General features: G+C 38.3%; 2 protein-coding genes across 5 annotated transcripts in view; both read right to left on the reverse strand.

The window, feature by feature from the left end:
- Window positions 1-8404: 8404 nt before the first annotated feature.
- Window positions 8405-34169, reverse strand: MYH4 (myosin, heavy chain 4, skeletal muscle). Of its 4 annotated transcripts, XM_011973172.1 has the most exons (40): window positions 34148-34169; window positions 33895-33943; window positions 31154-31396; window positions 30882-31025; window positions 30364-30520; window positions 29595-29622; window positions 29386-29500; window positions 28455-28547; window positions 28236-28299; window positions 27987-28085; window positions 27760-27863; window positions 25823-25961; window positions 25108-25226; window positions 24857-25006; window positions 24138-24308; window positions 22308-22617; window positions 21378-21448; window positions 20706-20793; window positions 20506-20623; window positions 20061-20184; window positions 19830-19966; window positions 19444-19699; window positions 18530-18772; window positions 18039-18215; window positions 17674-17819; window positions 17304-17394; window positions 16829-17218; window positions 16216-16342; window positions 15671-15789; window positions 15347-15543; window positions 13696-13879; window positions 13451-13616; window positions 13229-13353; window positions 12651-12959; window positions 11846-12049; window positions 10368-10493; window positions 10107-10277; window positions 9916-10020; window positions 9724-9819; window positions 8405-8642 (listed from the first exon to the last, which is right to left on the reverse strand). In XM_011973172.1, exons 3-40 carry the CDS (start codon window positions 31355-31357, stop codon window positions 8490-8492), a joined length of 5820 nt encoding a protein of 1939 aa, XP_011828562.1. In that variant the 5' UTR covers window positions 31358-31396; window positions 33895-33943; window positions 34148-34169; the 3' UTR covers window positions 8405-8489. The 4 variants fall into 4 exon arrangements, with proteins under 4 accessions (XP_011828562.1, XP_011828563.1, XP_011828564.1 ...); XM_011973173.1 differs by lacking the exons at window positions 33895-33943; window positions 34148-34169 and having other exon boundaries at window positions 8490-8642; window positions 28455-28551; window positions 29393-29500; window positions 31154-31357; XM_011973174.1 differs by lacking the exons at window positions 33895-33943; window positions 34148-34169 and having other exon boundaries at window positions 8490-8642; window positions 21378-21431; window positions 22303-22617; window positions 31154-31357.
- A 22690-nt stretch (window positions 34170-56859) lies between these two features.
- MYH1 (myosin, heavy chain 1, skeletal muscle, adult) overlaps window positions 56860-70947 on the reverse strand; it is a 26516-nt gene continuing 12428 nt past the window's right edge. The window contains exons 18-40 of the mRNA XM_011973169.1: window positions 70423-70510; window positions 70223-70340; window positions 69799-69922; window positions 69574-69710; window positions 69219-69474; window positions 67387-67629; window positions 67119-67295; window positions 66181-66326; window positions 66008-66098; window positions 65524-65913; window positions 65053-65179; window positions 63321-63439; window positions 62964-63160; window positions 62058-62241; window positions 61611-61776; window positions 61393-61517; window positions 60566-60874; window positions 60275-60478; window positions 59816-59941; window positions 59555-59725; window positions 59193-59297; window positions 58978-59073; window positions 56860-57120 (exon numbers count right to left, since the gene is read on the reverse strand). Of these exons, the coding sequence (XP_011828559.1) occupies window positions 56968-57120; window positions 58978-59073; window positions 59193-59297; window positions 59555-59725; window positions 59816-59941; window positions 60275-60478; window positions 60566-60874; window positions 61393-61517; window positions 61611-61776; window positions 62058-62241; window positions 62964-63160; window positions 63321-63439; window positions 65053-65179; window positions 65524-65913; window positions 66008-66098; window positions 66181-66326; window positions 67119-67295; window positions 67387-67629; window positions 69219-69474; window positions 69574-69710; window positions 69799-69922; window positions 70223-70340; window positions 70423-70510 (3852 nt within the window). The 3' untranslated portion in view covers window positions 56860-56967. The remainder of the gene's footprint in view (window positions 57121-58977; window positions 59074-59192; window positions 59298-59554; window positions 59726-59815; window positions 59942-60274; window positions 60479-60565; window positions 60875-61392; window positions 61518-61610; window positions 61777-62057; window positions 62242-62963; window positions 63161-63320; window positions 63440-65052; window positions 65180-65523; window positions 65914-66007; window positions 66099-66180; window positions 66327-67118; window positions 67296-67386; window positions 67630-69218; window positions 69475-69573; window positions 69711-69798; window positions 69923-70222; window positions 70341-70422; window positions 70511-70947) is intronic.

Here is a 70947-nt window from a genome sequence, read left to right on the forward strand (position 1 = left end):
ATCATAATTTTTTGTTGGAAACTGGACATTTTAGATAATGTATCATAGCAACCTTGGGTAGTGTTGTCCTCTCCAGGGATTGTCAGTTTTATTTTCTTACTTATTTGTTATTAAACAATTTCTTTATTACCTTTATTATTTTAAAAAATTTTAATTATTTTAAAAATTAGTACATAATATTTGTACATATTTTTGGGGTACACGTGATATTTTGATACATGAATACACTGTGTGATGATCAAGTCAAGGTATTTAGGATATCCATCACCTCAAATATTTATCATTTCTTTGCATTGGGAACATTTCCATTTTTTTTATTCTAGCTATTTTGAAATATACAATATATTGTTGTTAATTAGAGTCACGCTCCTGTGTTATCAAACAATGGAACTTACTCTTGTGCTTATTTGTTTTTAACTGGCTGGTTTATTTCAGTGAAGTTTGTTTCCCACTCACAGTTTAAAGCTTCTGAAATTGCTCCTCAGGGAGGTGCAGCTTTGGTATGCCCACAGCCACCCTGTGATGACAGTGGTTTTGGGAGGGTCTCTTCCTCTCTTTCTCTGACCACACCCAGATGTCAAACTCCACTACTAGGTGGCTGATAGCTTTATTGATTTTAATAATTCCTTTGGGCATAAATTGCTCTGTGAATGAATCCAATCAAATTCTATCTCCTTTGAAAACATAATTTCTGAGGTCAGTGTTTGATATTTGTTTTGATCCCAGGGAGACTTCTCCCAGCCATCTTATTACGTGGTTCTCTCCTAAAAACTAGCGGGCGTACAGTTTAGCCTATATATTTAATTTCATGGCAATTTGTTTTTAACACAATGTGCCCTGTTCTTGAAAGTGAACTTGGGTTTTAATTTCTCTGTCTTCTGTTGCAAATGAAATCAGTTCCTTTGGGCAAAGATTAGGAGCTCTGTTTTATGACCGACTTCTCCCCTAAGGCAAAATCTGAGCCAGGGCTTTCGAGCTGGTGGTGGGGACAATTTTAATCTTCCATCTGATTGACACCTCCATTCTGGGAACTGAGCACTTGGTGGGGATGAGCAGCAGCCTAAGGTCCTCTTGGCTTGTCTCTCCTTGTGTAGAACCTCCACCTCATAAGTCAGGTCAAGGGTGATCAGGGCCCTAATGTTCTCAGCATCTAGGGTAGAGCCTCTGTTCCTTGAGTGGTAGCTGGGCAGAAAAGAGAGCCTAAACCTTTCAATCACACTTGCTCAGGTCTTAGCCTCAGAGACAGGTAGCTGGAGGCTGAAGGAAAAAGACCAATGTTTTGCGCTTTCTAGAAAGAAAACCCTCTGACTGGGAGCTTGAGGAAGAGGAAATCCTGCAGTTGGCTGTAGCAATCTGGAGTGGAGTCCCACCTCTCTGTGCTGGGATGGTAAGAGGCAAGAAGTGATTTTGGTTCAGTACCACAGAACTTTACCTTTCTTACTGAATTTGCATAGATTTTCTTGATAGATGTTTTTTCCTTTTCTGTTTTTTCCTTTTCTGTTTCTTTAGGACCATTTATTTTCAGAGACTTTAAATGTTGTTTTGTTTAAAACAATTTTCACCTATTTCAGTGGGAAGAGGATCAGTGGAGCTCCTCACACTGTCATGCTGGAAGTAAATCCTCCCTATAGCACACGTGTGTGTATGTGTGTGTGTGTTTCTTTGTATGTCATTTTTAGTAGTTTGCTTTAGGTATTACATTATGTGTGTCTCATCACTGTCTTCTGTTGTCATGTTATCAGTTCATGTGAAACATATAAATTTTACCTCCCTGTAAGTCCTTCTATCCTCCCAGTTTGTAACTGTCTTAAACATTTCCTCTGTATACTTTTAGAACCACACCAGAAGGTGATATAATTTTTGTTTCAGTCATCAAACATAATTTATGAAACTCAAGAACAGAAAATCTTTTCTACCTATTTTTATTTTTGCTTATCATATTTTTTCCTCTTTGATGGTCTAAGGTTTCTTTATTCACTTGTTTCCTTTCTGCTTAGAGACTTTCCTTTAGCCATTATTTTAGGCTATGACAATTCTCATAGTCTTGATCTAAGACTTAGGTCTAAGACTTAAAATAGTCCTAATCAAAGAATAGCTTATCTCCCTTTCATTCCTGGAGCTTATTTTTGCTGGACATAAGATTCTGAGTTGATGTTTTTTTTCAACTACTGAAAAATATTGTACTATTTATTTCTGTCCTTCGTGATTTCTGATGAGAAATCCCCTGTCATCTAAACTGTTTTTCTCCTATAGGTAGGATGTCATTTTTCTCTGGCTGTTTCCAAGATTCTGCTTTATTTTTAGTATTTAGAAGTTAATAATATATCTTGGTGTTGATTTCTTTGAGTTTATCCTGTATAGATAAACTCCTTCTTGAATCTGTAGGTTTATGTTTCCTAACAAATTTGTAAGTTTTCAACCATTATTTATTTAAGTACTTTTCAGCCCCACCCTCTTTTTCCAGCACTCTGATAACATGAATGTTAGGTCTTTTGTTTTAAGGCTTTGTCTACTATTTTTTCATCTACTGCTTTTAGTTGTTCAGGTTGGATTACTTCGATTATTCTTATTCTAACTCACTGATTTCTCTATCCTCTCCATTTTCCTGTTGAGCCCATCCACTGAGCTTTTTAATTCAGTTATTGTATTTTTCTCTTCTAAAATTTCCACTTTTTTTACGTCTTCTTTTTATTTGCGGAGGCTTTCTCTTTCTCCGTTTGTTTCAAGTATGTTCATAGTTGCTCTTTGAAGCACTTTTATCATGTCTGTTCTAAAATCTTTGTCAGGTAATTTAGCATCTCTATCATCTTGGTTTTGGCTTTTTAAACTCATTTATCTCTTTTCATTCAGTATGAGATTTTCCAGGTATAATGAGTGATTTTCAGTTGAAACTTGGGCATTTTTGTATTATGTTCTTGGAATCTAGATCTTATTTAAACCCTTGAATTGGCTTTCTGTTACACTTCTCTAATAAGGGAAGTGATGTGGTTTGGCTGTGTCCCCATTGAAATCCCACTATGAATTGTAACAATCCCCATATGTCAAGGGCAGGGCCACATGGAGATAATTGAACCACGGAGTCAGTTTCCCCTATACTGTTCTCATTGTAGTGAATAAGTCTCATGAGATCTGGTGGTTTTACAAATGGGAGTCCGCCTGCACAAGCTCTCTTCCCTGCTGCCATGTAGGACATGACTTTGCTCCTCATTTGCCTTCTGCCATGATTGTGAGGCCTTCCCAGCCAGTGGAACCATGAGTCAATTAAACCTCTTTCCTTTATAAATTAACGAGTCTTGGGTATGTCTTTATTAGCAGTGTGAGAACAGACTAATACAGGAAGTAAGTGAAGGGGGGCTGGTGATGCTACCTTATTGTTTCCAGATAGAGTTGAAAGTTCAGTTTCCCTTCTGTTAGCACTTGAATGGGGAGTATTTTTTCACTACTGTTGCATGGGGGTAAGCTCATTACCACTGAGCAACAGTGAAAGTGCTGACTTTCCTCTAGGCCTCCTCTAATGGTGGGAAGGACAAGGGGTGCCTTGTTACTCCCCATGTGTGGGAGTCAAAGATCTCAATGTTGTCACTACTGATATGAGGTAGGAGGGCATTACTGACCAGCAGGGATGAAAATTCCATTTTCCTGCTTGGTTGGCATCATCACCCTCTAGTGCAAGTGCTGGGCATCTAATCATAGCCTCATAGAGGCAGAAGTGTAGGCTTTCCACTCCTCTTTTGCTGGGGATGGGGAGGGATCACAGTCTTATTCTCTCTTGTTTGATTCCACTGGAGAAGCTATTGTCTAAAAAGCTATTGTCTAAGTTTTCTGTCTCGCTAGGCTGCCTGTTTCTTTTTCCTCTGGCTAGAGAGAAAGGCCTTTGTTGGGGCTTTTAAAATCTTCATCCACTTGTGTTTTTGTATTGTCTGCTTCTTCAGTTCCAAGTCTGGGGCATAAAAAAGAAAACTCAGGGAATTTATGTCATTCCTTGGGTCCTGAGGTCCTGTATTACTTCGTCCTCATGCTGCTGATAAAGACATATCCAAGACTGGGTAATTTGTAAAGGGAAGAGATTTAATTGACTCATATTTCTGCAGGGCGAGGGCTTGCACCCTCTGAAGCAACATCCTGAGCTGTCCTTTGGCACCTTTTAGCTATGGCTGGAGTGACTGGGACGCTGGGCACCAAGTTCCAACCCTGCACACAGCAGGGGGGCCCTGGACCCAGTCCAGGAAACCATTTTTCCCTCAGGAAACTTGTGGCAGAAGGGGAAGCAAACACATCCTTCTTCACATGGTGACAGCAGGGATAAGTGCTAAGCAAAAGGAGGAAAACCCCCTTATAAAACCATCAGATCTCAAGAGAACCCACAGTATCACGAGAACAGCAGCATGGGAGTAACCACCCCCATGAAATTACCTCCCTCCCATGGCACATGGGGATTATGGGAACTACAATTCAATATGAGATTTGGGTGGGGACACAGCGAAACCCTATCAGGTCCCCGGCTTTTCCGTCTTTTCTCCATCTTTCAGAACCTCTTATGTAAGTTTTATGTATAATGCCCAGAGTTTTTTGTTGTACGTAATGAGAGGAATAGGGAAAAGTACAAATACTCTATGTCCCTGGAAGTGGAAGACTCCTTATAGATTTTTTTTTGTAGTTCTATCAATTACTGAGGAAAAGATGTTAAAATATACACCGCTTTAGGATGTACTTATGGATAATATGTGTAAGATGCCTAGCACTGTGCTTGGTACACGTTAAGTTCTTATTATTCATTCATCCCACAGATATTTCTTGAGCACCCATTACATGTCAGGCAATGTTCATCAGATATTCAACAGTGAGCATAACAAAGTCCCTGCCCTTATGGAACTTATATTTTAGCAGAAGGAGACAGATGTTAAACAAATAAATTAATAGTTAAGTGGTGCCATGGACAGATACGAAGCAAATCAAGGAGATAAGAAGCATAACTGGCAGGGTAGGGAGAAATGGTTGTTTTCTTTTATGCTGGGTGGCCAGGGAAGATTTCTCTAATACGGTGTAATTTGACCAGAATCCTGAAGACATTAAGGAGCAAGCCACATGGATATCTAGGTGAAGAGCCTCTGCTCTGGTGAAATGACAGATGACTGACCTTATTTGTAAGGGAAGAATGTCATCAGAATCTTTTGCTTGTCAGGGTATGGTGGAACTCAGAACAGCGTATTACTTCCAGAAGGAAGAGTTAGATGATCATGCCCCAGGTCTGGCTTTCCCATCTATTAGTCATACAACTTTTGACAAAGCACAATCTTCTTTGTACCTCAGTTTCCAAAAGGATTCTGTTTATCTCACATGGTTGTGAGAACCCAGTGACTGACAAATTACACATAAAAAAGCATTTTACAAATGAAGCAAAGGGTTCTATAGATGTAAGATATTATAATTGTATCATTATTACTTCCAGTGCTATCTAACTTGGAATAAAAAACATTTAGATTATATTTTAGAGATTAGTTTTAGCTCAGCCTCCTAATGTCATGGATGAAAAAACAAGCCCAGGCCAGGCGTGGTGGCTCACGGCTATAATCCCAGCACTTTGGGAGGCCGAGGCGGGTGGATCATGAGGTCAGGAGATCTAGACCATCCTGGCTAACATGGTGAAACCCCGTCTCTACTAAAAATACAAAAAAAAAAAAAAAAAAAAAATTAGCCGGGCATGGTGTTGGGCACCTATAGTCCCAACTACTTGGGAGGCTGAGGCAGGAGAATGGTGTGAACCCAGGAGGCAGAGCTTGCAGTGAGCCCAGATCACGCCACTGCACTCTGGCCTGGTCGACAGAGCTTGACTCCATCTCAAAAAAAAGAGAAAAAAAAGAGATTAAATAAAATGACCATCCTTTAGGGTTCCAAGAATTCAGACTCTAATAGGAGATTGGGATATAAGATAGATAGAAGAGGTAATGCTCTGGAGTAGGAGGATCCTGAGATTTCTTCTATTCTTAATACCTGTTTGGTTATTTGAACACTTGTGAATGGAGTGGAAAGAAGAAGATTTATGATATTTCCAGTGTTAGTCACAGAATTTGTTTCTGGTAACCATGGTTTTTAAGTTCTCAGAACAGAGAGAAAAAAAGGGATTGGCCTTGTTACAGATTCTTAGGGGGTTTTATTAGCATCATGATGCTTGACTTACCAAAAACACTAGGGTATGGTCATCTTTGCCTAGTTCTCTGTGTGTGCTTTAAATAGTTTTATCTGTAAGTTAGAGAAGAAGTCCCTTGCTTTTTTTTTTTTTAACGTTTCAGTCTTTTTCCAGTCTCCATTTCTTTCTGTCAGACTAAGTGTTAGTGTTACAATCAGGTAGGAATTGAACTTAAACTACCTGTCTTGGTCCTAATTCAGACTTGTGTGTTCTTGGAGACAGCCTCTGCCTTCTCCTTGCACGCATCCTGTTTGGGTTCTCAGATCCAGCAGCACTAGGTTAGAAACAGTCACCAAATCTCAGTAATACCTCGTATCAATTAAAGGAAAGATGAAGAGTGCTATAAGCTGTCCTAGATTATTATGTGTGGCTTTATTGTAGTAGATAAGGAAGTAAGTCTCTAAATCAGCTAGTCTGAGGAAAATGAGGAAAAATATTAACCAGAATAACTGTGACTCTATGTGCTTGCGCCTTTAATCAGGAAACCCATAATAATTGACCCATATGTAATAGAATACACTCTCGACTCTCTACATAAGCAATTATTTAAGTTGGGAGTCAGAATAATAAAGCAATTGCTCAGTGCTTTTGAGGTCAGTAGATTAACTCTCCAGAGCTTAATTAAAAAGCGATAATAAATGCCTGCTGTAGGGAGGATGTTTCATTAGTCTTCATCATGGCCTAGGTGAAGTATTCCTAATAATTATTTTCTACCCCTTTAAAATTCTCCTCTTATGAAGCAAGCTTCTCACTGCTAGTTAGGATTCCCACACTGGGGAAGGAAAGTTCCCAAAGCAGCCCCTCCATTAGAAAAGCCTAACTTTGAAAAGACAGCACCACTATAAAAGAATAAATTGGTATTCTCTTATTTTTGGAAGAAGCAAAATATTAAATTTTAAGAAAATATCAAAGAGAAGAACACTATGGCAATGGTTATGATAAAATTTTGGTCATATTCTTTCTGAAATTAAGAATTAAATTTCCTTTATGGTTCCTCCTTAAAATATACAAGATACTGAGAAAAGTCAGGCTCCTTTTCTGGAGCAAAAGTGGACAGAACTTTTTGGATAAGTATTTCTGTTGACCTTCTAATTCTACATACAGTAAGCAGAACTTCATCTTCATCATGGCCTAGGTGACATATTCCTAGTAAGTAAGCAAAACTGTATGTAGAATTAGAAGGTCAACAAAAAGATGTATCTAAAAAGTTCTGTCTGTTTTTCTTGGGGAAGGAGAAAGTTCAGAGAAAAATGATTTATTCCAAAGGGAAATGAAATCTGTAACCAAAAGTAACTGGGAGGTTTGAATGCTGTGAAACTGTTTAACTTCTTCCGTTCTTTCAAGCCCTTTCTTTATACTGTTAGAACTGTGCGTTCATTCTGCATTCTTGTTCATTTCCATCACCATCATCTCTAATTTTGACCATTTAATAGCCTCCTAAATAGTCTTTGCAGGCTTTGATCTTTCCCACCTTACTCATTCCTCCATACTGCTGCCATAATTGTGTCAACTCTACTCTTCAAGAAATTGGACCAGTTCGATGTGTGTCCTTATTCCTTAGCACTACATATGAGGCCATACCCTTCACAGCCAGGCCTTAACTTCCATATCTGGCCTCATCTGCTCCCCTTTGCTCATGAAGCCTATGCTAAAACTATGCTGAAATCTCATGCTTGTTTTCTTTTCTTTGAATGATCACATATTTTTTTTCTCTTTCACCTAATAACTGTGTGGTCATCTTTTAGGAACTAGCTCATAGCCTCCTTCGAGAAGCCTCTCTGGATTTCCAAAGTTAGCAGCTCACTATGTTATTGCCACACTTGTTTTTAACACTTATGTCAGAGTATGTATGTTGGACATACATACAGTGTGTATCTGTTTGAATTGCCATTTTTCACTCTGGAATGAACTCCTCAAAGAAGGATAACTGTCATATCTTTGGTGTCCATTTCTGTACCAGACATATAGTTGATACTCAGTAAACTTGGTTGAATGGAATTGAGAGTGCATTTGTCACCTTCATGTCTCCTCAGAATACTTTATTCCATTTACCTTCTATTAAAGTTGAGTTCACTGCCCACATTCATTTTTGTTATCATCTCTGATTGCACATAGTAGGAGCTCCACAAATGTTGAATAAAGGCATTAGTTCTAATAGCACAAAGAGCTTATAATTACGGGACAAATGTATTTTTAGATGCAAAATTATCTAAAGATTTTATTTCCTTGATATACAGGACAGTGACAAAGAACTTCACATTTTGTGCATTTCTTTGGCCACATTTTCTTCCATTAGAATGAATTACTCTTCACTTATGACTTTTGTGTGAACCTCCCGACTCTTCATTCTCAGCTTGTTGACTTGGGACTCAGCAATGTCAGCCCGTTCCTCGGCCTCCTCCAGCTCGTGCTGGAGCTTGCGGAACTTGGCAAGATTGACATTGGATTGTTCCTCCTGAGAACAGAGATACATTTGAGATAACAAGAAAATTGGACATTTTCTGATTGTTATTGCTTTTGTTACTTCAGTATTTGCCTCATGAATGAGAAAGAAAAAGGGTCTGTTGTCCAGGCGTGGTGGCTCACACCCGTAATCCCAGCACTCTGGGAGACCGAGGCCAGTGGATCACCTCAGGTCAGGAGTTTGAGACCAACCTGGCCAACATGGTGAAACCCTGTCTTTACTAAAATTAGCCCGGCGTAGTGGTGCATGCCTGTAATTCCAGCTACTCAGGAGGCTGAGGAAGGAGAATCTCTTGGACCCAGGAGGCAGAGATTGCAGTGAGCTGAGATTGCACCATTGCACTCCAGCCTGGGCAACAAGAGCGAAACTCTGTCTCAAGAAAAAAAAAAAGAAAAAGAAAAAGAAAAAAGCCTTATTCTTTAGTAACATAGTTATTTGAGAGCAACGCATCCCACAAACTCGCCTATGTAAATGAATGTGCTTATGACCCTCCTCAAGTCTCTTTCTCACTTGACTCTCTTTCTGGAAAACTGAAGAGGCTGCAATGATAACCAGAAGAACAAAGTAGCAGGGATCTGAATTCAATCTTGTTTCTAAAAAACAAACTTTAAAAAATAGGTGCGGTAGTGGCATTTGGTGCCAAGAACCCTAAGGAAGGTTTCAGAATTAACAGAATGAAAAAGGTAACTGCAGCCAAATTGAAAAACAAAAGTTCCAAGATGGATTTATCATGAAGTTAAATCAGGCTTAGAATTCATACCCTCATTTGCACAAATCCATATGAGTTGGGGGCTGTAGAATGTTCTAGATAGGGAGGGAAGTGGATTGCAACCAAGAAACATTTCTATGTTAACCTGTCTGGAAAATTGCTTAAAGAGGTCTCGGAAGAAATAAGCTCAAATCGCTAAGGCTCCAGTAATTTATCGTTCATTTTTCTCATTCTAAATATTCATGTTTATACCTAATTATGCATTCCCAATTTAAAGACAGCCCCCTAAATTCTATAAACTTTCGGCCCCACAAAACCTGGCTCTGCATCTGAACCTTTCATTTCCACTGTGGAGATACTCACAGCCTCTTCAGCTTGTCTCTTGTAAGCTTTGACTTTGATTTGCAATTTGTCCACCAAGTCCTGCAGCCTAAGAACATTCTTGCGGTCCTCCTCAGTCTGAAAGAGGGGGCAAATAGATAGTGCCATTATTTTAAAACAGCTCATTATTTTCTTGAAAGCTGTAGGCCTGGAAGATATGAAAACAGTGGTCACCTGGTAAGTGAGTTCCTTCACTCTTCTCTCATGTTTGCGAAGACCCTTGACAGCCTCAACATTGCGCTTCTGTTCACTTTCCACCTCACTTTCAAGCTCTCTCACCTGGAAGGGAACAAAAACAGTCACCAGTTTGGCTATAACTGGCCACATGAGTAGGCTAGGAATTGAGTGAAGTTGTGGAGACCCACCCTGGCCTCCAGTTTCTGGATCTGCTTCTTCCCACCCTTCAGGGCCAGCTGCTCAGCCTCGTCTAGACGGTGCTGCAGGTCCTTCACCGTCTGCTCCATGTTCTTCTTCATCCGCTCCAGGTGGGCGCTGGTGTCCTGCTCCTTCTTCAGCTCCTCAGCCATCATGGCGGCCTAGTTAGCAAATAAATCATGAAAATAATGAATTCTGGTGATAGCAGGCAGCAGGCATGTGTCAGTAAGACAAATGCTCATCTTGCTTACATCAGTGATGGCCTTCTTGGCCTTCTCCTCTGCATTGCGGGCTTCCTGGATGATATCCTCCATCTCTCCCTGGATTTGGGAAATGTCTGTTTCCAGCTTCTTCTTGGTGTTGATCAGGCTGGTGTTCTGTTTCAAATTAATGAAAGAGAAGAGAAGCACATTAAATTATAGCAATTCACATTGTCATTTTACCTAGTGTACACAGGCATAAATTATTGATCATAAGAAATGTTTAGAATAAAAACCAAGTTAGAAGATAGTTCTAAGTTTATGCCTTTTCTCCTTTCTATATATATCTCTATTATTAATCACACTTCTAAATTATTCTAGGTAAAATCTAATTTCTGATATCAAACATATTCAACTATTACCAATTGCCATCTGTAAGCATGAAACACAACCCACAAAACTCAAAGTGCTGTGCCATGCAGCACCACACCACAGCTCATTTAAAATGAATCCATAATTCTTAGCTGTTAACTCATGTTGGTTGGCTCCATATTACAAATGCATAAATAGTAGTCTTGTTGGGATAAAAATGAACCAAGAATCCCTTCTGTTTTTGGCAAGTTGACAGTATTTGGAATAGTCAACTTCAGATGCTGTTAATAAGAAAAAGGTTGCATATTAATTTGATTTTAAAGTTATATAAAGCATGTGATTTTAACACTTCTATAATAGTTATGTCTATATAGTGCAACTTTCTGAAGTATACAGTAATATTTATTGTAAAAGATAGTAGAACATACAAATTAGCAGATAAGAGACAAAAAATAATCACTGTGCTCTCACCAGAGATAAAGGATAAACTTTTATTTATCTTTCTGGATGTTTCCTGTATGTTTATATGGGAAAAAAGATCACACATCCTATATTATTTTTAAGTTGCTTTTTTAGCTTACTATACTGTAAACATCTTCCCATGGCAATAAATGCATACTAGAGTGGTTACATATTAGCCATTGTGAGGATATACCACCATTTATTTAACACATTCACTATATACAACAAATCCTAACTAGTATTAATAATGGCCTCCACAAATCTGAACTGAAGAGCTTCTCTTTGTATCCCATGAGGTTAGCATTCTGTGCATATGTGATACATAAATATCATTTGGTGGCTTTTTGTTTTCCTCCTCTATTTGATTTGCCTATCTTTTTGTAGCTTAGAGTTGCATAAGACAAGACAGCTACAAATATTGTGTGTATGTTTATTTGTAGGTGGTCTTCTGTGCTTTTTTAATAAAAGTTTCTAGAATTCCAGATTATTTCAAATCAACATGATTATGCCAGCCCATAAATATACTCGTGAACCAGCTAGGTCCCAGTAAATCCTTACAGCACCCTCTACATTTTCTAGAGCTCCAGGAAGGGGCACCTGCCAAGATTATTTTTTGCTTTATAAACAAGCTTACCTTCTCAAATTGTCTTTAGCTTCAGGGAGTACATTTGCTAAACCATAGTCTTGAACCTCACCTGAGTGTGCAGAAGTTGCACACGCTCACTGGCATCCAGAAGCTCTTGTTCTGCCATTTTCCTGCTCCTCTCAGTCTGTTCCAGGGATGCCCTGAGCTCTTCAACTTCAGCCTGCATCAGGTTAGCTCTGCGCTCAACCATTGCCAGTTGTTCCTTAAGGTCATCTTGGCCTCTGATGGCATCATCCAAATGTAGCTGAGTGTCCTACCCAGAAAGAAAAAAGAGAAAAAAGCCTCTTACTTATGCTCCACTTAAAGCAAGTGCAAACTTATGGTCATGTACACTCTTTGATCTTAATGACTTAGAGTACGATTAGATAGGAACAATCTGCAAGTACCTTTAATAATAAATTCTTTGTAGCTGAGGGTTGCAGTTCTACTCAAAAGAGCATGATGTTTTATTATTTTAGACCCTGAATCATTAAAAAATACCATGGCTAGCTCTATGAAATTTTGGATCAGGAAAGTATCCTTAGACTTCAGTTAGTCCAATGGTGTTATTTTACATATTAAGCAATTGAAGTCCAGATTAATGAAGTGATTTAAGCAGTGGCATGTAGCCAAACTCTTTCATCACTTCCTCTATCTCCCTACCCCTCACCACAGTGCTTTCTGCAGATAACAAAGCAAAATCTATCCTGAGCCTTCCAGAATTAAGCTCTTTTTCAGTTTTGTGCGTATAATTTTGAACTGATTACCATGATGCTTAGGTGATTTATGACACATAGTCCTCGTAAAACTTGAAAATTTGAGTTACACAATGGCACTGAGACTGTACAACACTATGTGTATTTTCCCCAGCATACCTTCAGTATTGCTTGTGTGTTTCGAAGATTCCTTAGTGCCTCAGCAGCCTGGCGGTTGGCATGGTTCAGCTGGATTTCCATTTCATTAAGATCTCCCTCCATCTTCTTCTTGATCCTCAGAGCATCATTTCTGCTCCTGATCTCAGCATCCAGTGTACTCTGCATTGACTCCACAACTCTGAGATGGTTCCTCTTTAGCTGATCAAGTTCTTCATCTTTTTCAGCAATTCTTCGGTCAATCTCAGATTTCACCTGATTTAGCTCAAGTTGAATGCGAAGAATTTTGCCTTCTTCATGCTCAAGAGATGCCTTAATAAAAGCAACATTTATTTAGGTTACCAAAAGAGCTTTTTATTTCTTTCACATTAAGATAATTTCTCCAAGAAGGCATTACAAAACCCACAAACTATCATACGTCTTAATGTATCCTATTAGCTCTGCATTCTCAAGGTACAATTCAGTATTTTTCACTGAATTACATGTGTTATCCCCTAAAGATTTGCAACATGATAGAGATCTCAGTTGCTATTAATTTTCAATTTATTTATAATGCAGAGCTAAGCAAATGAAAAATATACCTCTGCTTCCTCTAGGGAAGCCTGTAGTTCACTCTTCTCATGATCAAGTTGTTTCTTTACTTTCTCCAGTTCATGGATATGCTTTCCACCCTCTGCAATGTGCTCTGTCAGGTCAGAAATCTCCTCTATAATAATAAAGTACCAAATTTCAGTTCAGTAGAAAGAAAAATCGAAAAGATATCTCCCTACCATTTTTGAAACAGAATGATTGCAATGACTCACGTTGTAAATTCTTATTCTCTCGCTTTAGAGTTTCAAGATGATCCAGGGATTCCTCATAGGCATTCTTCACCTTGAATAGCTCAGTGCTGACAGAACGTGACTCCTTCTGGGAGGCCTCAAGTTCAGCTTGAGTTTCCTCATACTTCTGTTTCCATTCTGCCAGAATCTGGAAGTATATAGAAAATAAGCCTTTGAAACCAAGAATGATGTCAGTTTCCCCCCGGGGAGCTGGTACTGTGGACCACCTTGTCAAAGTTTCTTTGCTTCTTATCAAGAGCTATGCAGGCAGCATTGGATCGTTCCACATCAATCATGAGGTCCTCTACTTCGTTCTGTAGCCTCTGCTTTGTCTTTTCAAGAGAAGCACATTTGGAATTCACAGCTTCTACATGTTCTTCAGCATCCTGCAGACGCTGGGCCAGCTTCTTCCTGAAAATTGGGTCAGTATGAGTGACCAAGAGCAGATTCAGAGTCACCACAGTGCCCTTTATAAAGCTGCTGACTAGGAAAGCATATTTCCCCAAGAGTTGTCTACTAGTTGTTGAATTTTTCTAAATATTTTCACTCTCTTAGAATTCTGGTTTCCTGTTGAGTTCTTATTGTTATCCATCTCAGGTACTGCCAAACATGTTTACAAAGCACGTGTGTGTGTGTGTGTGTGTGTGTGTGTGTGTGTGAGAGAGAGAGACAGAGAGAGAGAGAGAAAGAAAGAGAGAGAGAGAGAATATAAGTTAGCACTAGAGCTGAGTAGACAATGTGAAAATTTGCTCCTCTTTCTTTGTTTTTATTTCACAAAGCTGGTCCTCCAGGGTGTGGCACATTTTCTTGAAGTTTGCCTGGGGTGAGAAGTAGAAAACAGGAAGAGACAATACATTTCTCTTTTGAAGCCTGGGATTTAGAGATCTGTAACTACTTGTGGAAAAGGGCTGAGTTTTATTTACTTTGAGGAAGAAATGGCAATCATGAACAGGAGGCATATCACCAAGGAATGGTTAGCATTGAATAGTATCTTTAAGCATTTTCTAGTATGGGTCTCTTTCTTTTGCAAATGAGGAAACAGCAGCCCAGAGTGATATGTTCAAAGTCATACAATGAATCAGTAACTTTCTGGGTTTGGTGGCCTCCGATAATAAATATTACTGCATTATTGCATTTCCCAAATTTCCTCCAAAATCTTATCTACTACTCTTTTCACTAACCTACGCAATTCATGACCTTTCCCAGCCCACACTCTTATCTAGAACTCCCTCTGGAAATGCTTGCTAAACTCTTTCATTCTGTTTAATTCTAACAACTACTGAGATAAATTAAATTTAGAAAGGCTTCCTTCACTAGGAATATAATGCTTTTTTTTCCTTCTGTGTGTAAATGTGTAAATCTCATGACTTGTAGTCCACAAACATTATGTGTAATTAGTGAATACATTCATCGATTATAGGTTGTTAATTGAAATAATGACAGCATATGACAACCTTAATCTAAACATTCAATACTCCAGGTAAGGAAAAACTGATTATTGTTAATTGTAATACTCATAATAATTTACCAGATAGTCTCAATGTCTCAATTTTTCCTTCTATTGAAAGATACTAATTCTATTTAATTCATAAAGAATATTCTGATAATTAATAATCCATCTTTGTGGAAAGAAATTTAAGATGCTCTGGACCAGAATGGGTAGAAGGATCTGGTCTCATTCCATTCTCCAGTGGGTATACACTGGACTTTAAGAAGAAGAATATGGTGGAATCCACCACCGTATAATAAAATATGTTGAAGTCTTTCATCTCTCCTCCCCATGCCTGGAATATTCTCTTTCTTCTATTTTTCCTTCACTGCCTTCACTTTTATTTCTTCCTGCTCCCCAGCCCGTTGCCCCGCACTAAAAGCCCATACTTGGCCTCTTCCAGCTCCTCTGTGCGCTGGATGGCGTCCGTCTCGTATTTGGTCCTCCACTGGGCAACCTCACTGTTGGCCTTGGACATTCCCCTCTGCAGCTCAGCCTTGGCTTCCTGCTCCTCCTCATACTGTTCCCGCAGCAGGTCACAGTCATGGCGGGCTGACTGCAGGGCATGGGCCAGAGCGCTCTTGGCCTAGACCAACCAAAAAGTATGTGATATAAGTTTATCTTCTGATCATTGAAATTCTCTGTGCAAAGTTCAATAGTGTGTTATGTTGCACAATTCAAGTGATTGAAAGTATCAGCTGGAGAATTCTCACCTTCGTCTCCTCTTCTAGCTGCCTCTTTAGTTCTTCAATCTGTTGTGTAAATGCTTGTTTGCCTCGGGATAGCTGAGAAACCATAGCATCTTTTTCATCTAGCTGTCGCGAGAACTCACCTGTGGAAGACAAAACATCAATGATTTAGTTCTGTTGTCTAGGTAAACAATAATTTAAAGAATGGAATAACATTGTAACCCTCTTATTTCATATGATGAAAAAAAAACCCTCAAGATTTTCAGTGCTGTTGAGAAGGTTATTTCTTGCTTTTTAAAAAATGTGTGAGTTTTCTGATATTTTAGAATTCGAGACCTTTTGAGTAATGCTGAGGCAACAAAAATCTCCTGAGCCCAGGGAGCTTAATTTTTTCCCTCAATTGTAGCTTAGAATCATTGCATTCTACTGTCTCATAACAAAAAGATGGAGGAATATGTAAGACGTGATAAATGAATGTACAGAGCTTGAGAAAGTACTTGTATTTGATAGGTAAAGGCTTGCCTTTCATTCCTCACCTCTCTGAAGGCTGATGTTATTTATTTACTGACCTGATTCTGTGTGTAAACGTGCCTTCTGGGCTGACAACTCATTTATTAAGCGTTGTTGCTCCTCTTCCTTTGTTTTTATTTCACTAAGCTGGTCCTCTAGGGTGCGGCACATTTTCTCGAAGTTTCCCTGGGGTGAGAAGTAGAAAACAGGAAGAGACAATACATTTTTATTCCAGAGACTGGGATTTAGAGATCTATAACTACCTGTGGAAAGAGGTTGATTTTTATTTACTTTTCTATCAATCTTGCATGGTGGCTATACAATAGTAAAGGCATTTAATTTGGCTAAATAATGAACACATGATTGTCAAAATTATATTCTCTTTGAAAGTGTGAACATCATTTAAATTCTGCATCATGTAGAATATGGTTTTTAGATAAACCTTTTTTAAATTATATATTTTTTTATGGTAATAGTATCAAAGGTTAAAGTGTTTCTACAAAGAAGTTAAGAGAACTTAAGTGATTCAATACAATAATGTGTACTAGGAGTAAGTTTAAGCTTTAGATGACATCTAATGTTTATGTAATTTGGCTAAAAATAGTCATATATAAACTTGGTCATTTTGAATTATTGCAAATAAAGATGAAAAGGGCACAAGTTAATGAAGACCTTGGCTTTGGAGACGGTCTCCATGTTACTAGCAAGGTCATCGATCTCCATCTTCAGCTCACTCTTTTCCTTCTCCAGCTTCTGCTTGACGCGCTGCAGGTTGTCAATCTGCTCCCCAAGCTCGGCCACACTGTCTGCGTGCTTCTTCCGTAGAGCAGCTGCCGTGGCTTCATGCTGCAGGGTGGACTCTTCCAGGTCCCTGCGCATTTTCTGGAACTCAGCCTCCCGCTTCTTGTTCATCTCAATCTGGGCGGAAGTGGCCCCACCGGCTTCTTCCAGCCTCTCGCTGATCTCCTCCAGTTCTCGGGAGAGGTCAGAGCGCTGCTTCTCTGCTTTGGCCCGGGAGGCCCGCTCTGCTTCAATTTCTTCCTCCAGCTCCTCAGTGCGGGCCTAGTTGTGATATGTCCACATTAATGTGAATTTATGTCAATTCTGTTTCCTGTAATGCTCAGAAAAGGTGGAGGTTATAACTTACCTGTAACTCTTTGATCTTCTTTTGTAGTTGCATTGCAAGGGCTTGTTCATCTTCAATCTTGCCTTGCAGATTGCTCATTTCAAACTCTTTCCTATTAGAAGAGCAGTACATTAGCTTATAATCAGCTCTCTTACCAATCTTCTTTTCTATGTATAATCTAAGTTTTTTTTTATACTACTGGTGTTGAAGGAGTGAGTAGTACAATATTTGACAGGTTAATAATGTATTAGTTTAATTAAATAGAAAGGTCAAAGATGTCATTATTTTTTTCCATATGTCATGATGTAATGTTTCGGGGATCTTTTTAGCGTATGTTTCATTTGCATTGACATACAACAAGCAGGTTATAGCTGAATTATACCATACTTACTTTTTGAGTTTCTCATCAAGTTGCTGTTTATCATTTTCTATATCCATTGTGGATTCTTGGGCCAATTTTAGGTCACCCTCCAGTTTTCTTTTGGCTCTTTCTAAGTCCATGCGAAGTTTCTTTTCTTGTTCCAGAGATCCTTCAAGCTAAATTTATAATACATTTTATTTATTTCAGCTCTTAAGCACTGAACCCTATGCTAGTAGCCTTCAAAGATACATAAGAAAAAAGTTTAAAGATACAACAAATAGCACAAGAACTTTATTCACAGACCAAGCGTTAAAGGCTTACGAGCATCAGTGCTGGTTTTGTGTCACAGTTGTTTAGTTCATCGCAAGGGGAAACATTTTCTTTTTCACACTTACATCATCCACTTGCTGTTCTAGCTTGGTTTTAGCTTTGGTCAGAGTGTTGACTTTGTCCTCCTCCACCTGCAGGTCATCCAGGGTCTGCTGATGGGCCTCCTGGAGAGCCTTCTTCTCCTTGGTCAGCTTTGCAATGTTTTCATCCAGGCCCGCCATCTCTTCTGTGAGGTTTTTCACCTTTAGATTTGAACAGATGACTGGAATGTCAATGACAACCTATTATCTTGATGAAAAACATGATACTGTAGTATCTTAGGATAATGTCAGCCTGAGATGGAAAATGAGAACCAGAAGGTAACACAGGCCTATAATGGCTGAAAAAATATGAGGCAAAGGTCAAGTAAGTAGATTGAGGTGGTGAAGACTAAAGAGATGACATAGTTATGACAGTGGTATTTTTCATATTCAATCATCTTCAGATTAAATTTTTAATTAAAATACTTCAGTATCAAGGTACTTATAAATATTCTAAAATGGATCATGATTTGTACCTTGTTCTCTGTGGCATGTTTCTCCTTCTCAACCTTGGCCAGTGTCAGCTCAAGGTCATCAATGTCTTTCTTGAGTTCTGAACATTCATCCTCCAGTTTCCTCTTCTTGGCTGTCAGCTCAGCATTGATCTCTTCCTCATCCTCAGCTCTTTCAGTCACCTCTTTGATTTTGGCCTCAAGTTGGATTTTGGTTTTAATCAACTGATCACATCTTTCCTCTGCATCAGACAAGGCATCTGCTTCCTACAGGGAGAAATTAAGCATTTTCATTTGTCTGAGCTATATCTACAAGCACACAATAATTTATTAAAAGGTGGAAACTTCAGTGACTGCCAGTTTGGTCAACATGTATACAAGTTCCTAACTTTTAAAATGAAATGGACAAAATGTTAATATTGTCATCTACTGATCAAGTATAACAACAAATTTCCTTCAGATATTCATGTGTGGAAGTCCAAATCAGGGAAATTAGCCCTTTGACAAAAATCTGCCTCTATACTAACCTTTGCAACTTTGGAAAAGTCACTCATTCATTGTAGGACTCAGTTTTCTCACATTTAAGAGGGGATTAATTTAGCCATTTCTCTGCCCTGGTAAAAACAACGTAACTTCTCTTTTATGCACAAAAATATACTAAAGAAAGAATAATCTGATCTGAGAGAAGGTTCCATAAAGAAAGAAAAATGTCTATTGATATTTTTATGATCTTGCTCACTGATGAGCAAACCGTGCATGAATGCACATATGAACATGTGCAGCATAATATGTGACTTTGCATCTATTGCTTCTTTATGCCCGAGTCTTGGTGTTTTTGAACAGCAAATAATCAGAACAAATGTTTCAGTAGAAACCATTCATTTTAAAACATTAAAAACAATAAGATGTGGCTGAACTGTGCAATGTATAATACTTACAGCTTGAACTTGGAGTTGTAAGTCATTTTTCTCTTGCATTAGCGTCACCATCTTTTCTTCTAGTTCTTTCCTTTTTGCCTCTGACTTAGTCAGCTCTTCTTTGGTCTTCTCAAATTCTTCCTTCATGTTGGCCATCTCCTTCTCTGTCTCTGCACTCTTGAGGAGGGGCTTGATCTTGAAATACAGCTTCATCCAGGGCCAGTGCTTCACATTCATGAAAGCACGGATGTTGTACTGAATGCAGAAGATGGACTCTCTGTAGGAAAAGAAAAAAAGATGCAAATGGAGAATAACGTGAAAAGTGATCATCCTTCAACAAAAGTAATGACTGCAGTGGATTCATTTATGAAACTGTGGAGAAGGAAGACTTGTGTGTGGGCTCTCACCTCCTCTCCATCATCTTTCTGAACTCCACTCTCATCAGGAACCCTCTGCAAATGGCTTGAGTGCGCGTGATGAGTTGAGCTAGCTTTTCATCTCGCATTTCCTCTAGAGTTCCCAACAGGCCAGCTTTAAAGAAAACCTTATGAAAGAACAAGTTAAATATGTTATTTCCACTTAGGAGAAAGTCTAAAAGTGATAGAATTATGACAGATAGAAATTTGGACTAGTGATACCTTGGTGTGACCGAATTTGTACTGGGTGTGGTCAATGTCAATAGACCCTAGAAGTTTCTCAGAAGCCTTCTTGCTGTCAATGAACTGACCCTCTGGGATAGCACTCGCATTTAGAACCTTGTATCTGTCAGAATAAAAAGAATATAAAAATGTAGTTTTTCTTCACCGAAAAAAAAACAGTGGAACATTTGGTAGCTATCACTGAAAAGATGATAGATTTTTTGTGAACAAAATGCCATTTAAAAAGTCAGACAGTGCTTTATGTAAAACTTGGAAAGATATTATGACAAACTTACGATAATATAAACCTAGGATTCTTTCTTTTATGATCAATTTTAAAATAATTGCATGTCACTTTTCAAAGAAAAGTTTTAAAATGTTTGAATTATACAGTGATTTTGATGTAGACTAAGACATTGAAAGGGAAAAATAATGAGACACAAACCTCTGTTTGAAGTCTGCATAAAGGATTCTGCTTGGGAATCCTTTCCTACAGATGCGGATGCCTTCCAGCACCCCGTTACACCTCAGCTGGTGCAGGACAAGCTCATGCTCCATGGCACCTAAAAGAATGAATCCACATGCCATACTTCCTGGTCTATTGCACACACGCTGGAGCTTGTCTGGATATCAGAAATGTCTTACCAGGAGTTTTAGTTTCATTGGGGATGATGCACCGCACAAAGTGGGGGTGAGTGCTCCTCAAATTGGTCATCAGCTTATTCAAATTCTCCTGTGGAACCACATGAAAAGTTTTATACTCATTTCTAGTTGCATCTACATGACAGTCCCTATCAATGTTTGTCTTTCATTTCACATTTTAATGAGCTGTCTCAAGGAAAAACAAATTATCATAACAGAGAGGAATCACATATATGGAGCATAGGTAGGAAATTACGGATTACACAAAATCAGTTCATTTCAGTTTGTTATTCTCAAGCACCACCAGTCAGAGGAACTTTGTATTGAGATTTTTGTCACATGAAGGAGATGTAATTGAATACAGCGGTTATTTTTAAAAGAAGGTTTGATTTCATGTGAAATTTGTGCAATACCAGATCTCTTGGATGTAGGACTCAGGGGCAATGGTTCACGTATCATAAAGATTGATGTGAAGAGATACATAGTTTGTTTTTTTTGTTGTTAATTTTTTCCCTAAGGCATTTAAAAAGTTTACAAAACCTTTAGTAGTATACTAAAAAATATACTGTACTACTTTATTCACTTTCACCACAGATATCTTTAAAAAAATTTTCTGTTTTGATACTTTAGTTTTTTAATGAAAGTATTTATCTGTAATTCAAGAATATACTGTACCCTGAAAAGAGCTGACACTGTCTGGAAAGAAGAACCCTTCTTCTTGCCACCTTTCTTTCCACCACCACCCTCTAAAAAACAAAGTGGAAAAATTAAAGTTATTTGCCACAGCCTTTCAAGTACTATCCATAGACATCAGGACTGCCAAAATCCCCTTTAGAATTTAAATTTGCTCTCATTCACTCGCATCATTCCTATTCTTTCCATATCTCTCCTCCCTCAATTGTAGATTAAGAGAATCATAGATTTGTCTCACGTGATAGGCATTCAGGAAAAAACCAACGACAAAAGAATTGCGAGTGTAAAGGGTAGATGTGGGTAGGGGATGGGACTCTCCTACTCCAAGTCAGCAATGTCTGTTCTCTGAAGGAAGGGCCAAGGAGACAGAGTAGTAATGCCTCGTGTGTGCAGGTATCACTCAGAGAACAGGCAGAGTTGCACACTTGGTCCCAGGTAGGTGAGCCTCTGCTCGCCTGCAGGGAAATCCTGACTCCCATTTGCCTGTGTTTCTATGGTGCTACTTGCACATCTGGTGTTAGGGCACTTAAGAGAACAGAACTTCAGTTCCGCAAGCACTAGGGCCCTGACAAAGGATTTCCTTATCTCCAGCCTAGCTGGAGAACCTTGAAAGAACCAATACTATTAAAATGATACACATTAGTTTTATGATCCTGAGCAAATCACTTAACCTCTCTGAGATTCATGTTTTCTCATCAATGAAATCAGGCTGTGGGCTAAATGATCCAGTGTCACTTAGCTCTGAAAGTCTATGACTGTAAAACTGTACCGCAGTTATTAAATACACTTTCATTAGGCGCCTATTGGCCAGTGTTTTCGTGTTAGGTTTTGCTGTAACCACATACGTCTCTGTTGAACAGTGTATATATCTATTTTGTACTCTTGTAACATATTAATGCTATTAAACATGACCTGATTCGGCAGTTTGTGCCCCAGTAAAGAGGAGAGCCAGAGTCTTCATTGCAGACTTCTGGTACAGCCCCACCACAGTCTCGTTCAGGGGGTCCTTGTTCTTGTCAAGCCAGCCGACAATGTTGTAGTCCACGGTGCCGGCATAGTGCACCAGCGAGAAGTGAGCCTCAGGCTTGCCTTTGGCAGGCTTGGGCTTCTGGAAGTTGTTGGATTTTCCAAGATGCTGGTCATACAGCTTGTTCTTGAAGGAGGTGTCTGTTGCCTTGGGGAACATGCACTCCTCTTCCAGGATGGAGAAGATGCCCATAGGCTAAGAACAGGAAAAAAGGGATGATATATCATGAGCCCCTCAGAATGTTATGCTCCATGTGGTTGATGGAAAACTGAAAATACAGTGTTTCAAAAGAAGACTTTGAATGATAAATTAAACAGGCATGACATGTAAAGTAATCATTATGTACCCAGAACATATGGGAAATATGCTTGCTAGAAAGACTCAGTTAAAAAAAAAAAAAATCTGAACCATTTGGCACACTTTATGTTCAGTGTATAAAACCAGATTCTGAAAACATCACTTCAAAATTGAATTCTTTATTCCATAAATGTATATATCTGACTACTTTCTTTCCTACTGACAATATAACTTCCTTTACCTCGAATCTAGAGGTGACAGAAGTATGAAGGGAAGAGAGATTATGTGTAAGGACTAAAAATGATCCATTTCTAGGGGAAAAGTGCATCTTATGTTGTATCATTAAAATTCTGTACTTTAGCCTATGTTCTCCACCACTGTGGAGTTAAATGATAGTAATTTGGTTTTGCTTTCTAAGAGTTTGGCTTTTTTCTTAATGTATTTGATAGGAAAGAGTGAAAGAAAATTCAACATTGATGATTTAACAAATTCACAAATTGTATCCCTAAGAGTATTTCGGTGATACAGAAACTGAAATACTAGAGAATAAAATAAATGCCTTTTCTGAGGACCATAAAGTTTTCATGAATAGTAGAGATATTATATCACCAAATTAACATATCTTTTCCCCAAATTACGCAGACCTAGTCTTCTGTTAAGCTCTTATCTTTCATATTTTTGTGAATTTTAACCTGAGTATTTTAAGTTTTCCTGGGTGGCGATTGCATTTCCTCTTCCCTTCCCACTGCTTAGGGTAGGGTTCACACATACACTTTATTGATATCAACAAGTACATGACAAGCTCCCAAGATACTTTTGGAAGTGTTTAACGATTGCTTGATGAGTGTTAACATATCTAGATCTGATGTAACTATTGCTCCACCCCCTTAATAATGGAGAATTCAGGGCCCATTTTCTAGGTAAGTGATACAGAGGTTTGGTGTTTACTCAGTAGTTATCATGAATGGAGAAAGACTTAATGACTGCAAGAGTTGAAGGACTAACCTTCCGATCTTTAAGACATGTTGACAGAGCCTGCCTTGTTACACATGAGGGATGTTGATACCTGCACAATACACTGTCATGGGTGCTCCAGGGTTAATTACACAACCCAGAGGAATAGCTGTAATTTCATCCCTTTCTCCCATATGCATGAAATCATGTAGGAATAAAAGAGAGAATTAAGTTTTTAGAGGGATAAATGCGAATCCATGTGTGTGTGAGTGAGAATCATTTTTCTACAAACTGCTCTACTTATTAATAACAGATCGCTTGGGACATACCTCATATCCAATCAGAATATACGAGTGTGTCAGGAAACAGCACTGCTTGTTCTTTGAGAACAGGGAGTGTGATTAAGCATAGAGAGGCAAGCAATTTGGTTTTCATGTTTTGAAAGCTAGAAAAGTCATATGAACCTTCTCGATGAGCTCGATGCAGGCAGCCAGGTCCATCCCGAAGTCAATGAATTTCCACTCGATGCCTTCCTTCTTGTACTCCTCCTGCTCCAGCACGAACATGTGGTGGTTGAAAAACTGTTGCAGTTTCTCATTGGTGAAGTTGATGCACAGCTGCTCCAGGCTGTTGAACTATAGGACAAGATAAATATAGGAAATTACTCATAACTTAAGTATTCTATCTACAGAGTTTCTATTAGTATTTTCTTGTGAATTTAAGGCATTTTGGTTTATTAAATTATAAACCTTCAGATTGTTTTCCTAGTACATAATTCTAAACAAAGTAGAATTGATTCTTTGAATACTTGTTTTCCAAGTAACTGCATGAGATCATGCATACTAGGCAAAATACTGTTAAATGAGGATTCTAAAATATTCCCTTAGAGTAATTTTAAAAAGGTGTTTTTATGCTCATCTGCTTGGATCCAGGATAGATTTTGACTATTTTAACCTCTCAGGGATCAATTTTTGAGACTTCTAGACTGAAAAGAATAGAATTTTCTCTTTTCCTATTTATACCTATTTACTTTTCATATCTTTTCAAAGACTCTTTTCAGTAGGAATTACATTTGAACATTTTGTAAGGTACATTTTGTAAAAGTGATTTTGTATGCTCTAACAAGATTGAGAAAATGACTGAGGATTTGCACTTACTAATCTTCTGTCAGTTCACAACTCACATCAAAGATCTCAAAGCCAGCAATGTCCAAGACCCCGATGAAGTACTGCCTGGGCTGCTTGGTGTCCAGCTGCTGGTTGATGCGGGTGACCATCCACAGGAACATCTTCTCATAGATGGCTTTGGCCAGAGCACCCACTGCGTTGTACACCTTCAATAGGAGTGATAGTTTAGTTTTTAAAATTGAAAACAGTGATGAACTCCTGAGTCACTTGCGGTTCAAATAAATCAGAGAGTTTAAGTCATGTTTACCTGCTGCACAGTCTGGCCTTTGGTGACGAACTCATTGCCGACCTTGACTCTGGGATAGCAGAGGGATTTGAGCAGGTCAGCAGAGTTCAGACTTGTCAGATAAGCAGCTTTGTCAGCAACTGTGTGAACAAGGTGAGAATGGTGAAACTGACCATGGCTTACACAATTTAAAATGTAAATGATGATGACAAAGAAAAAAGGTTTTACTCAAAAGAGAATATGTGCAAATGTCACTGAAACCTATTCATTTGTTCATATCGCCTCAAAAGCATTGCCACCACTTTAACTAATTTTAGTCATTTCTTGTGATGATAAATTGGAGGTTGGGGAATCGATACTCTCTGTGATATTTAACGTTGCAAAAGTAGACCACAGATAAAAATAATTTGAGAAACCCTAACCTAGAGGAGTAGCGACAGAAATATTCAGATCTCTGTTTCTTCCAGTGCATGTGGGCACACAGATTATTCACTGAAATAAAAAATGTATTAGTCAAATAGCAAATATGAGCTTACGAAAAGCCAATGAAGAATGGAATGAGCAGAAATCACAAATCTGCTCAATAATGTAAAACGTCAGGCAGTGTGTAATTTCCTTCTCATAATACTTTTGCCCTTCACGAACTAGGTCAGAGAAAGTAAAAACACGGTCTCTGCCTCTGAAAAGCTCACTGTGTCAGTTCTGTCAAGTGGAAGATAGCAACGGGGGGTGGTACCTTCTGTGCCGTCTGGCTCTGCCTGCTCTTCCCTTTGCTTTTGCTTGAATTTCATGTTCCCGTAATGCATCACGGCTCCAGTGAGCTTGTAAATGGCCACCTTTTCATCAGCAGTGAAACCCAGGATGTCCACAGCACTCTGTCAAAAGAGTTGAATTTACTCATCCCCAATTAGCACCATGGAACACTCCCTCAGAACACCGGGGCTGTCTCCCACTTTTTTCTCATCTTGCCTTGCCTTATGTTTGACTAGCACTTTGCCATCTTCAAAAGGTACTCATATGCTTCACCTTTCGATTCACATGGCAACACCAAGAGGTATGCATCTGTCTTTCCATTTGAGTCAGGAGTCCATTTGGTCACAGAATATGATGTGACTTGTCCACACTCACTCAACCAGGACTCAGAGCCATGACTTTGGATGCCAAGACCAGTACTTTGCCCCTTTTCTCCACCCCAGCCCCCCTTTGCTTCTCAGGCACATGCTCCTCATGGTCTCTTGGCTATTTTTGTTTCTTTTCTCCAGTCTCGCAAGTCTCTCTGTTGCTCCTTCTTCTCTATTTGTCCTATCGTAATACATAATCCCAGTCTACCTTCCCACTCTAATGGGCGTGAGTGATAAAGTTGGAAAGAGGGTATGAGGAGAACAGCAGTGGCTGTGAGTCTTTCTCCACATGCGTCTCTGATAGCAAGCCACAGCTCAGCTGACCATGAGATGCCTGGGGTAGCAAACTTTACCTAGTCATTTATTTCTCATGCAGAGAAGAGACATTTGTGAAAAGAAGGAACTCTGCCGTTTAGTGTAATATTTCTGTGTCTTTTTTCTCTATAGAATTTTGATTACCGTTTTAGTTGCCCACATAGGCTTTGAAAAGGCTTTTAAATGGGGACAGGATTCAGAGCAGGCAGAGGAAAATGCATTTATTTACCATTCTTACCAAGACTCTTTCCCCAGATTATTGCCTTCCTCTTCCGGCTCACTAACCCTACCTATTTACAGAAACTAGACATTATTACGGAAGTCTTAGAGCAAGACTGCTACATTTTTTTAACCTCGCAGACTAGGGTGTGTTTCTTAACTCCCTATCACTTTTGGACAGACAAAGATAATAGTAAGTTATAGAGAGTACAAGCTCATATTTATAAGATGAAGCCACACAAATGAATTATTGACTTCTTGAGAATAATATTTTAATAGAAAAAGCATTTTTGCAAAAGCGCTGTCAACCCTAACTTGGGGGTTTTGGGATAGTCCCATTGATATTAAAGTTAAAAATAAAGAATATTATTCAGAAATCAAAAGAAAACATGAAATATATATAAAGTTTACATATAAAGAAAGTAAGCCAAAAAGTAATATTCCTTAAAAAAGAGGTGGTAGTGGGGAAAGAGTGTGTAGTTTCAAAAATAAATATAAAGGCTTATGGAGTCCCTAGAGTGAATGTTTTTGAAGTAGACAACCCACTTCTTCTAATGTTGCTTGGGGAGTAGAGAGGGATGTATTATTAACCCACAGAGGTTTATTCAAAATGAGGCTTATGTTTACATGTGACTGTAGAAGAACAGTGGGAGTTCCATGTTTAGTTGTAATAATATTGCAGTTCCTTCCCAGGATCTTGGGTGTGGGGTCTGGCATAAAATAGCAGAGAAACATCAATATTGGACCATAAATATCAACCAAAAATGACTAATAAGATAGAATAAAAGGAGCCTACTAGCTAAGGAATACTAAAGACCCAACATTTATTACAGGCTTTTTAACACATGTAAGGGGAGGATTTTGAAATAGCCTATAATTTGTTTCCAAGAGTAAGAAAGTCCAAAGGGTTGTATTACCTGTTTATAGTCTTTCTGCCACTGCTTTCCACCCTAATAGAGGAGAGTGTCGTACACTGGAAAATGAATTTACTGGTTACTACTTTGTACCTATTACTTACATCTGTGGCCATCAGCTCTTCCTGGTCATCAATGCTGGGCACAGTAATTTCCCCTTGGCTGACAAACGCAAAGTCATATGGGTTGGTGGTGATCAGAAGCATTTCTGAACACATGGAAAAGAACAATATATAGACAGCGTTACTTGGTCATCAGAAACATTTCAGAGGGGCTTCTTAGAAGGGCTGTTATTCTTCTTTGGTAGAAATAAATCAAAGATGTTTCTTACCAATGAGCTCTGGTTTCTTATTGGACATGATTTGATAAAATATGTGGTAGCTTCTTTCAGCCTTTAGCTGGAAAGTAACTCGGGACTTCTCTAGCAGATCTGGAAAGTCAGATTAAGCTCATTTGAAAGCAGATACCACAGTGAAAAATTTAGTGTTTGAAAATTTCACACAACAGAAATAAGTACAGGATTTTCCAACATGTACCCACAAAGAAAAAGATTCTCAATCACTAATATTTATTAACTTACATGTTTCAATATCTGCAGAAGCAAGTTTGCCTGTGGCACCAAAATGGATCCTGATGAATTTACCCTTAAAAAGGAAAAGGAGGGATTGTTGTACACATTAAAAGTCAGAAGCTATTTTTTTTAGCTGTGGACCAAACAGATGGAAAAAATGTTGACACCGCATGCACAGAAGAGCCAGTGAAATGATCCTCACGTGAAAATGAAGATTAAGAGACTTACAAAGCGAGAAGAGTTGTCATTCCTCACGGTCTTGGCATTGCCGAAGGCTTCCAGTAGGGGGTTAGCACTGATGATTTGATCTTCAAGGGTCCCCTTAAGAGAAATGAGTAAGACAGATAAAGAAAAAAGTTGCAGTAAATAATTTCCCTTTGACCTCTTTCCATTCCCCATTGCCCCTGAACAGTATTCTGTAGCTTTGAGAAAGGCTTTCTAAAATGAGTTAAAAGGAAGGTAAATTGGGAAGGGGAGTGGGACACTCCAGTGACCTGGTCTTGACTTCGGCATCCCCCAGGCCCAGAAAAGCACCTAAAAAATGATTGTGAGAATTTTTCCTATTATACTTGCCAATACGTTGCCCTATTCATCTCATTCTCACAAGCCCTTCCAAGAGTTATTTTCCAAATTCTGGCATCACTTGGCAATTGGCTGCTATGATTTTGAAGCACCATGGTCAATTAAAAAAAATTAACCTTTATTTTGGATTCAGGGGATACATGTGCAAGTTTGTTACATGGGTGTATTTCATGACACTGAGATTTGAGGTATGGATGATCCTGTCATCCAGGTAATGAGCATAGATAGTATCCAATAGGTAGTTTTTTGGCTTTTGCCTCCCTCCTACCCTTCCCTATCTAGTAGTCTCCAGTGTCTGTTCTTCTCATCTTTATGCCCATGCATGCTCAATGTCTAGCTCCCACTTATGAGAGAACATGCTGTATTTGGTGTTCTGTTCCTGCATTAATTCGCTTAGGACAATGGCCTCCAACTGCATTCATGTTGCTGCAAAAAATATGATTTTGTTCTTTTTTAAGGCTGCATAGTATTCCATGGTGTATACATACTACATTTTCTTTATACAATCTACTGTTGATGGGCAAGTGGTTAGATTTTAAAATCTGTTATTCTGTCCTTAGATGAATATCATGCCCACCTGCATTTTGCCAGAGGCAGGTTCCTCTTTTTTCTTCTCTCCAGTAACTGCAATTGTTGCAAAGTACTGGATGACACGCTTCGTGTTCACAGTCTTCCCTGCACCAGATTCTCCACTATCAAGTTCAAACAGAAGAAAAGTTCAGAATCTAAGGTAGTAGTAGCCACTACAATGATCAAAACAGAAAGAAAGTAGTGAAATCTACATACGTAATCAGGATTGACTGGTTTTCACGATCTGTGAAAGAGAAACCAAAGATAATATTTAGAAAAACACACTTAACACACAGGTCAACACAGTACTTATAAACTCAAAATTGTCTTTTAAAACTCCCCATTTGCAAAAATAACTATATGAATTTGTGCTTTGCTTCTCGTAAGGTTTTTCTAAAAATAAGTATCAAAGATGTGCTAATTAATAATCCCATTACATTTCTAATGTATAGACTATGTAATGCATCATTTTACCATTTTATCCATGAGAATAATCTATCAATATCAGATTAATAACAATTTTGTGTCCCATCCTGTCACCTGGTTCATAGTTCAAAATTATGTCATGTTATTAATGTCCAATTCAAAGTTTTATACTGTGCTTGTGATAATTTGTCACTGTGAGACTTCAAAACTTACTTTTTAGGAGAGATTATGTATTATCTATAATTCAAATGCAGAGTTGATGCCTAAATTTAATTAATTTTGAGGTGGAACTAGCATTATTTAATTTGGATTTTAGCACAGAAATCTAAGCAAAATTTCCCCTATTTTTGGAACTAGTGCTTAGCATAGAAATCTAAACAAAATTTCTTCTCTGTTTGGAACTAGTGCATTTTATTCTAAATATATTTCCCTAATTTTATTATTTCTATTATCATGTTTGTGCTGAACATTTATTCTCAGAATACTAGCCCCATGTTTTTTCTGATATCAGTATACAACTCTTTTACAAATGACTATGGAAACTGTAATTCTCACTCACCAGTAAGCATGAACTGATAGGCATTGTCAGAGATGGAGAAGATGTGGGGCGGGGCCTCCTGGCGCTTTTTGCCTCGGTAGGCTGTCACCACCTCAGGGTTGTACACCGGCAGCCACTTGTAGGGGTTGACGGTGACACAGAAGAGGCCCGAGTAGGTCTGTGGGAAAGGACAGGGTTGCTCAATCAGCAATCACCTTATTTATCTACCTTGGAAATACTGCTTTAAGGGCAAGCAGAGGGGGACCTAAGTACTGTGTTAGTTCTCATAAAGTTTCATTCATTTGTTGCCTCCCTCCATCATTACTGCTGCACAAAATACTTCAGTTTTTCAACTAATTCAGTTAAGTAAATGGCTTTCCACATGTACATTTTAAAACATATCAGAGTTTACAACATTAACCAAATGATTGGTCATAAAAGAACACTGCAATAACCAAATTTATTTAAAGCCCTTAATTTATTTTGGCTAATGTGTAGTATGTGGAGTGAGTGACAAATAATGTTGAAAGGGTACTCACGTAGATCATCCAGGCTGCGTAGCGCTCTTTGAGGTTGTACAGCACAGCAGGCTCATGCAGGTGAGTCATCATAGCCATGTCCTCAATCTTGTCATATTTGGGAGGGTTCATGGAGAAGACTTGGTCTTCTTTCACGGTTACAGTCTGTTAGGAAAAGAAGGAGCCAGTGCACATCAAATAAGTAGTAGAAAAGGCCAGGTCAAAAAATAAGTATCACCTAAATTAACCCCAAATGAGGCAGAGTCTAATCAGCTCCAGATGTTTTTACTCACAGCTCCAGCTTCGGTCTTGGCTGTCACCTTCCCCCCTTCCCTGCTCTGCACTGTTGCTTTCACGTAGGACTCCTTAGGGTCCACCACAAAGACTGATGTCTTGGCATCAAAAGGCTTGTTCTGGGCTTCAATTCGCTCCTTTTCAGACTTTCGGAGGAAAGGAGCAGCCTCCCCAAAAACGGCCATCTCAGAGTCGGAACTCATGGCTGCAGGTTACTGATGGCAGTTCTGGACTAGGTGTACCTCGAGGAAGAAACAGAGCGAAATGATGATTCATGGTTGGGGTGGAGAATTGTTCTGTTGATTTCATATTAATGTGCTTAATTTTTCATGCTTGTTTCCTCACCCCTGCCTTTAGGGACCACTCCTGTGTACTATGTCAAGGAGCTGAGAGATCAGCTCATTGATTTGAAAGCACTATCTTGATAGCTTAATTTTTGTGATACTTTAAGCCTAAGTTCATTCCTCTATGTTGTAAACCTTAGTTGAGAAATGTGGAAGAATCAACATTCAATCAGCAACATTTGTGATGCTCCAAGCATGTTCAGAATTTTTTCTTTTTCTTGCTGCTTTTCTTTTCTTTCTTATTTCCAACCTCCCCCTCTTAACATTGTGATGATATGAAGAAATGGACAATAACTGTTTCCAGTGGCTTTACAATATAAGTGAACCTGTCTTAAAAACTCAAATACAGATCTTTGGGCAAATATTCCTCTCATACCCAATTACTAAAATTGGATGTCAGACTTACTAAAATCGAACGTGGACAGGTACACCTGTTCTTTCAGGACATAAGTCCAGATCTAATAATTACAAATAAACATCTAGTTAACTGACAGGTAAGTAAAGGGAAAAAATAACTATAATGAAAGCTGAATATCCAATGTATAATTTTGCCCTAAGTAAAAATTAAAGTCTCTTTTATTAGTTTTTAAATTGTTTGAAAGTCAGAAGTATTATCTAAACCAAAAACAACTTTAAAAGATTCTTGGAGAAAAAGAACTTCTTGATTTTTAATAAAATTTTATAGTGATCGTGTATGTTTAGTCTGTATTTCTCTTTGTTTTTAGTTGGATTTCAATATAATAGATTTTAAAAATCTGATTCTTACTGTCTTAGGTTTATAATCTCTTTCTTCTCCTCTTTGTAAAAATACCAACTAATCTTCTAAATACTTTTTCTGATATGGATAGCCAGTATAAAGTTTCAAGCCAAAATGAACTTTAAAAATTTTCCCCACTGGCAAATTAATTATGAGAAAATAAAATAAGTCCTGCTGTCTTGATGGCAAGGACAGGGTGAGCGGCCAGAATAAAAGAAGGTGACCTCAGGGGAGCAGAAGTGTGTTGGTTGCCAGCGACAATGACAGCAATGATGGCAACAACAGCAATAGCCACCACCTTCTGCAGGCCTTCCAGAGTCTTGATCTTTTGTTATCCGCCTTAAACTTTCCCTCAACTTAAAATGTTAAGTATGGAATTTCCACATACTCTATTTTCAAAATCAGTCTTACCTGTAAAAGTGTCCTGATGACACTGTGAAACTTAGACATATTTTCAGGGGACATATATTGGATCATTTAATGTTAGGTTTTTTTTCTTTGAAGAAGAAATGTTATTATATTACATTATATTTTGTTTCTGTCTTTGTTTTTACACCAGGCAACTTTGAATTAACAACACATGGCCACGTGGAGATTACTATAATGCAGTGAATTCAGGAAACACAGAAAGATGATTGCTACCCTTCCCATGTCCTGTCTTATTATAGATTAATTGTTTCCCAACTTGTGGATCAAGCCCCCACAGAGCCTCAGGTTGTTGCAAGGGGTCCTTGAATCCACCCACACAGTGATCATGGCCTCAAGTTTGAGGAAGCAGCATTTCCACATGAACAGTGTTTTCTGTTCTTTTCTAAATGAATATAGCTGCCATGTTAAATATAAATTCATTTAAAATAATTCTTAAGTGTAGAATAGGTTTTCGTGATTATATATACCCTTAACATAATACTAAAAGTACACGTCTGCACATGCACAATTAGCAGGATTCCATTACATGTTTTGATTCTCCATTAGCAGAGTTCCATTAAATGTTTTGATTCTGTGGAGGTGTCCTTGAAAACCACTGACTTCAGTCACAGTTGCAAGAGCTGGAAGGACCTTAGCAGTCAATAGAATCCAGCTTCCTTGTTTACTGATGAGGAAACTAAGGCCTAGAAAGGTTAAGGGTCATTCCATGTCACAGAGGTGGATGATAAGTGGCAGTGCTGGGACATGAGTCCTGTTCAGCTAACTGCAGGTTTGTTAATTCCACTGCAACACACTGTATTTCGGGATACATAATGGCTAACTGGCTTGACCCAGGCAAATAGAATCAGTGAAAAGCCTGGATGGGCACCTAGAAATATCAACTTCCAGATAAACACATCTTGATTTTATCATTCAGTCTCTCTGATATATCCTTATGGGTTATGTTGGAGTAGTACTTCATATTAAATATTACATATGATGGCTGCATTCTTTCTGAAGTTCTAACAACATGTGAAAGAGAAGTTTCATGAAGTTTTGCTTGATTAAGTGTCCTGAAAAGTCAAAATTTTATGAGAAGTCATTTTTAAGGAACAGCTGCCCTGATATCCTATTCCCAATACTAAACTAGGAAATAAAATGGTAGCTCATTAAGATGTAGCAATATAGAGATTCCTTTGTTCTTTAGAGCGTAATAATAAATTATTCTTACCTCTCGTATTATCAGATGAAGAAGGTGGCAGGCTCAAAGCAGACAACTACTGTTGAAAGAAAAAATAAAAAGAATGCGGGATTCTTTTTTTTCCCCATTTAGTCACAAAATACTGGTAACTACATTGTGTACAATGTCATCCTTAAGAATGTTGGGAAGAATACTTAAAATTTGGGAAACAGTAGATATCCCTTAAATGAAAAATCATTATCATCAGGAATGTAAAAGTAAGTGTTCTTCCACATATACATACCTTCAAGAATTTTGAGGAAGGACGGGACCGAGGCATCTCAGCTTCACTTTTATAGAGACCATTCTGCAAACACAGCAGCCACCTCAGCTGTCCTAGCTGGGAACCTACTTGGCAAAACCGTTTTTGGCAATCTCTTTGCACAATATTCACTGACTGTGGCTGTGAATGGATATAATTAGAAATATTTCTTGACACCTATAAATAATTTGACAGAGGATGATCTAAGGTTCTTTATAGGCATTTGATAGGGGATGGGGATTCAGGGCTTCTAACGCTGTTTCTCCAGTTTGACTGTTGCATCATTCATCACAGAATTCAAAACCAGATTCCCATTTACTCCTCTGCCTATAAAACTGGGCCAACAGAATGAGTCTGACGTGAGGAGTTTAGGATTAATTAATTTGTTGGTTCTTAGAGCCTTTAAGGAGTCTGGAATGAATTTTAGATCTGACGCTATGATTGGAAGCAGTGAGTGATGGATATTAAGACAAGATTCCTAGCCACAGTCTGGATTTTAGAAAGACTGGTGATAGATTCTTTTAAAGTCTGAAAGTCTAAATATGAAGGTGAAAGTGAATTCTCAGATTAGGCAGTGGTGATGGACCACTGGGGGAGGCATAAGGGATTTAGAATAGATATAAACACTTCTGTTCTTTTTCTGGAGGACTTTCCATGGATATCTCCAGCTTGTAAGTTTTCACTGAAGGAACAACAGGATGCTGTGTGATGTTCCATGCATGTTTCCACTGCCTAATGGAAGGAGACACAAACATGCATTCCTAGTTCATGGGCAGACTCTCATGACTAGCTATAGCTCTAATGAGGTGGGTACCGCATATTTTTATTTAAGGTGGGAGGAAAGTCATGGTATCCACAATATTCTCCCTGTGGATTGAAAAGATGGATGGGCCATCACATATGCCCATAATACTCATAAACTGGCTTTTGATGGTTTTGCTACATACACAGCTGTTACTGAATATGACAGGAAATATACCTACTCTAAGTGTGACCCTAACTGAGATCTGGTGAGATATTTTCAACTATCATCTGCTGGCTTACATTACTGATTAATGAGATCACTGTTTTTATAATTCTGTTGACTTAGAATTTATCTCTGACACATTGATAGATTGAATCTTTTATACTTTTAAAATTTATTTTGATAAAATTCTGTGAAATAGGTGATCAACCTTTAATAACAAAATCTCCATGAAAATAACTCACAGAAGTCTAGCGACTTACCCAAGGTGCTAGGCTCTAAGCCAGAAGGAAACTTGTTCTATTTTTTCTCTCAGATTTTCACAGCTCATTTTTTTTACTTCTTTTGGAACTTAGCATCTGACTTGCAGACATAATAAGTATGTATTATATTTACTGTATTTGAAGTTGAAAGATGAAAGAAGAAAATATGAATGAGACCAAGATACATAGGATGAGTTATAGGACCACAGATAATGAGGACTCTTTACATAACAGTTAGAACTCTGATCAATTACAGATAGACTGATCACTCAGATCTTGAAAGCTCTGAAACAAGACCATGATATTCTAGTGGGACCCCTATTATGGGCCACCAGGAGTAGATCAGAGGACCTTGCAGAGCTTGGACAAGGAGAGAAGAGAAGCAGCCCTGAGTGAGGGAGTACACATTTCCCTTAGACTTACTTGTTAAAGGATTGTCTACATAGAAAACACAGGAGATTAACACAAAGGCTTTTGTATTTGTATGGTTCTTTGTGATTAGATATGAGTGGGAAGAATGGCTCCAATCCAAATAAGGAGAGTTATTTTGGAAGCTGTGTTTAAGCAGTCTGTGTAAAAGCTGCTCGCTCCCTATTTTCCTCAGATTAGGAAATATTATAGGCTTCTATAACCTTGTATTTCCTTATCTATTAAAAACATAAATCGGGTGAAAATCAAATACTGCCTTCACCTTACAGGGTTAATTCATATATATACCTATATATATATAGGTATCAGAAATTATTATGTTATTATATCACATATGGGAGATTATATCTACTTTATTATATGTAATCTTATTTAATTCATACATGCACGTATGTAAAGTACTTAGCATAGTGTCACCGGGGCAGCTGAGGCAAACATTTCTTCACTACAGATGAAGGTCACAATGCCTTGCTGGTTCTTCTCCCAAATATACCCAGGGAATTAAAGTGGTAGTAAAGAGCTGAAGATAGATGGTAGATAGGAAAAGTCTAATGAACAAGATTTTTTTTTCTTTTATAAATTTTGTTTAAACATACAGTTGGGACCTAGGTTGGAGATGTTCGTGTCTTAGCTTCTATAGTGGTCCAGTGTGGCAGCATGACATTAATTTAAAAAACCCTTAAGATTCAGCAAGTCAGACTGGTGTTTGTCTTCTTTTAAATTGCTCTGAGACTCCAAAGGGCCATCACTACTGAAAAGAGGTTGTATAGTCACTTTCAAGTCAACTGCTTATTACATTCTACATAGTTATATTTCATCACGTGGGTAGGTCATTGACTCACTTGTTTACTCAATACATACTTACTGAGTGTCCACTATGTGTCAGCTGTTGTTCTAGCACAGGGGATAATGCAAAAAACTGGCAAAGCCCTGCCCTTATGGCAATTTCAGTCAGCAGGGATGAATATACGTAAACAAATAAACAAGTAAATATGTAGTATGTCAGATGGTATTAACTGCTATAAAAGGAACAATAAAGCAGAGTAAGGAGTAAAGGGAATACTGCACCAAGGGGAGTGACCTGGATGGGCTTCTGTATTAAGGTGACATTTGAGTAGAAGTTTGAGAGAAGTGAAGGAGCAGGCCATATGAATATCTGGAAGGAGAATTTTCAGACAGAGGGAGCACAAAGTACAAAGTCTCTAAAGTAGGAGTACAACTAAAGTGTCAGATTTGTGATAACATGTATGAACCTGGAGAATACTGTATTAGTGAAATAAGCCAGGCACAGAAAGACACATACAACATGATTTCACTTACAAGTAGAATCTAAAGTTGAATTCACAGAAGCAGAGTAGAATAGTGATTACCAGGGATTGAGGCTTGGGAGAGGGAATTAGATGTTGATTAAAGGAAATACAATTTCAGTTAGGAGGAATAAGTTCAAGAGATCTACTGTACAGCATCATAACTATAATTAATAACAATGTATTGTATACTTGAAAATTGGTAAGAAAGTAGATTTTAAGTGTTATCGCCACAACAAATAAGTATGTGAGGTAATGCATATGTTAATTAGTTGAATTTAGCTGTTCTAGAATGTATACTTATTTTAAAACATCATGTTGTACACCATGATATGTGTAAATATATATAATTTATTTGTCAATTTAAAAAAGCAGCAAGAAAACCTGTAACAGGAGCAAAATGGGCAAAGACAAGAGTGGCAGGAAATGAGTTAGGAAGGGTCAGATAATGTGGGTCCTTATGGAACTATAGGGACTTTGGCTTTTAATCGAGTGATATGGGAAGCCAGTGAGAATTTTAGGAAGAGAAGCAGTAAAATCTGACAGAATTTAGAAATCACTCTGGTTTCCATGTTGAGTGTAGACTGCAGGCATCAAGGGTAGGGCAACAGTGGGTAGCAGGGCCAAGGATAGATAGGCATTGCCACAATGCAGATGGAATAGAGTGATGGCTTGGACTGTGTCCTAGTGACTATAGCTGCATAACAAATTGCCCCAAATACAGTGGGTTAAAACAGCCATTTTAGTAGGCACGTGCATTCTGTGGGTCAATAATTTGGAAAGGACACAGTGGTCTCTTTGTTCTCCAATATCTGGGGCCCCTAAGGTCCCAAATCCTGGAGGTGATTCAATACCTAGGGACAAGTACTTTGTCTCATAATAATGGTTAGAGAACAAAAGGATTGTTGAGAAGGATAGCGAATAAATGAAGTGGTATCTGGAGGCAGACCTGAGGTCAAGATAGGAGAAACTAAGCATAATGTTAAAAGATGGGCAAGATTAAGTATATTTGTGTTGGGGAGAAAAATTCTGTGGAGTTAAACAAATTGATAATGCAAAAGAGGGAGGGGCTAGAATCCAGAGGCCAAATGGAAGGGTTGGACTCTGATGGGAGTAGGAACACTTTGTGTGTTAGGAAAGTTGACTGAGAGTGAAGGCGAGTTTTAGCTTAGTTAGTAGATTTGATGGTGAAAAGATGAGGGACTTGGTACTTGCTTGCTTCTGTTTTCTCAGTGAAGTATGCAGCAAGGTCACTGACTGAGTGGAAGGCAGGGGAGGAGATGTAGTGGGTATATAGAGAGAAGCTGTGAAGTGTTCATTTTGGAGAGTGAGAGCTATACTACACTTCCCCAGAGTATTGAATGATAATCATGAAGTTAAAGTGAGACCTGTTTAGCAAAGTTATATGCTTTTTTTCCCACAACTTTGGTTGCTTGGATGTGTCCACAGAAAAGATGAATATTTGGGTTTAACCAAGGTGAGAGTTTATCGGGTAAGTGCAATATAGGGAGAGATGGGCAAGGGAGCTAAGAATCTTTTCAAGTGTGTAATTATAATAATGTGCCATAAAATTTAAGTTTGAATAAGGAAGGAAGTGAGAATATGAGGGGACACATCAGAACAATGAAAAAGTGGAGGGGCATCAATGGATAGAAGGTCTTGATGATATCAAAGAAATTGTAGGGATGAAAATCTGGAGTAGGTGAGCTGGAAGAAGAGAAGGTATTGGATAGAGATTGATTGTAATAAATCCCAGTTGGTTGTGATGTGCAACTCTTTTTATACACTGTTGGATTTGATTTGCTAGTATTTTATTGAGGATTTTTGTGTCTATGTTTATGAGAGATATTGGTATGTAGTTTTTCTTTCTTATAATATCTTTATTTGGTTTGGGTATGGGTCATGCTGGCCTCAAAGAATGAGTCAGAAAACATTTTCTCTGCTTTTATGTTCCTAAAATTATTGTGGATAATTAGTATTATTTCTTCCTTAAATGTTTTGTGGAATTCACCAGTGAAATCATCTGAGCTTGGTGCTTCTTTAGGGAAGGTGATTAATTCTTGATTCAACTTCCGCAATAGATATAGTCCTATTTAGATGATCTGCTTCTCCTTGTGCAAGTTTGTGCAGAGGCTGGATAGTATGATTGAAATTGAGGTTTTGGAGGAGGTACACACATAGTGGTGATGACTAAGTCAAGGATGACTATGTGCTGAATCTAAACGCTGGGGAGTCCCAGAGGCAATTTTCTATACATGCAAACACATTTTTGTACACACATATATAGTGTATGTATTTATACAAATGGGATTGTATTATACGGATGGTGTTCAACTTTTTTTTTTCTTTTTCATCATACCGTATTTTGAGCTTCTTTCCATGTTAGTATTCACTTGTTCAATTGGTATTTATTGAGCAGATATACAATGGTTTAAAAACCAAAGTGCTTGCTCTGATAGAATTTACATTTTGATGGGGGGTGGTAGTGGAGACAGTATGCTCATAAAAATACTTAAAGAAGAATTTCATATTCCGAGTGCTAGACCATGGAAGGCATAAATTAGAGTAATGAGATAGAGATTGATGTGGGGAGAGGACTACAAGAGGTAAGCTTCTTTCAACTGTGACTTGAACAATGTGAAAGAATTAGCCATGCAAATTTCTAAATGAGGAGCATTCCAGGTTGGGAAAATTTGGGGGAAGTGAATGAGAAAAAAATAGCTCCATATTTTGAATGCCTACTACAAACCATGTGTATATTCTAAACATTTAATATACATTGCTTCATGTTATTCTTATGCAAACCTGAAGAGTAGAAAGTACTATTATTGCCATATACTGAACAGGAATTGAGCCACAGTCTGGGTAAGTAAATTGCCCAGGCCACATAGCTGATGTGTGGTAGAGTTAGTACTCAGCTTGGGCAGGTTTACCCCAGAGACCATGGCCTATCCTTTTCTCCCCTGCCCTCCTCTCCCCTCCTTCCCCTCCCCTCCCTTTCCCTCCTCTGTCTTCCCCTCCCTGCTCCTTCCTTCTCCTCCTCTCCCCTGTCCTCCCCTTCCCCTCCCTCCCCTTCCTTTTTTTGTTTCTGAGATGGGGTCTCACTCTGTTACCCAGGTTGGAGTGCAGTGGCGCTATCTTGGCTCACTGCAACCTCTGCCTCCCAGATTCAAGCAATCCTCCCACCTCAGTCTCCTGAGTAGCTGGGACCACAGGCATGCACCACCATGCACGGCTAATTGTTTGTATTTTTGGTAGAGACAGGGTTTTGCCATTTCCCAGGCTGATCTTGAACTCCTGAGCTCAGGCAATGCATTTGCCTCAGTCTCCCAAAGTGCTGAGATTACAGGTGTGAGCCACCATGCCTGGCGCATTGCCTATCCTTTTACTGTATGGCCTCTAAGGGCCCTTCCAACTCAAAGATTCTGTATTTATCTAATGTGGTATTTTATTGACACAATAAAGGCAATACCAGAAGTAAAAAGCTAACAGGATAATAAGTGAGAGACCTCCTGTCAGATGACTTACACTTTATGAAAACCTACATGTATGGGAACTTCATGTGATGTTATGGTATCCAGTTGTTGAAAATACCATAATGCTTACCCACCAGAAGCAGACATTTTCAAAACCAGGAAGCTACAAATAAATTAAAATCATGACACATAGAAATATGGAAAGTACATGATTCTGAAAAGATAGAAATGTAAAGAGACTTATGTTTTCTTTGCTACAGGATATAAGTAGAGCCTTGAACCTGTTTTTCAAAAATTCTATCTTGGTGACATATTCATCATTTGGACCCAACACATGTAACTGTTTTGCTCACTTACCACTTACCCCTCCTGGCTGTCTACACCTTTCCTCTTACTTCTTCCATTGTATGAATAGAGAAGTATATATGTGATGTCATAATTAACTCAGAGGCACACATTTTCTTGGGCAAGCAAATCTAAATGGGAAAAAATGAGGGGATAGAATCTTTCAACTCTTTCTAGTTATTCTATGTTATTATTTAAGACCTGGATTTCCAAGGGTCGATACTTATTTGTGTGGCTTACTCTTGTTTTCCTTCCTTGTTGTTATCTGACATGTCTACCCTAAGGTATGAAAAATCTTATGCTAGCTCCACTGCTCAGGCAATATTAATACTTACTTATTTGAGAATCTGATTTTCCAAGTATTGGTGAACAGTAGTACAAATAAATCAGTGGACAAACTTAATTATGTCATCGATTTCCTTAAATTCTCACCTCTTCCTCAGTTCCAGTTACAGAGCAAGACTTGCCTAGGCATCTTGCTCCAGGAGGTGGACTTTTATGTTAAAAGTCATGCTTCCCTTCAGGAATCTTTTTTGTGTTCAAGTTTTGGGTATGACACTAAGATACCTTTAATCAAGAAAAGAGGTGCCAGGAAGTCACTGCTGTTCCTGCCGACAGCTAGCATCTCCTATAGAGTTGGAATTAGAGATAGGAAAAGAATACACTCTATTTCCAAGTTGTGGGACAGCAATGAAAGATAACTGTAAAAAAATAAGGGCAGTTATGTTGGGAAAATGAATTAAATGTTTTCTTTTTCATGTACTAGTTGTTTGTGAGTACTTTGGATTTCTATAAATTTTACTGGGTAAACAGTTGCCTATTGATTTTGAAGGTGTTGGAACTAAGAGAAAAGATTGAAAAAAATAATTGTTTCTTGAACAGATTGTAGCTGGAGAAAATGTAGAAGTAAAATGTGGATAAATACAGCTATTTTTCTTTAAACAAGTAAAACAAATGTATCTCTCTGAAATCTGGATTTTCCTTGAGTAATAGGAGAAATAAGACAGGATGCAATAATTCAAGAGGAGAGGTAAGTCAGGATGCAATAACTGAAGGTAAAAAGACAGGATGGAATAACTGAACAGGAGGAATAAGACAGGATATAATAACTGAATGGGAGAGATAAGACAAGATGCAGTGATTGGAGAGGAGAGATAAGAAAAGATGTGATAAATGAAAAAGACAAGATGGGATGTAATAAATGAGAGGGAGAGATCAGACAGGATACAACAAATGAGAGAGAAAGAGAGAGAAGACAGGATGCAATAAATGGATGTGAGAGGTGAGACAGGATGCAATACATGAGCAGGTGAGATAAGACAGTACAAAAATGAATAGAAGAGACAAGAGGGAATAACTGAATAGAAAAGATAATGTGATGCAATAAATGAAAAAGAGAGATAAGACAGGAAACAATAAGTGAACTGGAGTGATAAGACAGGATACATATGGTAAATGAGTGGGAAAGATAAGACAGGATGAAATAACTAAATAGGAAAGATAAGACAAGCAGGAGTAACTGGTAGAAAAGATAAGACAGGATGCGGTAAGTGAAATGGAAAGATAAGATAGGATGCAATAAAAGGGCAGAAAAGATAAGAAAAAGTGGAATATCTGGATTGGAAAGTTAAGACAGGATGCAATAACTAAGCAGGAGACATAAGACAAAATGCAATAACTGAACAGGAGAGAGAATCAGGATGGAGTAAATCAACAGGAGATGTAAGATAGGAAGTAATAACTGAAAGGGGAAAGATATTAGGTTATTACAGACAGATTCTCCTTCCTACTAGGGAATGCTTTTTGAAGCTGGTAACGAAGTATGAGTAGGGTGGACTTGCAAAGAGGAGGAAAAAGCATGACAACAGGAGAAAGAAGAATCTGACTGTGATATTAAAATATGGGAAAAGAGCACTGAAGTCTACCTAGGTATCACAGAATTTATAAAAGTGAATAATTTGATGCCTAAAGAAGGTATGAAAGTTGGGTAAAAATTAGAAACATTCATTTACTTATACTTTCAAAATGTAAGTATTGAGCATAAACTCTGTTCAAGGCACAATCCCAAGTGGAGAGATACAAGGATAAACAAGTAAGAACCCCAATTTACATTCATGTAGCTTGTATTTTAATGAGGGAGAAGATATTATCATAGTTATTATAAGTAATAAATGATGAGATCATATAACAGGGAAATCTTAACTGTTCTAGAGGGACTAGGAAGTGAAGAGTATCACAAGGTGAAACTTCCAAGGTGGGAAAAGCCTTCTTTAGGATTTTGGCCTTTGTGCCAACAACAAAGGTATGGTTTTAAGCTAGAGAGTGATGTGATCAGCCTATTATTTTTAAAAAGCTCTCTCTGCCTGCAGTTTAGAATAGATTTGTGAAGTAAGAGTAGGTATGTGGAATACCAGGCAGTAGATGATAGTAGTTTGGTCAAGGAAGATGACAGTGAAGATAAAGAGAAATTGATGGTCTTGAAAGATGTTTAAGAGTAGTAAAAGAAAAAAAATTAATGATTGATTGGATATGGGAGAATGAAGGACATGTAGATTTCAAGGCTGATTCCTAGTTTTTAGCTTGAGCCAACCGAGTGGGTAATGTTGCCATCCACTATGATAGAGTGGTATGGGAACAAAAGCAAGTTTTAAGGAGAGGAGGGGAAGGTCATGAATACCTCTTAGCTGTGTTGTGTTTGAAGTGCCTATTAGTAGAGAGATTGAGTCTGACTCTCAGGGGAGAGAATTAGGCTTGGGATATAAAGTTGGAATTCATAGGTTATGAATGGTAATAGAAGCTAAGGGAGTGGATGAAATCATTTAGGGAGAAAGTGTAAAGTGAGAAGAGATGGGGTCTAAGATGAGACTTTGAATCATATCACATTGAGGTTACATAAACACTTGAAGGTTACAGAGAGGAAGTTGAACTGACAAATGAAAGAGAAGGAGAGACTAGAGAGCCAAAGCTCTGAAGAAAACCAGGGCAGGAAAAAGTCTTGGAAATCAGGTGAAGAGATCAATTTCAGAAAGAAAGAATGGTCAGATGTATAAAATATAATTGGAAGATTATGTTAGTTAAGGCTTGGGAAGTGTCCATTTGATTTAGCAACAAATGAATCATTGAATCATAGTGAGATCCATTTCAGTGAAGTGGAGGGAGCAAAAACTACTTTGAAATGATTTAAAGAGTAGGTGGGAGGTGGGGAAATGAAAACAGCGTGTATACACAATTCTTTTCAGACACTTTGTTGTAAAGTTGAGAAGTGAGACAAAATCTGGTGAAAGAAACAGGATCAAGAGAGTGTTTAAGAAAGGATTCAGTAGAGTGGGAGATATTGGGGATGAAAATGAAAGAGAAGTAGTCTATTATATAAATCTTCCAAAAAAGAAAGGAGGGAGGGAATGAGATTTAGTGCCAGGAAGAGAAGATGGCCTTAAATTGGAGGAGACACCTCCTCACTGGAAGGAGCAAGATGGTTTGGCAGTATAAATGTGAGTCCATTTCCTTTTGAGCAAGATGGCTTGGCAGTATGAATGTGAGCCCATTTCCTTTTGGTGACATCTATTTTTTTCTTTTTTTTAAAAATTTAAAATATTTAATTGACAAATTGTATATTTTCAAGTTGTACAGCTTGATTTGCTATACATATACATTGTGTAATGATTACATCAATTAAATTAACACATCCATCACGACCCATGCTGTACGTTAGATCCCCAGCATTTAGTCCTCTTGTATGTGAAATTTTTTACCCTTTGACAAACATCTTTTTGATTCGCCCCACTCTCAGCCCCTGGCAACCACTGTTTTACTCTCTGCTTCTATGAATTCAACTTTTTTGGATTCCACCGTATAAATGAGGTCATGTGGTATTTGGTTTTCTATGACTGGCTTATTTCAGTTAGCATAATGTCCTTACGGTTCGTCCACGTCATTGTAAATGGCAGGATTATCTTCTTTTATACGGTTGAATAATATTTGTGTGTGTTACATTTTCTTTATCCACTCACCCATTGATAGACACTTAGGTTGTTTCCATATCTTTGCTGTTGTGAATAATTCTGCAGTAAATATGGGAGTGCTGGTGTCTCTTTAAGTTACTGATTTAATCTTTGTCTGTATGCTCAGAGGTGGAATTGCTGTTTTATTTTTAATTCTTTGAAGGACCTCAATACTGTTTTCCAAAATGGCTATACCAATTTGCATGCCCAGGAACAATATACAAGTGTTCACTGCTCTCTATAGCCTTGCCAATACTTGCTATCTCTTCTCTTTTTCATAATAGCCATCCTAACACACATGAAGTGACAGTTGTGGTTTTGATTTGAATTTTTTTGATTAGAGATATTGAGCACCTTTTCATATATTGATTGGCCATTTGTATGTCTTCTTTTAAGAAATTTAGGTCCTTTGCCCGTTTTTAAATAGGGTTATTTGTTTTCTTGTTATTGAGTAGTTTGAGTTCCTTTTACATTTTGGATATTAGCTCCCTATCCAATTTATGATTTGTGAACATTTTTTCCCGGTAGTAGTCCATTCTCACACTCCTAATAAAGACATACCTGAGACTGGGTAATTTATAAAGGAAAATGGTTTAATTGACTCAGTTCAGCATGGCTCGCGAGGCCTCAGGAAATTTACAATCATGGCAGAAGGGGAAGCAAACACATTCTTCTTTACATGGCAGCAGCAAGGAGAAGTGCTGAGCAAAAGGGGGAAAAGCCCCTTATAAAACCATCAGATCTCATGAGAACTCACTCACTATCACAAGAACAGAATAGGGTAACCGCCGTTATGATTAAATTATTTCCCGCCAGGTTTCTCTCATGACAAGTGGGGATTATGGGAACTACAATTCAAGATGAGATTTGGGTGGGGACACAGCCAAACCATGTCATTCTGTTCCTGGCTCCTCCCAAATCTCAGGTCCTCACATTTCAAGACAAAATCATGCCCTTCCAACAGTCCCCCAAAGTCTTAACTCATTCCAACATTAACCCCAAAGTCCAAGTCCAAAGTCTCATCTGAGACAAGGCAACTCCCTTCTGCTGATGAGCATGTAAAATCAAAAGCAAGTTTGTTACTTCCTTGATACAATGGAGGTATGTGGATTGGGTAAGTATATCTGTTCCAAATAGGAGAAATTGGCAAAAAAAAAGGGGGAGTCACTGGTCTCATGCAAGTCTGAAATCCAATAGGGTAGGAATTAAATCTTAAAGCTTTGAAATAATCTCCTTTAACTCCATGTCTCACATCCAGGTCACTCTGATATAAGTGGTAGGTCCCATGGCCTTGGGCAGCTTTACTGCCATGGCTTTGCAGGGTACAGCCTCCCACCTGGCTGCATTCATGGCCTGGAATTGAGTGTCTGCAGCTTTTCCAGGGGCATGGTGCAAGCTATTGGTGGATCTACCATTCTGGGGTCTGGAGGACAATGGCCCTCTTCTCACAGTTCCACTAGGCAGTGCCCTAGTGGGAACTCTGTGGGGGCTCTGCACCCCCATTTCTTTTCCATGCTGCCCTAGCAGAGGTTCTCGATGAGGGCTTTGCCCCTGCAGCAAATTTCTGCCTGGACATCAAGGCATTTCCATACATCCTCTGAAATCTAGGCAGAGGTTCCTCAATCTCAGTTCTTGACTTCTATGCACCTGCAAGCCTAACACCATGAGTCAGCTGCCAAGACTTGGGGCTTGCATCCTCTGAAGCAATGGCCTGAGCTGTACCTTGGCCCCATTCCCTGTTTAGGCATAGCTGGAGCTGAAGCAGCTGGAATGCAGGGCACCATGTCCTAAGGCTGCGTAGAGCAGGTGGGGCCTAAGCCCAGCCCACAACACCATTTTTTCCCTCCTAGGCCTCCAGGTCTGTGATGGGAGGAGCTGCTGTGAGGGTCTCTGACATTCTGTGGAGACATTTTCCCCATTGTCTTGGTGATTAACATTTGGCTCCTCATTACTTATGCAAATTTCTGCAACCAGCTTGAATTTCTCCACAGAAAATGGAGTTTTCTTTACTATTGCATCATCAGGTTGCAAATTTTCCAAACTTTTATGCTCTGCTTCCTCTTGAATACTTTGCTGCTTAAAAATTTCTTCCACCAGATACCCTAAGTCATCTCAAATTCAAAGTTCCACAGATCTCTAAGGCAGGGGCAAAATGCCATCAGTCTCTTTGCATAGCAAAAGTCAGCTTTACTCCAGTTCCCAAAAGTTTCTCATCTCCATCTGAGACCACCTCAACCTGGACTTCATTGTGCATATCGCTATCAGCATTTTAGTCAAAGCCATTCAACAAGTCTCTAGGAAGTTCCAAACTTCTCACATCTTCCTGACTTCTGAGCCCTCCAAGTCTGTAGGAAGTTCCAAACTTTCCCACATTTTCCTGTCTTGTTCTGAGCTCTCCAAACTGTTCCAACCTCTGCCTGTTACCCAATTCCAAAGTCGCTTCCACATTTTTCAATAGCCTTACAGCAGCATCCCACTCTCTGTGGTACCAATTCACTGTATTAGTCAGTTCTTACACTGCTAATAAAGACATACCTGAGACTGGGTGATTTATAAAGGAAAGAGGTTTAATTGACTCACAGTTCAGCATGGCTGGGGAGACCTCAGGAAACTTACAATCATGGCCAAAGAGTAAGCAAACATATGCTTCCTCACATGCTAGCAGCAAGAAGTGCCAAGCAAAAGGTGGAAAATTCCCTTATGAAACCATCAGATCTCATGAGAACTCACTATCATGAGAACAGCATGAGGGTAACTGCCCCCGTGATTCAGTCAGCTTCCACTGGGTCCCTCCCACAACGTGTGGGGATTATGGGAACTACAATGCAAGATGAGATTTGGATGGGGACCCAGTCAAACCATATTGCTCCCAATCTGTGGGTTGGCTCTTCACACCATTAACTTTCCTTTGCTGTATAGAAACCTGTTAACTTGATGCAATCTCATTTGTTTATTTTTGCTTTTGTTTTCCATGCTCTTGGGGTCATATCAAAGAAATCACTGCCCATACCATCGTCATGGAGATTTTTTCCCCATGTTTTCTAGTAGTTTTACAGCTTCCGGTATTATGTTTAAGTCTTTATTCCATTTTGAGTTATTTCTTCTATAAATGATGAGATAAGGATCTATTTCACTCTTATGCATGTGGATATTCAATTTTTCCAGCACTATTGAAGAGACTATCCTTTCCCTGTTATGTATTCTTGGCATCTTTGTCAAAAATCAATTGACTGTAGATGTGCAAGTTTATTTCTGGGCTTTCTATTCTTATTCCATTGGTCAGTACATCTGTTTTTATGCAAGTACCATGCTATTTGGATTACTATAGTGTTTTAGTCCATTGTCACACTGCTATAAAGAACTACCTGGAACTTGGCAATTTATGAAGAAAAGAGGTTTAATTGACTCAGCTCCATAGGCTTAACAGGAAGCATGGCTGGGAGGCCTCAGGAAACTTACAATCATGGCAGAAGGCAAAGGGGAAGCAAGGACCTTTTTCACGTAGTGGCAGGAGGGAGGGAGAGAGAGAGAGAGAGAAAGAAAGAAAGAGACAGTGCCACACACTTTTAAACCGTCAGATCGCATGAGAACTCACTTATTGTCACAAGAACAGCAAAGGGTAAATCCACGCCCATGATCCAACACACTTTTAAACTATCAGGTATCATGAGAACTCACTCACTATCATGAGAACAGCAAAGGGGAAATCCACCCCCATGATCCAGTCACCTCCCACCTACTCCCTCCTCCAATTTGACATGAGATTTGGGCAGGGACACAAATCCAAACCATATCATATAACTTTGTAGTGTATTTTGAAATGTGGTTGTGTGATGCCTTCCACTTTGTTCATTTTGATCAAGATTGCTGTGACTGTTTGGGGTCTTTTGTGCTTCCATACAAATTTTAGGATTTTTTTTTTCTATTTCTGTAAAGAGCAACATTGGAATTTTTATAGGAATTGCATCGAATCTGTAGCTCACTTTGGGTAGTATGGAAATTTTAACAAAATTTATTCTTCCAATCTATCAGCATGAGATATCATTCCATCTATTTGTGTCATCTTCAATTTCTTTCATTAATGTTTTGTGGTTTTTGGTATACACATATTTCACTTTGTTGGTTAAATTTACTCCTGTATTAGTCTGTTCTCACACTGCTATAAAGAAATACCTGAGACTGGGTAATTTATAAAGAAAAGAGGTTTAATTGGCTCATAGCTTTGCAGACTGTACAGGAAGTATAGTGGCTTCTTCTGGGGAGGCCTCAGGAAATTTACAATCATGGCAGAAGGTGATGGGGAAGCAGGAACATCTTACATGGCTGGAGCAAGAGGAAGAGAGAGCCAGGGAGGTGCTATACATTTTTAAATGACCAGATCTTGTGAGAACTCTATTACAAGACAACACCAAGGGGATAGTGCTAAGCCATTTATGAAGGATCCACTCCTGTGATCCAATCACCCCTCCCTGACCAGACCCCACCTCCAACAATGGGGTATTACAGTTGAAAATGAGATCTGGGTGGGGACACAGATTGAAACCTATGGGGGAACCAGCCCCCGATAATTCATCATAGGTTCTTTTCTATTTTCTCTAAGTGTCAGCTGGTCTGAGAAATAAAGGGAAAGAGTACAAGAGGGAGAAATTTTAAAGCTGGGTGTCCGGGGGAAACATCACATGTCGGCAGGTTCCGTGATGCCCCCTGAGCCATATAATCAGCAAGTTTTTATCAGCAGTTTTCAAAGGGGAGGGAGTGTATGGATAGGGTGTGAGTCACAGAGATCACATGCTTTAAGGGCAACAAAAGATCACAAGGCAGAAGGTCAGGATGAGATCACAAGGTGAGGGCAAAACTAGAATCACTAATGAACTTCCATGTCCCACTGTGTATGCACTGTCATTGATAAACAACAGGGTTCAAGAGCAGAGAACCGGTCTGACTAGAATTCGTCAGGCTGGAATTTCCTAATCCTAGCAAGCCTGAGGGCGCTGCAGGAGACTAGGGCGTGTTTCATCCCTGTCTACATCTGCTTAAGGCAGACACTCCCAGGGTGGCCATTTTAGAGGCCCTGCCCTGGGAATGCATTCTTTTCCCAGGGCTGTTAATTATTAATATTCCTTACTGGGGAAAGAATTCAGTGATATTTCTCTTACCTGTTTTTGGTAATAACAGAAATATGGCTCTGTCCTACCTGGCCCACAGGCAGCCAGACTTCAAGGTTATCTCCCTTGTTCCCTGAAAATCGCTGTTATCCTGTTCTTAAGGTGCCCAGATTTCATATTGTTCAAACACACACGCTCTACAAACAATTTTTGCAGTTAACACAGTCATAACAGGGTCCTGAGGTGACATAAATCCTCAGTTTATGAAGATGATGGGATTAAGAGATTAAAGTAAAGACAGGCATAGGAAATCACAAGAGTATTGATGGGGAAGTGATAAATGTCCATGAAATCTTCACAATTTATGTTCAGAGACTGCAGTAAAGACAGGTGTAAGAAATTATAAAAGTATTAATTTGGGAAACTAATAAATGTCCATGAAATCTTCACAATTTATGTTCAGAGACTGCAGTAAAGACAGGTGTAAGAAATTATAAAAGTATTAATTTGGGAAACTAATAAATGTCCATGAAATCTTCACAGTTTATGTTCTTCTGCCAGTGGCTTCAGCCAATCCTTCCGTTCGGGGTCCCTGACTTGCCACAACAGAAACCATATTAACTTCTATGTATATGTGTTTTTAGATGCTATTGTAAATGGGATTGATTTCCTAATTTTTAAAAGATAGTTGTTTGTGTAAAGAGTCAGTAGTATACACTGCTGATTTTTGTATGTTGATTTTGTACCTTGCAACTTAGCAGAATTTCTTTGCTAGTTCTTATGGTTTTTTTGGTGATATCCTTAGGGCTTTTTATATATAAGATTATGTCATCAGCAAACAGAGACATTTAGATGGCTTTTTTTTTTTTTTAACTTGCATAATTGTTCTGCCTAGGACTTCCACCACTATGTTGAAAAGAAGTAGTGAGAGTGGGTAACCTTATCTCGCTCTTGATCTTAGAGCAAAACCCTTCAACTTTTCGCCATTGAGTATGTTAGCTGTGGGGTTGTCATACATAGTCTTAATTGTGTTGAAGAACATTCCTTCTATCTATACCTATGTCGTTTTTATTATGAAAGAATTTTGAATTATATTAAATGCTTTTTCTGCATGGTTAAGATGATAATATGATTTTAATCCATCCTTCATTCTGTTAATATAGTATGTTACATTTATTGATATGTATATATTGAACCATCCTTGAATTATAGGAATAAATCTCATTTGATCATGGCATGTGATCCTTTTAATGTGTTTTTGAATTCAGTTTGCTAGTATTTTCTTGAAGATTTTTGTATCTGTGTTCATCAGGGATATTGACCTGTGATTCTGTTTTCTTGTAGTGTTCATATCTGGCTTTGGTATGAGATTAAGGCTGGTTTCAAACAAATGAGATTGGAAATGTTCTCTTCTCTTCATTCTTTTGGAATAGTTTGAGAATTATTGCCATTAATTGTTTCATTGCTTGATAGAATTCACTTGTGAAGCCATCTGGTAATGGGCTATTCTTTGTTGGGACTTTTTGATTACTGATTCATTTTCCTTACTCATTATTGGTCTGTTCAGACTTTTTATTTATGCTTCAGTCTTGGTAGGTTGAATATTTCTAGGAATTTATCTATTTCTTCTAGGTTATTCAATTTATTGGCTATAGCTGTTCATAATAGTCCCTATGATCCTTTATATTTCTGTAATATCAGTTGTAATGTTTCTTTTTCATTTATAATTTTTTGTATCTGAGTCCTCTTTGTTTCTTGGGTAGTTTAGCCAAAGAATTGCCAATGTTTTTTATCTTTTGACAAAACCAAGTCATAGTTTTGTTGACCTTTTGTACTCTCTTTGTAGTCTCTGTTTCATTTATTTCTGCCCTAATCTTTATTTCTTTTTCATTCCTTCCTCTGACTTTGACCTTAGTTTATTCTTTTTCTGATTTCTTGGGATGTGAAGTTAGGTGGTTTATTTGAAGTCTCCTTTTTTATTAATGTTGGTATTTATCACTATAAACTTCCCTCTTATAACTGCTTTTTCAGCATCCCATAAATTTGAGTATGTTGTGTTTTCATTTTTATGTGTCTCAAGATACTTTTTGATTTCCCTTTTTGATTTCTTTTTTGATCCATTGGTTGTTCAGGAGTATGTTGTTTAACTTTCACATATTTGTGAATTTTTCAAAATATTCTTGTTATTTATTTTTAGTTTCATACCATTGTGGTTAGAAATAATACTTGATCTTAATATTTTTAAACTTGTTAAGACTTGTTTTGTGGCCTAATATATGGCCTGTCCTGGAAAATGCTCAGGTGCATTGAAGAAGAATATGTATTCTGTTGTTTTGGGATGGAATGGCCCATATATATCTGTTAGACCCATTTGGTCTATATTGTTATTTAAATCTGCAGTTTCCCTTCTGATTTTCTGTCTGGATGGTCTATCCATTGTTAAAAGTGGGATATTGAAGTCTTCTACTATTATATTGCTGTCTGTTTCTTCCCTTAGTTTTGTTAATATTTACTTTATATATTTAGGTGCTCTAATGTTGGGTGCATATATAATTACAATTATTATATCCTCTTAATGGATTGATTATTTTATCATTACATAGTGACCTACTTTGTCTCATGACAGAATTTCACTGAAATTAATATAAGTATAGTCACTCATGTTATTTTTTGGTTACCATTTGCATAGAATAACTGTCTGTCTCTTTACTTTCTGTCCATTTATGTCCTTCAGACTAAAGTGTGTCTCTTGTAGACAGCATATTTTTGGATCTTGTTTTTTAAATCCATTCAGCCACTTTGTTTCTTTTGATTGGAGAATTTAGACTATTTACATTGTAAGTAATTATTGAAAGGACTTACTATTGCATTTAATTGTTCATTGTTTTCTGATTGTTTTGTAGATCTTTTGTTTCTTTCTTCTTTCTTGTTGTCTTTGCGATTTTTTGGGTTTTCTTAGTGGTACATGTTGATTTTTTTTCTATTTATCTTTTGTGCATCGACTATAGAGGTTATTTTTGTGGTTAACATGGGGCTTACATAACCTCTTTTTAGTGGATAACAACTTTAATCATATACAAAAACTCTACACTTTTATTTTTCTCCATGTTTTATGCCACAGTTTATATATTTTTATGTTGTATATAAAAATTATATATATATATTAGTTCATATTAAATTATTATAGCTATAGTTTAAAAATTTTTTTGTATTTTAACTTTTATACTAGAATTGGAAGTGAAATACACACCGTTGTTACAGTATTATTCTGATTTTGACTGTGTATTAAACTTTCCCTATGAGTTTTATACTTTCGTATGTTTTCTCTTCTCCTTCCTCCCTTCCTTTCTTCCTTCCTTCCTTCCTCTCTCCTATTATCTTTCTTTCCTTCCCTCCCTATCTCCCTCCCTCCCTCCCTTCCTTCCGAGTCTTGCTGTGCTGCCTAGGCTGGAGTGCAGTGGCATGATCTTGGCTCACTGTAACCTCAGCCTCCTTGGTTCAAGTGATTCTCCTGCCTGAGGGAGAATCAAGCAATTCTGCTGAGTAGCTGGGACTACAGGCATGTGCCATCATGCCCGGCTAATTTTTGTATTTTTAGTAGAGATGGGGTTTCATCATGTTGGCCAGGCTGGTCTCAAACTCCTGGCTTCAATTGATCCACTTGCCTTGGCCTCCCCAAATGCTGGATTACTGGCATGAACCACCACCTCTGACCTCATATGTTTTTGTGTCTTACTTAGCATTCTTTCATTTCAATCTGAAGAATTCCCTTTAGCATTTTTTGGTAGGCAAGTCTTGTATTGATGAACTCTCTGAGCTCTTGTTTGTCTGGGAATGTCTTTATTGCTTTTTCATTTCTGAAGGATAGCTTTGCCAAGTACAGTATTTTTGCTTGTAATGTTTTATTTCAGCACTTTGAATATGTCATCCCACTCCTTTCTGACTTGCAGGATTTCTGTTGAGAAGTCTATTGTTAGCCTTATGTAGGTTCCCTTGTATGTGATGAGCTGCTTTTCTCTTGCTTCTTTCAAAATTTTCCATCTTTGACTTCCACAATTTTATTACAATATCTTGGAATATTCTTTTTTGGGGTTAATTTGTCTTGTGATTCTTTGAGTTTCATGGATGTAGATATGTATATCCTTTTCAAGATTTGGGAATTTTTAGTTAGTATTTCTTTAAATAAGCTTTTTGTCCTTTTTTCTCTCTTCTCCTTCTGACACTGTCATAATTTATACATTTGTATGCTTGATGGTGTCCATAGTCCTTTATGCTTTTTCTCTTTTTCCTTTTTTGATCCTCTAATTGGCTAATTTCTGATGACATATCTTTGAATTCACTAATTCTTTCTTTTGCATGATTGAGTCAGTTGTTGAAACTCTTTATTGAATTTTTCTATTCTTTTATTGTATTATTCAGCTCCAGGATTTCTGGGTTTTTTTGTCTTTACTATGGTTTCTATTTTTTTGTTAAACTTTTCGCTTTGTTCATGCATTATTTTCCTAATTCTGTTTAGTTGTCTATTTTGGTTTTCTTGCTTCTCATTGAGCTTCTTTAAGATAATTATTTGAATTCTTTTTCATGCAGTTTATAGATCTCATTTCTTTGGGGTTGGTTATTGGAGCTTTATTAGTTTCATTTGGTGGTGTCATGTTTACATGATCCTTTGTTATCTGTGTAGTCCTGCATTGGTGTCTGAATTTATTCAGGTTTAGTTCTTTCCACTCAAATGTAATAGGGTGTACAGAATGGCAGAGAAATTAGGGAGTTCTCAAGAGAATGGCTATAAAGATAGGTTATGAATTTTTCCATAAATGGGAAGAGAAATAAAGATAAAAATGATGCTGATTTAGATGAGAAGTAAAGAGACCAAATACTCAGGTGCTAATGGGGTTGAAGAACTGTTATGTTGGGAATAGTCCAACAAGCAAGATAGAGAATCAGAAAGGAGATGCTTTATGTAGTTAGTTTGGAGAATGGAGATTGGGCAGTTTTGTGATACTTTCTAGAGTGAGATGAGACTATGGAGGAGGGGTAGTGGCAGAGAAGGTAGTTGAGGTGGAAGTCAGTGTATTCAATGAATCATCCATGTGGACACTGAAATCTCCCAGGAATGTGGTAAGGATTGGGTGGAAAGGAAAGGCAGGTGCCAAAATCTTCGATGAATGAAGAGTTAGTAAATGACTGCAGTAGGTTATGTGGAATAGCTAAATAATATGAACTTCAAAGAAGGAAGAGTCTTCTATAGGAGGATAAGCAACAAGGGGAATTGAGAGGGGTATTATTTCTAGCTTAGGACTAAGGAGTTCTTGAACCATGAGAGAATAATGGCCACCTCTTAAGAAGACTTACAGGGAAGGATTTTTATCAGGGAGAGGCAGATTTCAATTTAAACCAAGAAGTGGATTGGGGGGAATATTCCAAAGAGCATAAGAGATCTCATGTTTTCCAGGAGGGTCATTATTAAGTGAGGGTACAGCTAAGATTTGCTACCATAATCAGGTCCTTCTGTCCTTTCCTGACTCTTTGCTTAACATATGCCCATTTATTTATCCATTTTTCTCATTGTCAATAACCAAAGGAAATGGAAATGTATAACTGGAATATTACGATATAAACTTTGGGAGAAAACTGAATATTAAAATCTATTAAAATTATTTTAAAGTCCAGTCCAAGATATAGCATTACAATAATGAGTTGTTTCCAATAATCAATAGAAAATAAGTGGAGGTGCATAATGACCCAGAGAGAATCTTCCCCAGGAACTGAGGTCCAGAGATGTATGATTGGATATTTTAACCTACTGGATCATAAGATTAGAAACATTTAATTGTATATTGTTCCTTTTAAGTAGACTGGGTACTATTCTCACAAGACCTTTGTTATATCTTTAATAGACAAGATACTTGCTATTTTACTTGCTCATGTTGTATAAAAAATTGACATAGGTGGAAGGCCCATGCTACCCTCAGTACAGGTAAACCTGTGGTAGTAATACCACAGTTACAACAATGATGACAACAATTGTCATAGCACTATAGAAAGACACAATACAGAAATCTAAAGTAATGAGAGTAGTGTACTGACTTTAAAACATATGAACTGACCTATTGCTATCAATATACTGGAAGAAATCTTTGTAAAATACAGAAGTATCCAAAGAGATAGAAGACATAATAGAAACATATTTCTTAACAATTTTTAACTCCTGGTTACCATTTGATTGTGGTAACCAGGGAGGGGGCACCATCAAGCAAACTAAACATCTGTAGAAAACAAAAAACTTAAAATCTCTTATATTTAGAAAGAGCCAGAAAACCTACAGAACATGTTTCCCTCTCAAGGGATTCTAATCCCAATTTAATGGTTCATATAGTTATAGTGAAGAGTTTGCATTTTAAATATTTTTGACAATACTTAAACCTAATTTTTAAATTTTTCTCTTATTTTATGTAAACAACATGTTTTAATTTATTTTTACTCAGCCTTAGGATGAAGGATTTCGTATCATTTTATGAAGAAAATCAATAATTTCATTGACAGAAACTAGCTATATTTTGTCAAGTAAGGTTTACCAAATATTCTATGTTTTGTGTGCCTGTGGTATACCTTTAGGTTCACCTACTTCCCATAGGGACGCATATAGTGGTACTTACCGGGGTCGGCCTAGCTGCTCTCTATCATGTCTTAATATTGGTGACTAAGCACTTTTCTGTAAAATGTAACCAAACTGTTGAGATGTTTTTCTTTTCTCAGTACTTCTAAAGACAAATTGCCATAGAGGGGAAAAAGAGACTCACAAGATTTTGGCAGATAAATTTTTTATCTCCAAAAGTCATAAGTACAAAATGGAGTGACAAAGATTTTCACATTTTGTGCATTTCTTTGGTCACCTTTCAGCAGTTGGATAAATTATTCTTCACTTATGATTTTTGTGTGAACCTCCCGGCTCTTCACCCGGAGCTTGTTGACCTGGGACTCAGCAATGTCAGCCCGTTCCTCGGCCTCCTCCAGCTCGTGCTGGATCTTGCGGAATTTGGAGAGGTTGACATTGGATTGTTCCTCCTGTGAATGGAAATCCATTTATGAGGAAGAAAAGTTCAGAATTTTTCAGAAATTCAATGGCTCTTGACTTTCCTTTTTACTTAAAAATGAATCACTCTAGCAGATCTTTTAAGAAACCTAGAGAAGTGCTCTTGAATTTGTATTTTTATTTTTTTGCATTAGCTTCTTGAACTCGTGGATAACAAGGAAGGACAGGTGACATTTGTATCTGAACTTTTAGAACAGCAAAACATCCTGGAGCTACTACTAAATATCCCAGGTGTCCAGCTTTGTTTTTTTTTTTGTTTCGTTTTGTGTTGTGTTGTTTTTCAGAATCCTGAGAATGGAACCAAACCTTTTAAGAATGCAAGTATGCAACCAAACCTTTTAAGAATGCAAGTATGCAATCTATACCAAACCAAACCATTAGGCTTGAATATAAGTTATTGCCATGTGAATATAAATTATTGCCGCTTAAGTTTAGAAACTAAGCAAGAAGTTTGTTTCTTAAAATAGTCTGAGCTGTCTCTGATTATACTCAAATATATAGCAGAGAATTTGAACAGGTCAGTTCTAGTGTAGTCTCTGGTAATCATTCTTATTTAAAAGTCTCAGTGAGAACCTCTAAAATGTGGCATTCAAATTTAGAACAGACATAAAGCTTAGAATCATTAAATAGTATAGCTTGAGAAAAAACCTCAGCTTTTCCTCTTACAGATGAGGAAAGCAGGAACTGAAGAAAGATTAAGCAATTTGTCCAAGGTATGGACAGTTGTGTGTATGTGTGTGTGCGCACGCGTGCATGTGTGTCCGCATACACACATGTGTTTGTTTTCTCTCCCTCCCTCATTCCCCTCCATCCCCATCTTTCTCTCTCTCTTACCTTAGATGTCAGGGGTAAAATAAAATCCCTCAATGAACAGAGGAACTCATTTGTGATATATAACTATGCATATTTATATGTAGGAAATTGATACTATTTGATTATTAGTCCAGATGAATCATGGGATAGGGAAATGAGATAAAGTGGAGTGTTAAGAATCTACTGATTTGAACATAACCAAGACCTTCTGAGTTTCAGAATCTTATATTTAATGATTTACTTGACATGTTCACTTGTGTATATATGGTATTATGTATCTAAAACAGAATTCCTGTTTCCCTCTTGCCCTGCAAATCTGTTCTTCCCTTTGTTCCCCACTTAAGTGTTACATCATCCACTTCATTACTCAAATCATAAACTTGATAAATTACTCTTAATTGCCTTCTTTCATCTCCCAAGTGCAACCTACTAGCAATCTTGTAGTTTCTACCTCCAAAATATGTCCTGAATCTCTCCACTTCTCTCTGTTCCACTTTCTTTTCCAAGCCACAGAACTAACCCGAAAAGCTTCCTAACATGTCTCTCTGCACCCACTTGTGTTACCCAATAACCCATTCTTTACATAGTAGCCCGAATACTCTCTTTAAAAAATATAGATCAGGTAATGACTGACCCACATTAAAACCCTCCCTGGCTTCCCAGTACCTTACTGTACTGAGAATAAAATCCAGACTTCTTACCATGGCCTGGAAGACCCTATGAGCTGCCTCCTGCCTGGCTTTCCAGCCCCAGCTGTGGTATTTGCCTCCTTTTTTTTGTCTGCTTCTTGAGCCAGACTCTTTTCCACTCAAAAGCTTTGCCTTTGCTCTTCCCCATCTCTAGAACATCTTCTCCTGGCTTGTCAGGCGGTTGGTTTTACCTTAGCTTTGGACCTCCATGTAGTCATTTGTTTTCCTTTGATCCTTCCTCAATTTACTCATCTTTTCTTTTGTTGCTTTAACTAAACTGGCCTGGTCATGTCTGAGAAAAATCACCCCAAGGGGTTGTGAACTCACCGCTTCCTCAGCTTGTCTCTTGTAGGCTTTCACCTTTGCTTGCAGTTTGTCCACCAGGTCCTGGAGCCTGAGAATATTCTTGCGGTCTTCCTCAGTCTGAAATAATATTACCAGGAGTAAGTTTCTTGAAAGTACAAATATCACATTTTGTCATACATACGGCTTTTAATCCCATGTAGACTAAAGTGAAAACCTAGACAGGCCATTTTCCTTACTTGGTAACTGAGTTCCTTCACTTTTCTCTCATGTTTGCGTAGACCCTTGACGGCTTCAACATTGCGCTTCTGTTCACTTTCAACTTCACCTTCAAGTTCACGAACCTACAAGAAGATGGACATTTTAAGGACATTCACTTGACGAATTTTTACTTCTTCATATGACACACATACTTCTTTTACTCTGCTTTGTATGTAGCTTTTAATGCCCTAGTTCAGTTTTCCTTATTATAAGCTTTTGGGCATGACGGAATAGCTCTCCCTCATCTAGGTATGCCCCACATCATCTAGTAGTGCTAGGTATTCAGAATCATGCGTTGGATTGGAATGAGATAGGAATACACGCTGATTAGGAGACCCACCCTGGCCTCCAGTTTCTGGATCTGCTTCTTCCCGCCCTTCAGGGCCAGCTGCTCAGCCTCATCCAGACGGTGCTGCAGGTCCTTCACTGTCTGTTCCAGGTTCTTCTTCATCCGCTCCAGATGGGCACTGGTGTCCTGCTCCTTCTTCAGCTCCTCAGCCATCATGGCAGCCTAATTAGCAGTAAAACAGAATGGGTTAAGACAGCTAAGACAGCAAATTAAGATTCAAGTTTGACCACCACTGTGTTACCCTTCACTCACATCAGTGATGGCCTTCTTGGCCTTCTCTTCTGCATTGCGGGCTTCCTGGACAATGTCTTCCATCTCTCCCTGGATTTGGGAAATGTCTGTCTCCAGCTTCTTCTTGGTGTTGATCAGGCTGGTGTTCTGTTTAAAATGTGAAATTTAGAAATATTAGGCACATGAGAGAAAAATTAGGAAGCCTGATATTCTAATGAACCCATAAACTAATTAACTAAATGAATTCATTAATATTCCTCCTTGTTTCATAAATTATCTAAGTTGACATATGTCTAAAAGACAATCAACTATGGATGTTATAGTTCAGATAAACAAAAATATAGATAATCAAAAAGTAAAATATTTTAAACTTTATCCCTTGTGAGGTCTTATAAATAGATTTCTTAATAGTACCAAGATTTCAGCAAGAATGTCATTTTCATACCCTTATATTTTTTACTATTCTGTTATTACATGCACCTGGGTGTGCAGGAGCTGAACACGCTCACTGGCATCCAGGAGCTCCTGTTCTGCGATTTTCCTGCTCCTCTCTGTCTGCTCCAGAGTGGCCCGCAGCTCCTCGATCTCAGCCTGCAGCAAGTTGGCTCTGCGCTCCACCATGGCCAGCTGCTCCTTCAGGTCCTCCTGGGTCCGGAGAGCGTCATCCAGGTGGAGCTGGGTATCCTGTGAAACAAACCGTCATTGAAACACCATGTATTCGGGGTTGTAGGCACCCCAATTGTCCTGGGACCATCTCTTAGACATATTTACCTTGAGGATGCCTTGGGTGTTCCTGTAGTTCCTCAGAGCCTCGGCAGCCATGCGGTTGGCATGGTTCAGCTGGATTTCCATTTCATTGAGGTCTCCCTCCATCTTCTTCTTGAGCCTGATGGCATCATTCCTGCTCCTGATCTCAGCATCCAGCGTGCTCTGCATGGACTCCACGATTCTAATGTGGTTTCTCTTCAGCTGGTCAATTTCCTCATCTTTTTCAGCAATTTTCCTATCGATCTCAGACTTGACTTGGTTCAACTCAAGCTGGATGCGCAGGATCTTTCCCTCTTCATGTTCAAGAGATGCCTTAATGACAGCAAGAGGTGACATTAGTAGGGTAATGGAAGTGTGTAGTATTCTAGAGATAAGAATGATTTATCCTTCATGAAACCTTATTTATAAATAGATTTCTAAATAGTCGTAAGATTTAAGCAAGAGTGTCATTTTCATGCCCTTGCATTTTTTTACTATTCTCTAACACACACACAGTTTCTGCCTTTGTGCTGCCATCATACATTTTTATTTTATTATAGAAATTTCTACAAATTATTGAACGTTATTATTGGTTTTATATGCTTCTATCTCCCTAGGTAAGTTGTGTCCTTGGAAACAGGGCCTTTAACTGATTCATCTTTGTTTGTTCAGTGTCTAGCACAGTTCTTGACATATGGTTATGTTGGTTGTATGCATGGTCAGTTCTCCATTCTCATCCCTAGTACATGGAGCAAAAAATATTTTTCGTTTCTCTTGATTCACCATTCCTTGCATTTAATAGAGCCCAATTCCTCTTGTAATTGTTTTAGAGTATGCAATAAAATGCTTACCTCTGCCTCCTCTAAAGCAGCCTGAAGTTCAGACTTTTCTTGCTCAACTTGCTTCTTTACTTTTTCCAGTTCATGGATACGCTTTCCTCCTTCTGCAATCTGTTCGGTGAGATCAGAAATCTCCTCTATTGGTGAACAAAAAATATAGAAATTTGTTCATCGATGGAAAAGAGTCTTTCAAATCTTTTATTGTTAAAGAAAAGGTAAAATGTGCTCACGTTGCAAATTCTTGTTTTCCCGCTTCAAGGTTTCAAGTTGGTCTAAGGATTCCTCATAAGCATTCTTAATCTTGAATAGTTCTGTGCTGAGGGAGCGGGACTCCTTTTGAGAAGCTTCAAGTTCAGCATGAGTTTCTTCACACTTCTGTTTCCATTCTGCCAGGATCTGAAGGTCAAGGAATGGACAAGAAATTTAGTGGAGAAAATTTGATGAGATAAAAACCATCTATTCTAGCAACTCTGAGTTGAGGTGTTCTGGGACTGAAAAAAAAAATTACAAGTGAGAAGAATAGAAACCACAGCAGCACCTCCCCTCTCCACAGACAGCTGCTGATGGGTCGAGAGCCACTGAGGACAGCCCTCAGATGGTTTGAATTGGGCACACTGAAGGCAGTAGGCTATTGTTAATTCTATGTTGAAAGTTGAAGCAAAAACTGGAGAAAATACCTTATCGAAGTTCCTTTGCTTTTTGTCCAGGGCGGCACAGGCAGCATTTGTCCTCTCAACATCAATCATGAGGTCCTCAACTTCATTCTGGAGCCTCTGCTTCGTCTTCTCAAGGGAAGCACATTTGGCATTCACAGCTTCTACATGTTCCTCAGCATCCTGCAGACGCTGAGCCAGCTTCTTCCTAAAAAGTGAAATATGGACAATAAAAGTGAATGGCTGTCAACTGAATTGGGTGTTTCAAAGTGAGTACAAGAGAGTGAATTCCACAATCAGACTTCTTTAATACTTTGCTTCTCAAGCTTGTTTTGTAGGTCCAGTTCTATATTAACGCATTCCCATTATCCTACCACCAAATACTGAAAACAACTCTAATTTTGGTATTGCCATACTTCATAGAGTGGCTTTAAGGCCATCCATGACAAGCATGAGCTAACATTTTACCCTTCCAGGTAGCTGTCTTATTCCTCTTCTGTCGAATATTAATATCTACCTTGAATTACTGCTTTGTATGTCTGTGTCTCCATATAATTTTAATCCCCAGAGGGAGAGTCTGTACCGTACTGATCTTTGTATTCTTGTAGGCTGTCCAACATATTAAGGGCTCAAATGTTGGATACATTGAATTCAAATGAAATATATTTGATTTTGTCTGTCTAATTATGTCCCTTATTTGTGCTAGCTTTTAATTAATCCGTAAATAATAAAGAAGCCTTCCCACATCGATATAAATTTTGCATTGAGAACTCCTCTCAGAATCTCTTCTAAGGCATCTACCAAAACATTAATTCCAACAACAAGGCTGTATATGGTCCCAGAATGTTTTTTCCCTAGTTTTTCATATGTTTTGGGAGCAAGGAAACTGTTTGCCCTTATAGTTCCATTTTAACTAAGTCTGGAACATACTTGGCCTCCTCCAGCTCCTCTGTGCGCTGGATGGCGTCTGTCTCGTATTTGGTCCTCCACTGGGCAACCTCACTGTTGGCCTTGGACATTCCCCTCTGCAGCTCAGCCTTGGCTTCCTGCTCCTCCTCATACTGTTCCCGCAGCAGGTCACAGTCGTGGCGGGAGGACTGCAGGGCGTGTGCCAGGGCACTCTTGGCCTGAGAACATAGAGGTTGGTGACTTAATTTTATATATTTAAAGTGATGTTTGATTCCTGATCTCCTATAGGCCACCAGAAGAAAGTCTGTAAAAGTAAGTGAAAAACAAACAACTACAAGAACAATAATGACAAGAACGACAACAACAAGTGGAACTTACCTTTATCTCCTCTTCAAGTTGCCTTTTCAGTTCCTCAATCTGTTGTGTAAAAGCTTGTTTGCCCCTCGAGAGCTGGGAAACTAATGAATCCTTTTCATCTAGCTGGCGTGAAAATTCACCTATAAAAGACCCAGGTCCGGAAAACTCAACCTTACTTTGGAAATTAAAACTCTAAAATAAAAACTTGAGCAGGGAAAGGGAGCCAAGTCTGAAACTCAATGGAGGGCATGGGTGACAACAAACCACCAACATCCGCTTTAACCCTGATAAGCAAATCCATGTAAAAATTAGAAGCATGGAGAAATTTGAGGCAGATTACATGTTTGTGTACGGCACAAAAGATTTCAAGAGATATTTATGATTATTTGATCATAGTCAGAATTGACGAAGAAACGTGAAAAAAGTGTAAATCAAGCCAACAAAATATTCCAGTACTTTTTATTTTATGTAAGGCAATAATGTTGACTAATTTGCCTTCCATTGAAAGTTGGTTGAAACAAAGGATTTATACTGTGGAAAATAAGAGACTTTGGGCAATTTCTTCTGTAAGTAGAAGTGATAGTCAAAAGAAATTCTGGAAGGATTTTTATATTAAGAAATGATTAAGTGGTCTCCCATCCCCAGAATGAATTGGTTTCTGGATAAAATGGCATTTACACATGTCTTTAATTTTTTAAGCACCATAATGCAGAAAATACACTACATTATGTTAGAAAGGTAGAAAAACTTTTCCACACAATTTTTAAACTAGTTATTTTGAACTTTATCTCTTTGGCATTTAATAAGAATTATCTTTTTTTTTTTAAACACCACTGAGTTAGGAGGAATAAACATGTATTGAGGAAGAGAAACTACAAGGAACATTTTGACTCCTTGAGGATATAGTTTTTCTTTTTCATGAAGTGTACTGACCACCTTTTAACAAAAATAAAAAAAACGTATTCTGAACTTTGTTATAGAAAGAACGTACTTGAATACCAAAGATGTAGAGTGATTTTCCAACACTTTAACCTGCCTGTTACTTTAATAGCCTAAATTACCCATAAAACAATTTCCATCTTGTTATCTGTACTTGGGGAGATAGAACTTTGGTAGAAAGTTGGACAGGTCAGTAGGAGGAGGAATAAATGCAGAAACTTTCCAATTTCTCTAATCAAAAATCTACAAATCTTGAATACTTCTCAGTTGGGTTGTGGTCTTGAATATTTCCCTACTTAACCATGTTAGTTACCAGTAATTGGCAAGACTTCAGGAAAAAGACTGGAGTAAACATTCTTGGACAAGTCGCTTCATCACTACCATAATCCGCTGTCTTTAAAATGGGGATAGTATTACACAGACTAATGAGGAAAATAAAGTAACACATAGCTTGCGACAGCATTTTGAAAAGTGAAAAGAGGTACTGTAAGGATACACTTTGTTTTTGATAACTTTCTGATTAAAGCCAAATCTTCCTTAAAGTCTTCAAAACTAAAAGGGCCTGATTCTATTTCTCTCTCTCTCTATAGATATATGTGTGTATATATATATCTTTCATATATATACACATATATTTCTCTCATATATATGAAAGAAAGCAACCTCATGCCGGTGGTCAATAATGTTTTCATATTAGTGGGGATCTCCCAGGGAGGTAGTGTATGACCTCAAGTAACTAAATGCAGAGTTTCTCAGCAGATCGCACATGCAGGGTGAATTCGTCATTCAAAGTCAGTACTGGTAAATGGCCCACCTGATTCTGCCTGCAGGCGCGCTCTCTGCGCTGTGAGGTCATTGATCAGCCGCTGCTGCTCCTCTTCCTTGGTCTTAATTTCACTCAGTTGATCTTCTAGAGCGCGGCACATCTTTTCAAGGTTTCCCTGCATTCAAAAAGTGGTACAAGGCATCTCAAGTCAGTAGTTGGACCAAAGAAAGTTTCAGTAATCTAACCCATAGAAGCTGCAGTACTCATTTATTTTGAGAAGAAACTATCTTTACAAACAAAACTAGCAAAGGTCTTAGATTGTGATGGAAAGACTAATACATAGTCCAAGCATACTGCCACTGAATTGCTAATCTAACTACTTTACTAAATTGTACTATCCGTGATATGAATAAAAGGGCACCTGATTTAGTTCATGAGATGTTTTTGAGGTACAAATCATATTTGTGCTAAAGGGAAAAACAAAAAAAACAAATAATGCATGTGAAGTATTGATTGTACCTTGGCTTTGGAGACGGTCTCCATGTTACCAGCAAGGTCATCAATCTCCATCTTCATCTCACTCTTCTCCTTCTCCAGCTTCTGCTTCACCCGCTGCAGGTTGTCAATCTGCTCCCCAAGCTCGGCCACACTGTCTGCGTGCTTCTTCCTCAGGGTGGCCGCTGTGGCTTCATGCTGCAGGGTGGCCTCCTCCAGGTCCCTGCGCATTTTCTGGAACTCAGCCTCCCGCTTCTTGTTCATCTCAATCTGGGCTGAAGTGGCCCCACCGGCTTCTTCCAGCCTCTCACTGATCTCCTCCAGTTCCCGGGAGAGGTCAGAGCGCTGCTTCTCTGCTTTGGCCCGGGAGGCCCTCTCTGCCTCGATTTCCTCCTCCAGTTCCTCAATACGGGCCTGGAAATGGTGAAAAATATTAATATAAACTCAACTTCTTGGTGTCAGTAACTTTTTGATGTTGAATTAGCCTGGTGAAAATCATTTAACGTACTTGTAACTCCTTGATTTTCTTCTGCAGCTGCATACCAAGGGCTTGTTCATCTTCAATCTTGCTTTGCAGACTGCTCATTTCAAACTCTTTCCTATTAGAAAAGCACTTTATGTCAGTCTCAGAAATATTAAGAGTAATTTCCCCCACAAAACTCTTGTCCTGAAACTGCTTACTTTTTAAGCTTCTCATCAAGTTGTTGTTTGTCATTTTCTATATCCATTGTGGATTCTTGAGCCAATTTTAGGTCTCCCTCTAGTTTTCTCTTTGCTCTTTCTAGATCCATCCGGATTTTCTTTTCTTGTTCCAAAGATCCTTCAAGCTAAAAGTTAATAATCCATGAATATGGTTCTCAGAAGGGTACCACCTTTTGTCCCAGATTAAATTTTTCAGCATTATATCTATTCAGCGAACTATTTTTTCTATGAATTAGGCAGATTTGTCCCATTGATTCCATTCTTCTTGGTATTTACCTAGTCGAAAGAGTCATCGTTTAAAAGGTAAAATGTGCCTCTTTGTCACATTGTTAAAATAAGTTACTAGTGAGACATTATGCTTTCTGCATCTCCCCACTAGAATCCAATACTTTTCCAGCTGGGATGGACACCATGCTAATACTTCCAAACCATGACTTTTTTAATGTCTCCCTTACTCAGGCATTTTCAGTGGGTTCTTCATCTTCCACATTCCTAATTCTGAGTGTCCTTTGTTTCTGTGAGAGAAAACCTTATTGATCATTACAACTTCTTTGCTGTTGCTATGCTGCCTGCTTAAAACACCCACCCTCTTCTGTAACTGCACATAGCCACTTGTCTTTCAAGCCCAGCTAAAGACCTGCTTTGCTTATATAGCTTTTCTTTGTGAACACGTTAAGCTTCCTTTCCCTCAATTCTTTTACCCATATTGTCTATTATTCACAATTAACTTTCTTTATTGATTTTAACAACTTTCTTGTGTGTACATCTTAGTCCTTGTAATAGGGATGGTATTCCATATTCCTCATTCATAGGAGGTACTTGATAAATACTCACTACATCATAAAAACACAAACTCACGCTTACTTAGTTTGTTACAAAAGTTTTTAAAAATCATTTTTATATAATGTTAAGCTTACGTCATCCACTTGTTGTTCAAGTTTGATTTTAGCTTTGGTCAGGGTGTTGACTTTGTCCTCCTCTGCCTGCAGGTCATCCAGGGTCTGCTGGTGGGCCTCCTGGAGAGCCTTCTTCTCCTTGGTCAGCTTAGCGATGGTTTCGTCCAGACCTGCCATCTCTTCTGTGAGGTTTTTCACCTACAAAGGTGAAGAAAGCAGCTTAGTTGTTCTAAAGCAGCTTAGTTGGGTGGCAGAACCTCTATACAGTATTGTAGAATATGATTGATACCTTGTTCTCTGTGGCATGTTTCTCCTTCTCAACCTTGGCCAGTGTCAGCTCAAGGTCATCAATGTCTTTCTTGAGTTCTGAACATTCATCCTCCAGTTTTCTCTTCTTGGCTGTCAGCTCAGCATTGATCTCTTCCTCATCCTCAGCTCTCTCTGTCACCTCTTTGATTTTGGCCTCTAGCTGGATTTTGGTTTTGATCAGCTGGTCACACCTTTCCTCTGCATCAGCCAAGCTGTCAGCTTCCTGAGAAGAGGCAATAGATACTTATAAATTTTAGTTTCCTAGACATTTTCAGATTTTATTAATATTTTGAAACCAAACAAGTGAATTGTTTTAAGGCTTCAGGTTAATTTTTATTAGCTTTCTACCATTCAGCAAATAGTTATTGGGCACTTATGAGTCTGGATAAAAAAAGGAACTTAAGTCATGGTTCCTGGTGAAATTATGTTACAATTATATTTGCTATAACATATATAATGTGTTGCTATATAATTTCAGGTCAGCCAATTTTCTTTTTTTAATATTTATTTTCAGGAGCATTCAATATATGAAAAACCAATAGACAGAAGGATTGGGTTTCTAGCAGGTTGCTAGGAGAGAGGGGTACTATCAGAAAAGTGCCTTAAAAGGAAGAAGTGTCATCCAGTGACAGAGTAGCTTGGAACTAAAGGAACACCTGGAAGCACCAAAGGGAATGGAACATGTTCAAGGTGATGCTTAGAGAAGTAGCAAGCATATTTCTCATGAGAAGAAATAGAGTTGGGATAAACTGTGAGGGACGGACCATGTCTCTCATTCAAACTTACATCCCTGTCTGGAACTTCACCCAGTATTTATTAGTGGATAGTTGATAGAATATTGTTAAACAGAGGCTATATAATACTATCCTCAAAGGAGAGGAGTATTCTTGGATAGATTATCTCCTGTTTCTTGAAGGCATGATGAACCACTCCTCAGTGTGGAAAACCCCGATCTGTACAAAGTACAGGAAAGTCACAGTGCCAACCTAGGTATTCGCAATTCATCATTCTTTAGATTTTCTAAATATGTGTCCCAAACTTGTAGGCGCAATGGGACTAGTCCATTCCCTTTCTGAATTCAGAGAACTGGGAGGGTAACTTTTAATGTTTCTGCTGTTGGTTTTGGGGGCAGCAATTGAACTGTCTTGTTATTTGGGTTACAAAAATGGGTTAGGTAGTGGCTCTTGAGCAAGTATTTCTCCCCAAGCCTCTGGATAGTTACTGGGACATTAGAATGAGAATAGCAACCCTATCTCTCATACTTTGCATAAAAATAGGCATTATCTATGGAAGACATTGCCATTATCCTTACCAGAAAGCATTGCCATTATTCTTGCCATAATCTTACTCTTTCAGGTACTAAAAAGTTTCTAAAAATAAAGTTGAGCAGAAAGTTGCTCCGGGATTGTAGATACAAAATTCAGAATATTGATTTCAAGTTAATGCGTTTTCATAAAAATCTCCTTCCTCTTCACTGACAATATTTTTCTTTTTCACAGCTCTTACTTGCATTTTTCAGTAGGGAGAATTTAGGGAACAAAGCTCACTTTATTTCCTGTTCACATTCTGCTATGGAAAACAACAAAGGGGAAGGAAAAATGCTTTTATTTTTCCCTTCTTGACAGCAAAGAATCCTGCCGCAGTGATTTTTAGTAATATTGTGTATGGAATTTCATAGAACATTCTAAGGAGTTGTGGATTATTAAAGATTCATAACCTGTCCCTTATTTAGTGGAATCTAGACCTCTCCTTAGTGACCACTGAGCTGAAGTTTTAGCATCAGATTGCAGGAAATGACTTCTGGATACTCACAGCTTGAACTTGGAGTTGCAAGTCATTTTTTTCTTGCATCAGAGCAACCATTTTTTCTTCCAGCTCTTTTCTTTTGGCCTCAGCTTTTGCAAGGCTTTCTTTCGTTTTCTCAAATTCTTCCTTCATGTTGGCCATCTCCTTCTCTGTCTCTGCACTCTTAAGGAGGGGTTTGATCTTGAAATACAGCTTCATCCAGGGCCAGTGCTTCACATTCATGAAGGCACGGACATTGTACTGGATGCAGAAGATGGACTCTCTGTCATAGGAACAGAAATGTTCCAATCAGATTATAATAAGAAGCAGAATTAAAAGGCCTAGGATGATGAGGTTAAGTAAAGAATTCTTTACTTAATACCTTCTTTCCACCATTTTCTGGTACTCCACTCTTGCCAAGAACCCTCTACACATGGCCTGGGTTCGGGTAATCAGCTGGGCCAGCTTCTCATCTCGCATCTCCTCTAGGAGCCCCAGAAGACCAGCTTTGAAAAAGACCTATGTGTGGGAAGAATTTCAGATCAGAAAATTTACATAAAATTCAAAGGGACAGGAATAACATCAGGTAGGATTTACAGAATATTACCTTGGTGTGCCCAAATTTATACTGGGTGTGGTCAACATCAATGGACCCAAGGAGCTTCTCAGAAGCCTTCTTGCTATCGATGAATTGTCCTTCAGGGATAGCACTTGCATTTAATACCTTGTATCTGTTTAAGCCAGGCAAAAAAAAAAGATATGGCTGTTGTCACAGACAAGAAACCTTCCTGTCTGGCTATAGAAACAACATAGCCACTGGGTAATCTGAAATAAACAAGAACTCATATCTACCCCTTTATCTATCCTCTGTATATTCAAAAGACTTCAGATTTTTCTTATGTCAATATGAAGTTTGTTAAGTGAGTTTATCTTCTCTTCAATTTTAAGAGGAGGTATAAAGGGTTCTTTCATTGAAAAATGTTAAAGAAGTAATAAAAACCTTAAAATAATATACAGCAAAAATGTCTGACCTCTGTTTGAAGTCTGCATAAAGGATTCTGCTTGGGAATCCTTTCCTACAGATGCGGATGCCTTCCAGCACCCCGTTACACCTCAGCTGGTGCAGGACAAGCTCATGCTCCATGGCACCTAAAAGAATGAATCCACATGCCATACGTCCTGGTCTATTGCACACACGCTGGAGCTTGTCTGGATATCAGAAATGTCTTACCAGGAGTTTTAGTTTCATTGGGGATGATGCACCGCACAAAGTGGGGGTGAGTGCTCCTCAAGTTGGTCATCAGCTTATTCAAATTCTCCTGTGGAACCATGTGAGTTTACATTTTTAAAAGTGTACTCTTTTCTACATTCATATTTATAGACATAATCACTGTGATCTATGACACTGGTTTAATTCTTATGAATAGTATCCAGATGAAAATTTTCAAAGAGTTATCTCTGGAATTTCCACATTCCCAATATGTCCTCCTATTTTCTGTTGGTGTTCATTAGAAACATAGATTTCTACTAGCTGTTGAAGTGACTGTTCACTGCTGTTGAATTTCCTAGTATATGTTTTAAATTCACTATGACACTCTAAATACATGGAAATACTCTACCCATTCTCTTTTTGCCTAGATACATGGTCTGATTTTACTACTAATCAATGCCTTCCTCTCATTCTCCCACTTTTTTCTTTTTCTTTTCTTCTTCTTTTTTTTTTTTCTTCTGAGACAGAGTCTTGCTCTGTTGCCCA

Source organism: Mandrillus leucophaeus, unplaced genomic scaffold (assembly GCF_000951045.1).
Source record: "Mandrillus leucophaeus isolate KB7577 unplaced genomic scaffold, Mleu.le_1.0 Scaffold135, whole genome shotgun sequence".
Taxonomy (NCBI): Eukaryota; Metazoa; Chordata; class Mammalia; order Primates; family Cercopithecidae; genus Mandrillus; species Mandrillus leucophaeus.

Excerpts from the sequence above, each read along its gene's own strand:
- MYH4 (XM_011973171.1), bottom strand. The coding sequence starts at position 31,357 with ATGAGTTCCGACTCTGAGATGGCCGTTTTTGGGGAGGCTGCTCCTTTC. Across the intron at positions 20,624-20,705 it reads CAATGAAACTAAAACTCCTG|GTGCCATGGAGCATGAGCTT; the intron begins GTAAGACATTTC and ends TCATTCTTTTAG. Across the intron at positions 12,050-12,650 it reads ACACACAAGCAATACTGAAG|GACACTCAGCTACATTTGGA; the intron begins GTATGCTGGGGA and ends CTTTCTGGGTAG.